The sequence below is a fragment of the Helianthus annuus genome, chromosome 15, assembly GCF_002127325.2.
Source record: "Helianthus annuus cultivar XRQ/B chromosome 15, HanXRQr2.0-SUNRISE, whole genome shotgun sequence".
Taxonomy (NCBI): Eukaryota; Viridiplantae; Streptophyta; class Magnoliopsida; order Asterales; family Asteraceae; genus Helianthus; species Helianthus annuus.
The window spans coordinates 109,256,055-109,328,143 of record NC_035447.2 but is presented as its reverse complement, the minus strand read 5'-3'; the positions used below and the strand labels follow the sequence as shown (position 1 = coordinate 109,328,143).

General features: G+C 37.5%; 4 protein-coding genes and 3 long non-coding RNA genes across 7 annotated transcripts; 4 read left to right on the top strand and 3 right to left on the bottom strand.

Moving 5' to 3' along the window:
• The first annotated feature begins 26,357 nt into the window (after positions 1-26,357).
• LOC110912164 lies at positions 26,358-29,966 on the top strand. Its single transcript, XM_022156836.2, has 4 exons — positions 26,358-26,839; positions 26,925-26,980; positions 27,186-28,031; positions 29,390-29,966. Exons 1-4 carry the CDS (start codon positions 26,605-26,607, stop codon positions 29,747-29,749), a joined length of 1,497 nt encoding a protein of 498 aa, XP_022012528.1. The 5' UTR covers positions 26,358-26,604; the 3' UTR covers positions 29,750-29,966.
• Positions 29,967-41,516: 11,550 nt separating this feature from the next.
• Positions 41,517-42,260, top strand: LOC110910039. Its single transcript, XR_002575800.2, has 3 exons — positions 41,517-41,630; positions 41,744-41,870; positions 42,160-42,260. It is a non-coding gene; the product is annotated as an uncharacterized LOC110910039 (long non-coding RNA).
• An 89-nt stretch (positions 42,261-42,349) lies between these two features.
• On the top strand, positions 42,350-44,833 carry LOC110914022 (protein FAR1-RELATED SEQUENCE 5-like). Its single transcript, XM_022158834.2, has 4 exons — positions 42,350-42,865; positions 42,956-43,214; positions 43,404-43,967; positions 44,054-44,833. The coding sequence occupies exons 1-4, from the start codon at positions 42,483-42,485 to the stop codon at positions 44,831-44,833; spliced, it is 1,986 nt and encodes a 661-aa protein (XP_022014526.1). The 5' UTR covers positions 42,350-42,482.
• Positions 44,834-46,798: 1,965 nt separating this feature from the next.
• Positions 46,799-49,015, bottom strand: LOC110912165. The gene is made up of 6 exons (XM_035984410.1): positions 48,820-49,015; positions 48,632-48,739; positions 48,090-48,543; positions 47,828-48,011; positions 47,363-47,617; positions 46,799-47,294 (listed from the first exon to the last, which is right to left on the bottom strand). Exons 1-6 carry the CDS (start codon positions 49,013-49,015, stop codon positions 46,866-46,868), a joined length of 1,626 nt encoding a protein of 541 aa, XP_035840303.1. The 3' UTR covers positions 46,799-46,865.
• Positions 49,016-49,056: 41 nt separating this feature from the next.
• On the bottom strand, positions 49,057-49,500 carry LOC110912166. The gene is made up of 2 exons (XR_002577750.2): positions 49,421-49,500; positions 49,057-49,126 (listed from the first exon to the last, which is right to left on the bottom strand). It is a non-coding gene; the product is annotated as an uncharacterized LOC110912166 (long non-coding RNA).
• LOC118487509 lies at positions 49,500-50,988 on the bottom strand. The gene is made up of 3 exons (XM_035984409.1): positions 50,187-50,988; positions 49,587-50,101; positions 49,500-49,524 (listed from the first exon to the last, which is right to left on the bottom strand). The coding sequence occupies exons 1-3, from the start codon at positions 50,916-50,918 to the stop codon at positions 49,500-49,502; spliced, it is 1,272 nt and encodes a 423-aa protein (XP_035840302.1). The 5' UTR covers positions 50,919-50,988.
• An 8,701-nt stretch (positions 50,989-59,689) lies between these two features.
• LOC110910040 lies at positions 59,690-60,987 on the top strand. Its single transcript, XR_002575801.2, has 3 exons — positions 59,690-59,822; positions 60,349-60,402; positions 60,727-60,987. It is a non-coding gene; the product is annotated as an uncharacterized LOC110910040 (long non-coding RNA).
• The last annotated feature ends 11,102 nt before the right edge of the window (positions 60,988-72,089 follow it).

The window sequence follows — 72,089 nt, the reverse complement described above, 5'->3', positions numbered from 1 at the left end:
CCCGGCTATTTAGGACTGTATCCCTGCTGACTCAGACTACTTAGCCGAGGGTAACGTCACCTTCAAAAGAGGGGCCTACCACAATACGCATTAATAACTTAATTAATTGTCTTTCAGTAATCCAACCCTTTAGGATTGTATCCTTGCTGACTCAAACTACTGGGTTGAGGGAAACGTCACCTTCAAAAGAGGGGCCTACTACTATAACTAAGATAATATCTTAAAAAGTGTAAAAGTGCGGAAATAATCAAAGGTTACACTAAAGGCGAGTCGGATCCAAGTGATTCATATTGTCTATCTGTTTTTATTTTTATTTTTTATTAGCATTTTTAGTTTTTATTTTCTAGTTTAAAAACTTTTTTCTAAACTTTTGATTTGATTAGACGTTGAGGATAAACCGGTATTAAAAGCTCTTGTGTCCTTGGACGACCTCGGTATCTTGCCAACACTATACTACGCTCACGATGGGTGCACTTGTCCATATGTGTGTTTGGTGTTAGTAAAATATCATGTTTTATAAATTTAAAACTTGACTAACGTGTAAAAAAAGGCTAAAAATATACGTAAAAACATATAACACCATACGTGCATCAATGATAGTTACCACTCCAATTGGTTATGACAACTATGTCAATTGGATGATGCATTAATGTTACAATAAACCCTAACTAATATAGATTATCTAATATTTATTACATGTGTCATTGTGGAACCAATTTCTAGTGATTTTTTTGAAGTGAAACCTACCAATTTTTTTGGACAATTTGTCTGGGCCCGGGCGTGACGCTTGGAGCTCCTGATGTTTTAACAGTAATATAAATTTTGTATAGAGATTACTCCTGAGGGCTGAGGTAATTGTTGAGGCCAGGGGGGATTTAGCATGGTTCCTTGGGTTTCCAGGAACCCATTCGATTCGAAGAAAATGGAAAAAATTAGTGTAAACCTTGTATGATTTGTGAAAAAATTATGAAAATTAGTAAAAAACTACCAAAAGGAACCCAGTGGAATCCGACCCTGGATCCGCCACTGGTTGAGGTAGATCTAAATTCTCTTTAATTGTTTAAGAGTACAAAATTAGCTTTGAGCCTGCTATGTTTGCAATTGTTTTTAGAACAATAATTTAAATTTGTTTTTAGAACAATAATTTAAATCTATACCATTTGCCCATAAGGGGACTTGTATTGGTTAATTTAGTAAAGGAGACGAATTATCTTCATTAATTCGTTTCGAGCCATAAATAGATGTGGTAAGCAATTGGAATTCCGTATTATTAATTATTTGTTACATATATTATTAAAACTAAAGGCAGGCGTGCACATCAAATCTTGCGAGAACTGAGTAACTTGTTTTTACAATCTTAAAGCTCTTCATATATTAATATATACACACATAAATGTAGTTTGTTTATTCGTATAATTTAGACATGTGCAAATGCAATATTGGGGAGGGTTCATTTGAGAAGAAAAAGAACAAAAGGTACAATTGTAAAACAGTAAATATTTTTTTTCTTTTCTCATCTCATTTATGATTGTTTTTTTACTAATTAATTAGTCATAAAGAATATCATCCTCCACACTAAATTTTTTGCCTACACGCATCCAAAATTATCCTGCACGTTTTGAACTATATCATACACATATTAAATTCATCATACACATCTCGTAATTCATCCTATACTTTAAATTAGTTTTCTTTTGTTCTTTGAAAAAATATATTTTTTGAAAATAAGTTACAAATTTAATATAGTTAGTTATTAAAAAGAAAGACTAGCAATTAATGATATATTTAAGTGTACCAATATACCCTTACACTAATATTAAATGCAAAAATTAAATGAAGGGTTCTTATTGGTTGAAATTTATTCTTTTTTATTCTTACTAAAAATTTCTTCTCATTTGAACCTTTCACATGCAATATTTGTGTCTCTTTATATTAATAAATACACACATAAATATAGCTTGGTTATTTATATAATTTACACGTGTGCAAATCATGTGTAAATATAACTATACATGAGTAGATGCTACTACATAAAATAAGCAAAAGAGACCGGAATTTGCAACCAACAAAAATGGTTGCATCATCAAGACTGAAACCAAATGGTCGGAAAATTATTGACCGAAACAAAATTATTTGCAAATTAGCGACAAACACAAAAAATCATTCAACAAATAACGACCGAAAACAAATTTGTCACAAAAACAATCGCTAGTTTTAAAAACGCAAAAAAATAAATACGTCAAAAGGTCTTATACACAGAGACCATCTAGAGGCTAACATGAATGGTCACTGTCGAATACCCAACCTCTGGAGGACGTCGGCTGGATCTTCGGTGACATCAAGAGCTTTGATCCTTGCTTGCTACAAAAGAATAAACCGTTAGCCTCGTCACGGGGGACCCCGGGAGGGGGATCCGTGACCAAGCTCCGGCGTGAGAATAAGTAAACTTGCCGGAAATGAGAGGAGTTTCTTCCGATGAGTATAATCACCGGAAGGCTTCCCTTTTGGTGTGAATCTTGATGATGTGTAATAAATGTGAGAATATTGGTCGGAAGTTAATGTGGAGAGTAAATGACGGTGTAATAAATGAGAGTGAACCGGAGATCATACCTCCCTTGGATCCTTCTTCCTTTCTTATATAATGACATGCCCTTATCCTTGTTAAGGATTCTCCCATGCATGATCCGACGGTTTTTGGGGGTTCTTGGGAAGGTGAGACACGTGTCTGACCCCCAACGGCAGGATGATCCTCTTCATTAATGATCTGTCGGATAAGTACAGTGACTTAGACCGGAGCCGCCTCTTGTCATGCATTTAATGAGCCCATGTCTTCCTTAGCTGTTTCCCGCCCATTTGCACATAGAAGAAACCTTAGCGAGCAAGGTTATTATGACCGGTGGGCTTTTTAAATAATTGGGCTTCTAGATAAAAAAGGCCCAAAGCGGGTAAAGTGGGTTCACCCACTGGCCCGTCGTCAAGTCATCTTTAGTCCCTGGTTCTGAGACCCGAGGCTCATGATCCGGGGCTGAGTCATAACCGTCCAAAGAGTGGTTTTTTTTTTTCTAGTGGGTCCCTCTGGGATCGGTTGTAATGAGCCATCTCCACTAATCATTACATCGTCGGTCTCATTATAGCGGGAGCTAACCCTTTAACAACACGTGTTCCTTATTTTGAATTTTGAAGAGACAACTGATGTGACGGTTACCTGCAAGTCAGTCGCGTCTCTTTAAATACCCCCTTCCTCTTTTCCGGTTTCTCACTCAGACATTTTTAAATCCCCTTTTCTTTCTCTGTGGTACTCCTCTGTGACTACCCCTTCTTCTCCGACCATGAGCCGCTGTGGACGCTCATCCATAAGATCTGTATTGACGGCAAAGGACTTGAAGTCCTTTGTAGAAGCGTACAACATCCCGGATCGCTTTTCTCCCTCTCTGCCCGGTCCTAGTGAGTCGGCAGAATGTACGCCGGACAGGATACCTATTTATACCCTTGCCTTTTCATCCTGTGGGGTCCGATACCCTCTCTCTGCTTTCAAGGTTTCTCTACTCCGTCACTTTGGTGTTCACTTTTCACAGATTCATCCTTTAGGGTTAATGAGAGTGGTTCATTTTGAACTGTCTTGTGCGGCCATTTCAGGGGAACCCTCTGTTCCTCTGTTCTGCATGTTTTACCGGCTGATTTCTGATGGTGATTGGTTTACATTTGCTAAGCGTCAAAACAATGTTTCGAGACCTTGTTACAGCTTTATGCCGACTTCGACCTACCCAAAGGACTGGAAGTGTAGGTTCATATTCGTTTCCGCGGCCATGCTACCGGAGTCCCCTGCTCCCAAGGATCTTGACGCTGCTATTGAGGATGTTGTCCCCACCCTTTCTGCGAGTGAGACTGTCCAGTGGAAAAGAATGTGTGATAATCCCACAAGGGCTTTTACTTTCTCCGAGGGGATGCTTGCCATGGGTGGTTTGAGTCCTTCCTACCCAGTTCGTCCAAGGGCCTTCTTTGGCAAGAAAGGTACTTTTTTGTTCCGGGTCTGTTTCTTATAATCATTTCCTTTTTCCTTTCATGCTTTTGGGGACCCGTAGTCATCTTTGGTGCCTTGTGCAGAGATAACTTTGTGGCGGCTTCTTCAAGGTGATTACAAGGATGTGAAGTATGTGGTTGATGACAAGGTTGATCCCCGGTTGAATGCGGAGGCACAGGTTGCGGGGGGATCCGTACAGGCAGGAGGTTCTGTTGCCCTGGGTGGATCTGAGGAGGATCTTTCTGGCGGAGAGGAAAGTTCTCCCGACCTTCCTCCTGTTCATCCCTCCGGTCAGAGTGACGATGAAGAAGTGGAGATACAGCTGGTTCGTAAGAGAAAGTCTGTCAGTCCTCATCCGGCTCCTGCACCTCGCAATATTCGTCAGAGGCTTCGGAGTGCTAGTGGTCAAAAACCTCCTTCTTCCAAGGCTGTTTCTGACCTTCCTCCTGCCAGGGTCAAAGGTTCTTTGTCCAAGCATTTAAAGTCCTCAAGCTTAGTGAGTGCCCCATTACTGGTAAGTTATCTCTTTTCCTCTTCTTTCTTTTTGTGTCTTTTCTGATTGTCCCTTCTTCTTGTTTCTTAGGGGAGTTCCCGGGAGCCTATAGAAATTCCAACTGGTCCTTCTCCTTCCCGCATCCGGGACAAGGCCTCTGAGGTGGGGGTAGCTCGATTTTCCTCGGCTTATGAACTTTCTTCGTTACGTGCTACTGGGACTAGCAATCCTACTTTTCAGGAGGGCCTTGCTTGTCGATCCCCCCTTGCCCCTCTGTTTGCTGATGCCATCCCTACCACTTATGTTCCTAAGTGGAAGGTAACTAGTTCTTCCGTGATAGGGACCCCTGAAGCTGCCAGGGATTTTCTGAGTCATGCTGTCCCCCCCTCACATAAATTTGTAAATTCTGCCCTGAGGGATGATCTCTTTGAAGATCAATACAGCATGTCTTTGTGTGAAAGCTTCTTTAGGGGTGTTGGGATGCTGCAAAGGATTGACGATTTGAGGAAAGCAAACGAGGGACTCAAGGCTGAGCTTAAGGCTTCCCAGTTGGTTGTTGCTGGGCTTAGAGGCCAAGTAGTTGATGCTGAGAGGAGGCTACAGGAGGAGAAGGTGCATAATCTTCTCCCCCCCCTTTTTTTTATATATGCATGCGTATTTACTGATCCTTTGTTTAGGGGGCTGGTGCTATGCTTGAGAGGAAGGAGCGAGCCTGGGAGCAGGAGATGGCATCGTTGATTGCGGAGAAGGAGGAGCTTGCTGCTGAGCTGAAGCATGTGAAGGAAGTTGGCTCCGTTTCCCAGGAGCAGCTTAACACTATGTATGCAGATTACGGGATAACTTCAGATGATAACCAACGGTTGGCTGGGGAGAAGCACTGGTTGATTACTGAAGGTTTTGGGGCTTTCCTAACTGCTGTAGCTCAATCAGAAGACTTTAAAAGCGGTTTGGAGGAGGTTTATAGGGCCTATAGGGATGTTGGCTATCAGGCAGGGTTGAAGGACGGCTATGTTTATTCTGCCCAGGGCCTGGGCAGAAAAGAGACTCCTCTTTATAATTCCAAAGCGAAGAAGAGGTTGTCCAAACTGAACGAGGAGTTTAGGCGTAAAACCCCGGCCGTCCTTGCCAAGATCCTTGAGCATCCCCTGATTTCCATTGATGAATTGAAGGCCCTGTTCTCCTCCGCTGGTCCTTCGTCTCCGCCGTCCCTTTCCGGGGGTGATCCCCAGTGAATTCTGAACACTTGACAAACTTCGATATGGTTGTAATAACTCTAACTTACTTTGTGACATGTGTATGCTTCGCTTGACTTTGTTTTGGGTGGTCCTTTATGTTGGGGACCACCTTGACCGCTAATCGTATGATCTATGGTTATGTATAGCTCCTCCTTTGCTTTGTTGCCCGTTCCTTGTCTTGTTTGTTTTGTTCCTGCAGGGGCTTTTACCGGAGGATAGCTTGGTGATTCCCTGGAGACTTTCAAGCTGCCTTAGTGAGGAGCTATGTTTTCACTTTGTCTTGTTGTGTTTGTAATTTCCTATATTGTTTAGTTTTTGCCCAAGTTACTTGGGGCTTCTTTTTGCATGTATTAAATAAAGCAGATTCCCCTTCGTAGTTTTCTATATACGAGTGTGTTTGCATTATTTGTTTTTTATTGTTTGCTTTGCTAAACTGTGATTGTCTGCTCGAGGCCAATCGATGGACAAGTTTATAATGTGGTATTATGCTTTTTGACTTGTTTTTGTCCGTCTTAGGTTAGCTAGACCTTTATTAGCCCCACGGCCGGGCTTTGGGCATGTCTTGAATGCCTCATACACGTGTGTTTATTTGTTCTAGTTATAGATTTAAAGGGTGTTCATAGGCACGTCTGCCCAGGTATGGTTACCCGCAGTTTTCAAAATGGGACACTTTTGTCCGTCTTTCATTGAATCTTCGGGGGATTTATACTTCCCTTCATAAACTGTTTACAAAAGGTTTACTTTCTGGGGGGAAATTCCCCGTACACATAGTTTTCCTACAACAAAAGTGGCCCTTGGCCGTTTTCTCCTGGGGGCATGCCCCTTACATGTGATACTTCCTGAGCTGCATCAGGTTCCAGGTCCTGGGGACCTCTTTTCCCTCCAAAGTCTCCAACTTGCACGTTCCCTTCCCGTTTGCCCATGTGACTCTATATGGGCCTTCCCAGTTGGGGCCCAACTTCCCGGTATTTTCCTGCAGACTGGCCTCATTGGCTCTAAGAACTAGTGTAACGCCCTGCGTTTTCAAACATCCTACATTTAGAAACCTTACGTGAAATTCTATCTTTGGAAATCTTGTGTTCTTATAACCATTCTTTCATCGTAATCGTTGTAAAATACGGAACTTGCTTCGTAAATAAAACTTGTACATTACACTTTTTACCTAGTTAAATCATGTTTTATTTCATATTTTACCTTGTTACAAGTTAGGGGAAACATTGTTGCATATTATTACACAACTTAATTAACAAAATTACTCATTATAATGTTTTAAAAAAATAAAAAAAATAAAGAAATATGGCAGCCCAATTCAGCAAAATTCAGCCCCATATAGTTGGGTTTTGTGGGCTAGTTTCAAGGTGTAACCCCTTCTAAACACTTCCAAAGCCCAACCCATTGAAACCCTAATCCTTCCCCCTATAAATACCACTTATAACCAGCCTCCCTACCACTTTTGCAACCCTAAAAACTCACAAAACATCCACCAAACTGTAGCTGAAAGCAAGGGTTCGAGTAGATTGACACCCCTTCACGAAAATGAGCATAACTCACTCAATTCTTATCCGATTCACTCGATTCTTTTTCCTACTTGCTTGTATAATCATGGGGTTCGATTCCTAGACTTCTCCTTGGAGAAATCAGACCTGGAAATGCCCCGAAATAGTCCATAAACTTTCTGTTTGTTTTTATGTTCATCAAAAACTTGTTTAAACCTATGCAACTTGTGTCTAACACATCTCATACCTATGTCCTAATGCTTACAACTTATCCCATGGTTGGTTAAGCTTAAAAACAAGGTTGAGACATTTAAAATCAGAGGATTAAACCTCATAAACTTGGTGTTTTGTTTAGGGTTTTTAACCCATAAGTCATGTCAAACTTTGTCTTTGATACATGAGTGATTATGGAACAACTTGGGTTGTCCAAACATACAATCCTCACATGATTTGATGATTTCTCTTAGTTAGTGTGTATATTTCTTATTCTTTATTGTATGTTCATGACCCTCCTTGGTTGTTTTTTTTTTACATCAAGTGTAGTGGTGAACACATAGAGGTGCCTAAATGGAAGACTTGATCTTCCTACCTCCTACATGACTTCTATGACATTTAGAGGTACCAAAATGAAGATTTTAATCTTCTACCTCATGCTTGAACTATTGGACATATATTATATAACCTAAATATATTATTCGAATAATCGAATCTTTGATGATGAACTAGTGTTCATATGTCGGGGTACTAGATTACATCATCCTAGACTATGATAACTTGTCACGATTCTAATGGAACCTTGTTCCATGAAAACATCTAAACTCCTTCGAGTTTCCTAGTGTCAAGAACAAGCATCATATGTACTAAATGATTATTTTCCATGTTATTCTCATATCTTATTTTTATGTTGTTTTGAACACCGAATCTCGACTCTAAACATACTTGAACCTTAACCCTTATACATTCGGACTCTAAATCTCTACTCGTCAACAATTGGATAATCGGAAAACATATGCAAACTTTGTGAGTATACTCGTATTCCCCCTTTTTACTTTTATCACTTTTGGGGTGTAACATGTTTACCTATTGAAATTTACACATGAACTTTTGTCTAAACACATGAACATTCCTATAACATGCTTGTATATGTGATGGCTTGATACTTTAAATTTGGGTGATTCTTATGTGTAGAACTTATCATTAACTTCGTACGAGCCAAACCTTGACATATGTAGCGCTATAGGATTAACGACCCGCCTCTACTGAAACTTTGGTTATGTCATGAGCAAGTTGCGTTTTCTTGGTTTGATATGTTAGACACATGCCATGTTTAAATGTTTATCTTGAATCACATGCTTGCTATGAGGAATTGTTCAAACTTATCTTTTGCTATGTACGTATCAAACTTGTATACTCGCCTTTGCTTTTGCATTGAACTTTATTTTAAACATGTTACAGGTTGAAGACGATGATGCTATGAAATGAAGTAGCGTTGATGCCTAGATACACATATAGACGTTAGGGTTTAAAATGTTGTATCAAAATTTTGATATGTTATCATGTTGTTTTGTTAAACTTGTCGTATTTGAATTTCTTGTAACGTTGACTATTTGAAGTTATGAAATGAAATGAAATTTGGATTTTCTAAATATTGTCACAAATAGCGTTATGATGTCTCTAGCAATCTTCACACTTCGTCTCATCCCGATGTTTCCGCCATTGGTTGGGGTGTGACAACTAGGTCCCCTGGGACGAGGTTGAGCTTCTTCATCCGGGTGTTGTAGTAACTTGCCATCATTCGTACTCTTGTCTGATTTCGGTATGAAACGGTCCAAGAAATTACCCTCATCTTCAGACTCAGTAACAGCTTTCTCAGATTGAGACTTCTCAGAGTTATCACTCTCTTCATCTAACACCTGATCGACAACAGTTTTGATGACCTGTGATTCGTTGTCGGTGTCGGATGCAGAGAATGTAACATCAATGCTCTCAGGCAAATCATCCTCAATTGATCTCAACTTGAGATTCAAAGCAGCTTCCACCCCATCCGGATATTTTTGCGTATAATGATTCCACATTGGGGGTGGAACGCTGTTAAAGACCGGTGCAGCATGTGGCTGCTGTGGAACTATCTGTTCAAGAACATAGGATGAAGCCACATAACTCATCAACTTTTTATCAATTCTCTGATTTTCAATTTTAGCTAATTCAAGCTCTTTCTTTAGTGAAGCGATCGTGTCTAGATGAAAATTAACCTCAACTTGTTTATCAAACAGTGTTGCTTTTACCAGTTTTGTTGCTTTGTCATTTTCAACACTCTCTTTTTGGATCATTTTAATTGACCTGGCAAGAGTATCATAAGCCTCTTTGACTTGTCCAAGGTCAAATTTTAGCATATCTGCATGATGTTTCAATTCCTGAAACTTAGTGTCTTTCTCAAGACACTCCATCCACGGTTATAAACACTTTTGGCATGGTGTTTCAGGGATTGAAATGACTTTCTCAACAACCTGTTCATCACAATCAATTGTCACATGCTGTTTACCGACATTTTTCAACTCAGACTCAGACACTTTGACCTCCTTAACTCAAGATTCCTGATCTGACTCCTGTTTGACTGACACGGTACTGACAGACTCTGACTTCTCGAGTTCTGTGTCTACCTCTTTCAGCTTTCCCATTAGGGCTCTATCAGCAATATCTTTCAACGTGTCTCCGGTCAACTCTTTTGTCACGTCTATCATTTCCTCGACAGCTTCTTTCTTTTCTTCGTATCTTGGACACGATCCAGTCGTCGGTTCTTCGAAAAATCCTGCAAAAGATTCAGAAACTTTAGGAGGCATTATTGATTTCATAGAACTTGCCAATACCTCCTGTTCTGATTGGTAATAGTAAACTTTTGCAGTGATTTCTTTAATGTCAACCACATTCTCAACAGAAACATCTTCAACAACCACTGGAACCTCTTCAACAATCATTTCTGGCTTAGTCACTATCTCCGGTACTTCAACTATTTCTGCCATCATGGCCTGCCCATCACTTCCAGGGATGTATTTATCCTAGGTAAAACCTTCGGCTACTTTTTCATCATCCTGATTCATTATAAGAGCCTTCTCCGATTTGTTCTCGATTTGCGGTCTCTGAATAGCAGGTTGTTGGTCAGGCCGATGATAGATCGCCTGTCTGTAATAGTCATTCGTGAAAGGGTTCTGATGGTTGTTCACTTCTCGGTTCGGACATTCTCTCTTAAAATGGCCACGTTCTTTACACTTGAAGCAGGTAACTTTTGATTTGTCGAAACCAAGCTTCTGATCAGGGCCAGAGAGACTGTTTCTGCCTGTGATCTCCATAAAGCGTTGTGCCCTTCTAACCAAACTTGCCATGCACCATTTTATATCAATCAATTCAAGCTCCTCCGGGTCGATCTGGTCGTAATCCTCTTTTGTCACATCCAGATTACCGATCCTACCCACCACTAAACCTTCATACGCCTCTAAAACAGAAGCAAGTAACGCAATGTGTTGTTTTGCGGCTGTTTCAGTAATTTCATTTCCATTCTTAATATTCACCGCGATGTTGCATTGCACCCCAGAAACATAAGCCTGATTATTGGAACTTGTAGAGCTTTGAGGTGATGTCTGCTCTTGAGCTTTAAAGTTTGGCTCATATTTTACGAACGGTGAAGGCTTGTTTGATTGTGGAGTGTTTGTAGGAGCACTTGAAGTTGTATCAGCACTAAAACCTGTTTGTATCTTCGGACTCTGATTTGTTGCAACAGGAGTGCTTCCTTTGTAGTAAAGAGATACGTCTTGTTGTACATTTGCTGAATTCATCTTCTTAATCTTCAACAACTCCAACTCATGAGCTTCTATCTTCTCGATGAATGAACTGAGATTCAAATTCACGAAATCCGAGTTATTCTTCAACATCATTAAGTATGTGCCCCATTCATCATAAGGTAATGCATCGGACAACTTGTCGATCCATTCCTCGTTTGTCTTTGTAATCTCCAATCTTTTCATCTCTACCACAAGATGGCAATAACGCTCAATCAACTGCTTCGTCGTTTCACCCTTCATCCCGGTAAAAATGTCAAACTCTTTCTTGATTAAGGCTTTCTTGGTTTTGATCATAGATACGCTGCCTTGGAACTTCAACTTTAATGCTTGCCACATTGATTGCGAGTTGTCATCATGTTGCAACAGTACCAGAATATCTTCTTTGATGGCCTGTTGGAGAATACTGACCATCTTCTTCTCAGCCTTAAAATCATTCTGTTCAGTCTCAGTCAAACTTCCAATGCCTTTCTCTAAGCCCAATCCATCAACCGGTGGAACGTATTTTTTCTCTATCTTCATCCAACATTCAAAATGGTTGGCTTGGACCCAATTCTTGAATCGACCCGACCATCCAGCATACTCATCTAAATTCATAAGCTATAGTGGTTTCTGCATTGTTCCTAGCTCATTCTTCATGTTGACATTTTGAACAATGCTTGCCGGACTTTGTGTTGCCGTCATGCCGCTACCCGCGAAAAGGTTATAAAAATCTTGATTTTCCATTTTAGGTGACAATTACCGGAAAAATTTTTAACTTTTTGAAAAACAGATTACTTTTACTGAAAAACTTTCTACACAGATTGAATTCCCAACATGATATCACGAACGAAACGAACTTAAACCCTCAAACCACAATTTTACACTTAAAATGATTTTTCAAGCGAAATTACAGTTTTAAGTTTCGAGCGGAATCTGAAAGTAATCTCGAGCGAAATCAGGAAATGATACTTTGGAGCGAAATCAACAGGTAATTCAAGTGGAATTACCCCTGGAGCGAAATCACTGATGAACCTCGAGCGGAATCACAATACTCGAGCGGAATCACTGATTCCGCTTCAACTGCTCGAGCAGAATTAAAACTTTAGTCACAAAACACTTGATTTCGCTTGAAATTCAAGCGGAATCACCAAAAACCTTCGTTCGAGCGGAATCAGGTTCTAAGCCATTTTTAACCAGTTTTAAGCCATATTTTATGCTGAAACTCTCTAGGGTTTGTTAATTGTCAATTTTACACAATATGTCAAAAGTTCAGTCCATTTTGTCCGTGGCAATGTCCAGAAACTCAAAAAGTGTAGTAAAAAAGCTTTGATTCTGGTATTCTAGCTCATAACTGGCTCTGATACCAATTGTAGGATCGTTATTGACGATCAAATGAGTCAATCAGAGCTGAAACACCACTGTTTATGCGGCGGAATCACACAAACAGTTTGAATCAAAGAGAATGGAGTAGAAATAGACAGCAGATCACTTTAAACACGGTTTCTCATTAATTCTTCACAGAAAATTTTGGCAGCAGTTCGGCTACAACTTTGACATTCAGTACATAATGAGAAACACACACGGACTATATATACTAGTGCAAATTCCGCTCCAAATGACATCGTGTCATTTCGGGCGGAATCAACAACATGTGATTTCGCTCCAAATGACACAATGTCATTTCGAGCGGAATCAGCCCATAACAACTTAACATTTACATACAGCCCCCTATACTATACATAGTTGACATTTCTAACCCCTAGACCCTATACAAACTTGACTAAGACTAAGACGTAGGCTTTAGACATTCGTGCATCAACATAAATGCATTCATAAACGTTCTTAGTCAGCTATCATATCAGATTTCTATAAATACACTAAAAATACACATTTTCTCTCTAATCCTACAAACATCTTTACCAAGAGTTATATTTTCACATCATCACCATTTTTATATTTGTTTTTAATAATTAAATTATTTCTATCAATATACATTTTTTTTATTTCCGCATTATTTACATCGAAAGTTAACAAAGCAAAACATTTAACTTCTAAACATGAACATTATATATGTACGTATCTTAAATTTTGGTATTATTTTTTATTAAAGTACCATTAATAAACTTATGTTTTAAAATAAAAATATTACATTTTTTTTGTTATTTTATTCAATTACTATATTTGAAATGAAAAAAAAAAGATATAAAAGTCACTAAAAGCTTATAGTGTATAGTTTATTTATGCACATCAAAATAAATTAAAACAAGAATAAAAATAAAATAAATACAAAACAAAAATAGGGCCTCACAATCCCACCAAATACACAATTCTTTCCAAGAATATTCCATTCAAATACAAACTCATTCAATGCATTCTCCCTTAAATACTAAATCCACAATAAGCCAATGCAAACTAAATACTTTGTATTTATCATGGTCTAAATCCAATTTTTAATTTTCAAATAATGAAGAGTTGAACTTTTAGTTACTAGAAGCTGACATCTTTTTTTTATTCAATTTAACTACTTTACCCCCAGTAATTTTGGGTAGAAAACGAACATGGGGAAAGCTTTTAAGGGACGGGAGGGGGCGGCTGACCTTTCAAACTTTTCGCTCAGTAGTGGAGAGTATGTAATTTTCGTATAAAAATTTTTGGGTATATACGTTTTCGACCATTCGGTTTTATAGAAAATTTTAGGTCTGGTGACTTCCGCCCCCAGTTGGAAATCTCAAGTTTCGCCATTGAAGACTTCAATTATTACTATTTAAAAAAAAGGTTATTTACACCAATCCGTCCAGCTAATAAAATTACATGATAATCTATTTTTAACTCAAGCATAACCTTTCGACTTTAACTCCTCTATGATATCTAGCGGACTACATTTTTCTGGTTAAACACCACCTCATTCCTTTCTTTCCATAAGCGGAGAATGAGGTGGTATTTAGACCATGGGGTATGGGGCGGGGGTTTGGGCGTGGGTTGGGGGAAAACGCCCAAGCCACCACCCCGGGTGGGCTTGGGTTGGGGCGTGGCCCTTGGGGCTTGGGTTTCAAGCCGGGCGTGGGGCGGTCTTGACATCCTAGCTAGCTTGGTTCCATTCGCTGACCCCGCCATGTCATAGCGGGACATATGAAAAGTTTGAATTTTAAATTCAAACCGTTTGGCTTGGCCAAGCGGTCACCCCAACCCCAACATCCCCTATAAATAACCCCAAACCCCACCGTGTGGTCCATCCCAAACATCCCACGAACCCGCTACCCCAGCCGGTCACCCCAACCCCAACATCCCACGAACCCGCTATGGCATCCTGGACAAACGAAGAAGAACTTGCTCTCGTCACAAGCGTCGTTGACGCTATCAAGGGGCGGCCACCGGGCCAAACAAAATATTGGCCGGAAGCTTTCGCAACCTACCGACATAACGTCGGTAACGACCGCCACAACATGAACGCGTGCCAACATAAATGGCGCGAGCTACGGCCCAAGCTCGAGCGTTTCAAGGCTTACTATGAAGCCGTTCCGGGTGGCGAGTTAAGCCACGAGGACCGGGTGGCGGTGGCGAATATAGAGTTTCGAGGCAAGGAGCGAAAGGCGTTCGACAAGATCGACATTTTTGAAATTTATTTAACGCTCTAGGTTTTTTTGTAATTTTTAGGATTATGTAATTTTTAAAATTTTAATGAAATTGTAGGTTTTTTTTTTATAAATGTTGTGTGATTTTTATAAATTTTTTTGTAATTTTTTTTTGAACATTCTGTCACGCGGTGCACCCAACCCAAGCCCAACCAATGCCCCGCTATACCCCGCGGACACGTAACCAGGCAGTGGGGGGGCTCCCATTTCACGTGTCACCAAATGCCCCAACCCAAGCCCCACCATACCCCACGTTCTTAACCAGAATAAATGTAGTCTGCAAGATATCTTAGGGGAGTTAAAGTCGAAAGGTTATGCTTGAGTTAAAAATAGATTATCATGTAATTTTATTAGCCGGGCAGATTGATGTAAATACCCTCTGTAAATACTGTAATTTCTTTCTTTGCTTATAATATATTCAGTTGGCTTTTGAACATTTTATTGACGTAAACTAACAAAAAAAATGTCACATTCCATGCATAATTAAAGACCTGAGCCTAAGCTGTTTAAATATAAGGAAAATATTTGCGTGTATGTGGGTAGATGTGTGCAAGTGTATAGTATATGTATATACATGTACGGTTGTTTGCGTGTATGTATGTGCGTCTGTGTGTTTACGTATGTGTGTATGTATATATGGATGCATACATATACATGTGTATGTAGTATGTATTTTTTATTGGTTAAATAATTAAAAACCATAAAACCAAGTTTGTATCTTTGCTCATGGAGCGGCCAGAACTTTAGTGATGATTCACTAAAGGAAAAATAATAACTAGCTCAGATTTTTGTCATCCGTTGTTATATATTCTATAGAGTAAAGTCCTATTTGAGTCTTTTTGGTTCGTGTAGTTTAATCATTTGAATCTAAAAACCAAAACTGTCTTGATTTGAGTTCCTGTGGTTTCTAATTTTAACCATTTGAATTGAAAAGTAAACAACATCCAAATCAGAAACACTTGGTTTTTGGATTCAAATGGTTAAAATTAGAGACCAGAGGGACTCAAATCAAGATAGTTTTGGTTTTTGGATTCAAATGGTTAAACTGCACAAACCACAGGGACTCAAATAGGACTTTACTCTATTCTATAATATATAATTCAAAGTTCAACAACATATTTTTATCCATTTGATTCCAAGCCATTTTAATGGTTGTTACGTGAACCTATATCTGTACAATTTTAAAAGTAAAAGTTCATAAAACTTTACTGATTTTTATATATTTGAAAGTAATGGATTGGATTTTGATTTAAAAGTTGAGATAAAAGCAATATCATTGATAGGTAGGTAGAGTAAAGGTGATGGGCTCCATACAAACTTGGACTATTGAACCAAGAGGACAAAAACAAATTATAACTTCACCTAATTCAGGTTAAAAAGCAGCATCTGACTTTTATTTAAACTAATAAATTTACATAATAATATACGGTCGTTGTTATATATTGTGTGCAACCGGTAGGTGGTTTCCAAGTCTTATTATCTATATATACATGCACATGCATAACCTTAATTTGAATAACATGTGATGTATAACGGCTATATATCTGATCATCCATGTATTTTATTATCGTTATTATATTAATATTATTCCCTTTTTTCATAAACATAGTTTTATATTAAAATCATTTTGATAACATGAGATACCAAATTTAATGATATTAGGCAAATTTAATTTTTTCCTCTTAAAAGATAAATGTTTAATTAATAAAATCTAAGGCATTTTGTTAAGTCAAGAGGTTACTCCACACAGAGAAGTAGATTTTCATGAAAATGGCATCTCACATCCTTGTCTCTAGGTGACCATACACTCACTTAAAATTTCACTATCATTACTCATGATTTACTGGGTCTAATGGTATGCTATCCACCCAATATAAGATTATGGATAGCTTTACAAGGTAAAAACAAAATTAACGTGTTTAAAAATTTTTCATTCAAAAAAAATTCACGTCATTACTTGCATATTATAATATCACTAGGTTTAGGGTTGTAAATGAACCGAATGAACACGAACGAGGCCTTGTTCGTGTTCGTTTGTTAAGAAAATAAATGTGTTCACGAACGGTTCATGAACACTTACCGAACGAGATTTTATGTTCGTGTTCGTTCATTAAGGAAATGAGCGTGTTCACGAACGGTTCACGAACACAAGCGGACACAAATAAATTTGGCGAACGCGATGAAGGATAAAGGTGGAGGGCCCAGAGAGTAGCACTAAAACTTGAATCCCTTATTGTGGAACGTATGTAAATAATGAGAAAAGAAAGGGAAATGGTGCATAAACAAGGTGAAAGAGAGTTTCCTAGTTTAATTGTTAGGGTAATGATATAAATAAAAGTTTAATAGTATAAAAAGTATAGATAAAATATATGAAAGTATAAAAATCTTTAATTAAAACACGAATATACCAACATAAACGAACGCAAATGAACGAATGTTCACGAACACCTTACTGAACGTTCACGAACACAATTGAACGAACGAGACCTTTGTTCATATTCGTTCATTTAACTAATCGAACGAAATTTCTTGTTCATGTTCGTTCGTTTATTAAAAGAACGAACATAAACGAACTTCCCGCCGAACGGTTCACGAACTGTTCGCTGAACGTTCGGTTCGTTTACAGCCCTAACTAGGTTAAAGCCCATTTAGCTTTTAAAATTCACTTCCTTTTGTATTATCTATAACTAGTGGCGGTGATGAAGGCGTCTGGGGAGAACTATCACACAGGGTCCGTGATTTTAAGAGACACGTGTTTTTTTTAAATCCGGTATATACATATATATACACGTGTGTGTGTGTGCGCGTGTGTGTGTTAATTGTTTTTTTAAATAGTATACACATACCAACTCCAAGATAGGCCCATTTATAAAACAATTTTTATTGTTTAAAAGTTAGTCTATTGGCATTAGGATTAGTAAGTCCAATACCCATTTGATTTTAAATAATAATAAAAAACATTACAGAAGGACGTATTTTTCGCGCTCAAATAGGATACATGAATATTCATATACGCCCCTATCTATAACAATAAAATAAATATTCAAATTGTCTATTTGGTAAGTTTAGGTTTAAAGATCATACTTTGGTGTTGGACCTATGCATCTACACAATAAGTTCATTAAGATTAAGGAGACCGTCTAGAATGCTTCAATCAGATAAAAAAGTTGATTGTTCCTCTAAAATCAATTTCCTAATAACCCCTTTTAAACAGTTAGCTAGGACTTTAGAGAGAACTTTATTCATGCAGCCAATAATCAGTCAACATCATGGGATCTTTAGTTTTTAGAATTAACGCCAAAAAAATGAAGAGCAGTCTGGGTTAATGAAGGCATGGTAAGACTCGCTAAATGACTTTATAAAGCCATGTTGCATGCCATCCCAAAATCTTTTTATTAATTTGAAATTAAAACCGTTAGGCCCTGGGCCCGATCACCGTCACAGTCCCAAATCGCAACCTTGGTTATTGTTGCGGCAACTATGTGTTTAGTGCTAATTTAAACAATTTAAGAAACACAAATAATCCCTACTTTAGATATGATTGATATTAAGTTGTTAATCAATGTGCATATACCACATACATGTCTCAATACACTTAATATGTGTATATATACACACACACACACATCAAGAAGGTTTACTATGAGTTAGAACTTCAATCGGAATGAAATTAGTTCGTATTGGTTGTATAACAAGTTAAAATGGATTGGTCAAAGATTGAAGATTAGGATCTACATACATCAATTGATGATTCAAGATTGATGAAGATCATTGGCATTTTACATCAATTGATTAAAGATCAAGGATTAATACAAGTCAAAGATGATGATTTAGAAGCGTAGAAATATCAATATATGAAAGCCGACATCACAAAGTGAAGATTAAACCCGAATCAACAATTGAATCACTTTGGAATCAAGAAAGGTATAATAAAATGGTTTTCATATAATAATAAACTTAAAAAGTATTATTTTATGTAAGCCTTGATGATTTCCGACATGTTTTTTATAAAACATCAAATCAGTTTTATATAAAATGAATAAATCAATTTTTATTAAGTTTTTGAAATATTTTGAATTTGGAAGTTGGTGGATGGTGCTTGCCAAGTTTGGTAAAGATTCAAATTACATCCATCTTGAAGACACAAAGATGCTTAAAATAGTTTAAAGACAACATTTATATGGGAAAGCATCTTAATCATTACAAATCTAAAAAATTAGATGAAAATGTGTTAGAATGGGTTTGGTAAAGTGGATGAGACTAGTGCGTTACAATACAAAACAACAAAAAGGACAAACCTACCGTTGATGGTTGATACCATCGAACGCCAGGACCTTAGTTTGTCATTCCTTTTTTTTTTTTTTTTGTATTTCCACCCACTCTCATTCTAACTCGCCCCTTTTGCTCTAAACACTCTATAATATTATTCTAAATCATCTCTCTAATTCTTTTATGATTCAAACTCCAAATCAAAAAGAGATTCAATCAAGAGCAAAATATAATAGTTGTTCCACAACTAAATGATTATCAATTCTAGTGTTGAGCTTTGTATCAGGAGGTTTATGGTTATTGTTATTGTGAGAAACTTGTAAGGGGTATCATTAAGTTTGTTTAGCCATTTGAGAGAGTGGTAACGACTACCACTTAAGATTAGTGAGACATAGAAGGTGATCACTTCCTTTGAAAGAGTGAGACATTTGTAAAAGGTGACCACTACCTTTTTAGTGAAACGTTGGTGTAACGGTGATCCCTATCGATTTAGGAAGACGACTAGTGGAGAAACTATCGATTGGAGGACCAGGGAAAGGGTGTAGAGGGATTAGTTAGCATATCTTAAACCTCTATAAATTGATTTCATCATTTCTTCCCTAAACTCCTTAAATACTTGCATATCTTATTGTTTATTGCCTACAACCACATTTTTAGGTTTTAATAAGTGATTCATTATTAACTAAACAAGTGTTTAAACAAAGCTTCTTTTTTTCTTTGAAAATCCACCCCTCCTTCTATAGTTTTCTATAATTTCCATAAGATGAAAAGGTTAACAAGTGTCTCAGCCTCCAAATTGGACAACTCAGACAAGTCAAGGCATATAGTAGAAGGTCATGACAAATGTGGCTCCATAAATTTTTAGAGAAAAATTAATCACCTTCTCCATAATCATAACATTATATAATATAAAGATACCCTTGTAAAAACTCCACCTGATATTTGTTTCTCTCTACTGATGTATTGAATTTTTGTTGTGGTCGATAGTAAATAGTCATATATTCTAAAGTCCTTCGTATACTTTTCGTTAGAGTTTGGTTGTGGATTTGACGCGGAGAAAGGGGGTTAGCAGTTCCATTGCGATTGGTGGTTTCCTTTTTAGAATTGCTTTCGCTAGAAAATAATTTAGGTTATACATGTATGCATATGTAACCTTGGTGAAATTTCAAGCTTTTGTTCATCCATTATTTTCGTACTTAGTAACCTCTACTTCTTATTACACATGTATTCGTTATCCTACATGTTAGCTTAATGGTTTTAACATAACGTTATTACCTGAACAATTCTAAGTAACATGTGTCTTAAACCTTCCTCATAACCTAACTAAGTTAAATTGGGGGATTAAAATTGTCGAAAAGGCTAAAATATGATGTTGAGGGGCTGAACGTGGCAAAAACAAAAAAAAGTTCCATGCTAGAGGTCCTTGCGAACCGCATGGAATACCCCTTACGGTCTGTAAGGGGTGTCTACATAGCCAGAAAATTGTTAGACAACAGCCTTTCACCATATCTTGACACCTATTTCAAGTTCTTGCCACATTTCTTATGCTCTTGACACCTCATAGGACACTAATCATCCTCCTGGTCCTTCTTGGACGCTTGTCCTAACCTCATGACTCCTCATTTGCTATAAATAGCCATCTTAAGTTCATAATTTTTCATTCCAAACTCAATGTCACACCCCGATATTTCCACGTATTACCGGTGGGCCCGGTGGGGAGTATCGTGATGTAGTTGATATCATCATAGACAAACAACACAAATTTAAATGCACAGCGGAAGCAAAAGATAGATTTATTTCAACCAAATAAAATTGTAATATTAAGTATCACAAGTAGTTGAAACAGATCCACAGGCGGATCAAAATAGAGAGGAAACTTGTTCAACAGACTTAATACATCCAAGCTTGCGAGACTATTATTCATGCTAAGGAGAGGCCAGCCTATTACGAGTACTACCTGCACTTAGCCTTTTTGGGAAAATACGTCAGTTTACACTGGTAAATACAATTTAATTGACTCATTTTGAAAAGGTTTAAAATTAATTTGAATGCACATGGCACAAAAAGATTTTTATAACTTGGGATAATTATTTGAATATAAACTTGTAAAAGGATTACATGTTTCTTATGCGTTCAGTAGCCCGGGTTGACACCGGGTTAAAGATCAATAGACACACCACATGGTATAGTCCCGCAGCGGTTAAACCCAAAACTGGCGGTTATACCTTAATATTTATTTATGCACTAACGGATGTACGCCTACACCCGCATGCTTAGGTCGTGGCCATTTCGTAAAATGATGCCAAGGATATCCGGGACATGGTCATTAACCCCCCAAAGGCTTTAAGCAAACAAAACAATTTTAACGGGTCATTTCAATGATTTAACCTTCATTTGATTAAAGATTCAATACCCGACCAAGCAGTATTTTATATACCGTACCCCAAGCCCGTAGAGGGAAAATAAGTTAAAAGTATTTACCTGAGCAAGTATAGTCACATTAAGCAAGTGCAAATAGCTTTTACCGGGTCTCCTATTCTGGAACGAAGGTTTATAATAACCTATTAGAATCCTAATGGGTCTTTAATTTAGCCTAAGCTTAGACCGGTTAGTTTTAAAGAAAGGATACGGTTCAACGCGTGATAAAGCGAAGACCGGTTTAGAATGTGGTTTTGACCCGACAAGCTTGCATGCTTGTTTAATATGGGTAACTTAAACACATTCTGGATTTTGAGACAAAAATGATATGGTTTGACCCGTTTCGGCTAATATATGTAAACTAGTTACATAAGCCGATCCGAATGCGAAAAGTGCGTAACGAGTAACCATATAAATCATATACAAGTTTCCCAAGTTAATATGCCATAAATATATTGTGACATCAGTAAGATATCTTCTATTATGCCCAAAATGATTTTAAACTCAAACTATGCCCCGTAAGGGCATTTTGGTCATTTAAAAGGTTATAAAAGAGTTCAAATAGTAATCTGAGTTACAGGTCTGATTTATTTAGTAAATATACTTAATTTAATAAGTTATAACAGTAGGGTATCATATATATGTGAAATTTATTAATTATAACCATACTATGCATCCTAAGGGCATTTTGGTAATTTCACATAAGCCTAAAAGGCCAAAACTGGAAATCTGAGTTTAAGACTTTTGCTTACTGTTAAAATATGAAAATTTACTAAATATACCAGTAGGCATTAACCGTTATATGTTTAAAATAGTTTTGATATATACTATGCGTTAAAAACGCTTAAAAAGGAACCACTAGGTGTCAGCCCAGTGGCCACCGACACCCACATAAATCGTGGGGACCTGGGTTCGACTCCTGTCGATGACAATTTAGTCACCTATGGTCCACTCGATGGCTGGGGACTCACCGCCAGGCAACAGTGTCGGGGTGCTAGCCTGGGAAGGGAGATCCCTTCCGCGGTCAGGGGTAATTATGATATCAAAAATTGGGTTTAGATAGGTTATACGCTAATTATGTCATTTAATTACTAAAGAGGCTTCTAATTACGCTAATGAGCATAACTCTAAATCTAGACCTCAAACTGATATCAAATTTTGGGTACAATTTTATAAATCAGTAGTGAAGGTTCCTACTCTTTTACTTTTTCAAAAATCACATTTTAAGGTGAAAAGGGCATACTAGTCAACATTTAGGCAATTAACGGAAACTTGCATAATAATTAGACAACTAATGAACCAAGCCGTATAACCACAGAGGGTTATACTAACATGTAACTAGGTCCAAAAGAAGCTCTAAGGCAATCCTATACTAGGCTTAAACGGGTCAGAACTGAAAGTCAAAGTATAAGTCAAACTATGCGACTTTCGGTTCCGAACCGCACCTAAACTGAAAATTGTCGGGGGAACATGTTTAGACATGTTCTTACATTAATTACCAAGTTATATTAATGATAAAACAGGTTGCATGGATCCTACATTGCTAATTATGCATTAATTTGAAATAAAGCTTTCTGTTGACTTTTTAAGATCAAGTTTGACCCGACAATTGACCTAGTTAGAGTGGGAATCAGAGGGTACCCTTTTAAGGGTTTGTTACCCACATAATTACCTACTCATAGGTATTTTTAATTCGAGATTTGACTTGATAATTATTGATTAATCTCGAAGTCAAACCTTAATTACGATGGTTTGACTTTTAGCTAATTAACTAAGCTAGACTGAATTAGGAAGGGTTAAGGACACTTACAAAGGTCCTAAGAATGATTAGGGGTCTTAAGAAGACTTGTTGCTGATCAGAGAAGCTCCAGAGAAGTCTTGAATAATTTTCCAAGTGAGCAAGTGAGAATGTTGCAACTTGGTTCCTTTATATAGTGAACAAAATGTCACAAGATTGACCCACCTAAGTCTATGAATGTTGCCAGATGAGTCCAGATGCCCTCTATGATGCCAAAACCAGTTGCAAGATCCCTGTATTCGAAAACCACCCATTTAAGGCGGTGCAACCTGCTGAACAGGCAGCTGTCCTAATTCTGCTGCCAAGGACAGGCTTACGGACCGTGAGCCAAAGCTCTTGCGGACCGTAAGCACCTCTTGCGGTCCGTATGCTCAAATGGATGCGGTCCGTAACTGACCCTGGCTTATATCGCCCAGTTCCATCTTTACGGACCGTAAGCCCTTGGCTTTGCGGTCCGTATTCGATGACCAGAATCCAAAAATTTGTAAACTTTCAAGCTTTGATCATGCATTCCTTACAAGTTCGAATCTTGTGCTTTCCTTTTCAGTAGAGGGACCAAGTGCTCAGACCTTGCATGCTTTGCATGCTCTTACACATTTTGGTTCTTTGTGTTGAATGCTTCAAGTGCCAACATTTTCGAGTACTCACATTGGATCCAAGTCTTGAGTTATAATCAATTTTGTTATTTAGGATAACCAGATTTATTTGCATAATTTAGATGTTGATTAAATATATCATGGTTAGGGATTTATTAATAGGTCGCTCAGAGGTATAAATTAACATGTCGACGCTTTTAAATCCTACCGTACATCTTTATCTGGATCCGGGTTTATAACACGTTTATCTTACATGACACGTGTCTTAATTTTATTGAGTATGATTTTACGAGGTGTTACACTCAAAAAGTCTTGTGTCAAGTTCTTGGTCCCTGCTTTGTGAGCCTCTTTCTGGTCTTTTGTACAGTATTCTGAAGCTAGTAAGTTCTTTTCTTTTAGTTCTTTCCATAGCAATTAGTTTCGTAGCTTAATTTAGTCTAAGCATCGAGAATTTCAAATAGTTTGACCAAAGTGTTTGACTTTTAATTTTGGCCACTTTGGTCAATCAATTTCAAATCAAATTCACCCAAATGGTCTACATAATATAAGGAATAAAACCCTAAATTTGTATCTCATGATCATCACCTCTAAATGGGTCAAAACGGCAAGTCAAAACCAAATTTTTGAAAAGTCAAACACAGTTTTATATGGTTACCAAAGAATGACCTTTAAGCATATGTAATACGGTATTGTGACATCAAAACAGTTTGTACAACATAAGAAAAATATATTTTAACTTATGCAACTTGTCCAAAACCCATTTTCTCGCCCATATTTATGCACATCACTCGTTAAATTAGCTTAAAACATATAAACAAGTCATAATGTGTCAAAACCATTTTCAAAACCTTAATGAACCATCCTTATTATTAGGATCTGCCTTTAACCTTGAGACCGTACGAAATCATCGTCAACCATCAAGGTGAGTACGTAGTCCTTCCTTTTCCACTTTTAACTATTTTGGGGTGATTCATATGTGGTAACCATTTTTCTAATGCAAACTTACTACACATGGCTTATGTGAATTCTATGTTCCTTTTGTGTGAAACTTGGTGGTTCGCTAACATCTATGACTAAATACATTCTTTAACTTTGGCCAAGCCGGATGTTAGTATGTTATAACGCTATAGGTATGACGACCCATTCACACTTCCAGTGAGTTTTGTTAGTTTGTGGAAGTATCCTTTGGGAATGACAGAAACCAAACTATATGTTCTAGGTAAACCCTTTGGGTTTATTCTACCAGTCAACTAAGGTTTGAATGTATCTCTAAACGACCATGCCTTTTTTTTGCAAAATGCACAGTTTTCCGTATAAAGCCATATGATTTATACTTAAACTATCGCCATGTGATTTGCTAAACCAACCTAGGTTGCTCACTGGCTCTTTGTAGTTGATCTGTATTTTTCACATATGTTGCAGGTGCTAATTCATGATTCTATCCAAGTTCACTTCGCATAGGAAATGGACTCTAGCTTTGGTTTGCTTTAATTAAAAACAATTACCATGTTTTGAGATAAAGTTATTTTGTTTGTAATGAACAATGCGAATATGGTTAAACAATAATGTAGCACAAACTTTAAATTAGTGCCATGTGTTTTAAACAATCTATTTTATGTGACGTCCCGATATTTTCGCTGTTGGTTCACGGTTGAGGTGTTATAACATGCGTGCGCGCACACACACCATTTTGAAAAAGAAAAAAAAATTGTTTGAAAATTGTATAAAGTCACCAGAAGACGCTATGTGTACAAGGGATGTTTGAGAGCAATAAAGGGACACTAATGCCTTGTTTAAAAAATAAAGCGATGGTACCAAGTCGAAAGAAAATATAATATGGTGTTCGACTTTAGGATTGGTTGGTGAGTTTTAATTGGTTTGGGCATTTGACTTTTTTAAATAAAAAAATAAAGATAAAATAATTTATGAATGGGTAGATGCTGTCACTATTTACTAGTTAATGGTTACTTTGAGTCAAATTTGATACAGCAAGTGTTGGTTTGTTGAGGCTAAAATAACTACCCTTGAGTACCCTTTCTTCGCTTATATAACTTAAAGGTAAAAATATGTAACCAGATATATTTTTGAAATAGACCACTACAATAACATAAAACGTAAATATATTTCTTTTTATATTATACCAACCTCTATTTATTTTCGCTTTTAATAAAACACTAAAAAAATTGCTAATGAGGTAGTGGTGGAGTGGTTGGGGAAATAATTGGTGTTCCTTGTGACCAAGGTTCGATTCTCACTCTCCTTATTATTTTTTTGCGGTATCCAAGTGAAGAGTGAATACAGGTGGTGTTGGTTCGACTTGGATGAGAGGCGAGGTTTTGCCGATTATTCCACTGTCGTGCTTGTTTCCGCGCATTTGGGAAAGCCAAGGGGCTAGCGATGATCAAATAGTCAGCTTTGATCACAATACCCGGTGTCACGATGATTGACACATATTTCCTTGCTGTTAAAAAAAATAAATAAAACACTAAAAACTATAAGCCTTTGGATTTAACCAAGAGAGTCAAAAATAGCAATAAATAGCCAACGTAGTCCAATTCAAAAAATAAAACGGGTACATGGTTCGGATCCCCAGTAAACTGACTAATATATATATTCAACCCTACCACCACCATAATCCACCACACCTCCACCTCGTATTTTTCAATAAACACAAACGGAACAACAACAACAACAAGAACCCATCATCCATTATCCATCATCTCATCTCTTTCTCTCTCTAAAACCCTACAAGAGAGAGAAAGACATCAAAGCTGCAAAAGGGTGTTATCATTTCGTCATGTTGTTCAATTATCATTGTTGATCAATTTCCGATGGGCAGAGAGTGGTTATTCAAGGTTACCGGTGCCGGAGATGGTGGGAAATCACCATCTGTGGTCACCGGTAAAAAAGAAAAGTACAAGAACACTTGGTCTTCAGGTTGCATGAGTGCAATTTACAATTTGTTTGATGTTCATCACCATCAGTTTCACTTTCATCATCCGTCATTTATGTCGTCCGAATCCGGCTTTACGGATTATCAACACTCTTCTAGCTTTTCTCTTCAAGGTGTGTGTTTAAATGGTTTGAATTCTACTTGTTTTTAGGTTTTGAAAAAGATATTAATATTGTATTTTTTTTGTTTTTATTACAGGCATTGAAGCACCAAGAAATAGCTTAGAGTCACCTCAAACCAACTTAAACATACCAGTAAGTTGATTACTATTTTTAGTATATAATTTAAATTATCAAATAGCTTTGTAGCGTAATAAGATGTGTTGGAAATGTGTTCCTCGTTAGAACATTTGATGTTGTAGCATTTAAAAAAAAATAAAAAAGTATTTAAGAGTAGAGTTAGAGGGTGTATTGTATTAAAAAAAAAAAACATTATTTTAATATATTTTTTTAATTGAAGGTGGCTAAAATTCAGATCAAAACAAACCGGTCAAATTTCATTGAAGATTTATCTTCAGAATCGTGCAACTCTCCTAGCGTTAAAACACCTAATCTCGTTGCAAGACTAATGGGTCTTGATCTACTGCCTGAATATTCTTCCCCGAGAGCGTCCGCCTCATCCGTCACAACAAACGCAAATCATCACACTCGTTCGTTACCCGTGACACCTAGAGTATCAACCGCTGGTAGGCGCTCAACGGATAACGATTACCACCACCGGCTTTCGCTACAAATCGACAAAGAAAATAATTACAATTGTAGTAATGGTCAAAAGTCACTTCTACAATCGGAGACGAAACAAATCATGGTGCAAACAAGGGAAAGAAGCAGTCGGCGACTTGGTACTGATATAACAAATAGTACCATGTCGCCGACTGCTAGAGGTAAATGTCACAGAAGAGACTTGAATCTCGTTTTGGTTAGACCGAAAAAGGGTCCAGTTACTGAGACTATCGGGAAAGCAAAACGAGATGAATCAAGAGAGTTAACAAGTTCACCAAAGCTTAGATTGTTGGACATTAAAAGTAATCTCAATAAACCAGTTTCAAATTCAAACTCACGGTTGTTGTCAAATGAAGTGGTGAAATCAAAGTGTCAGACAGTAAAGATGCATCAAAAGCCTGTGAAGAAGCTGAAGAACGTAGTGAAAGATGAAAAAATTAAGAGAATTGCAAGTGAAAGATACGATTTGAGGTTGAAGAAAATGAGTCAACTAGAAAAGTCAACTGCATTGCCAAAAAAGTGTCGTTCTTTCAAGAAAGAGATGACGTCATCTTGCTCAACAAAAAGATTATCTCAAAAGCAGGTATGACATCTTTTATCTAAAATTATTTCTACCTTTATGAATTTTGTTTTTTAAATGTTTTATAATTTATATTATTTCATAACTAAAATAAAATAGACATATTTTTTGTGTCAAGAATCTATCTCAAAAGCAAGTATGACATCTTTTATCTGAAATTATTTCTACTTTTATGAGTTTTATTTTTTAAATGTTTTTTAATTTATATTATTTCATAACTAAAATAAAATATAGATATTTTTTGTTTCAAGAATCTATCTCAAAAGCAGGTATGACATCTTTTATCTGAAATTATTTCTACCTTTATGAATTTTACTTTTAAATGTTTTTTATTTTATATTATTTCATAACTAAAGTAAAATATACATATTTTTTGTTTCAAGAATCTATCTCAAAAGCAGGTATGACATCTTTTATCTGAAATTATTTCTACCTTTATGAATTTTATTTTTTAAATGTTTTTTATTTATATTATTTCATAATAAAGTAAAATATACATATTTTTTGTTTCAAGAATCTATCTCAAAAGCAGGTATGACATCTTTTATCTGAAATTATTTCTACTTTTATGAATTTTATTTTTTAAAGTTTTTTTATAACTAAAATAAAATATAGATATTTTTTTTGTTTCAAGAATCTATAGGTGTATATTATTTTATTTTATATTATTCGAATGGCAAGAATCTATAGGTGTACGTCTAAAAAAGAATCAAGTCGTTCAAAAGAATATAAATTTTTTTATGATAAATAAACAAAGCAATAAATGAAAAGATAATTACTTTTTTTGTTTTTATATCTTTTGGGACAGAAATACTAGTAAATGTAATTTTCTAATTTATGTCAGCCAGATTCTTTTTTTCATTAGAATGCATTCCAAATCTCAAAATTTACTCATTATGTTGGAAGCGAAAGTGACACTTTTAAATTTTATTTAAACACAAACTTTAAATTAAGAGTAAATTACGATTTTGACCCCTGTGATTATATCATTTTTGCCCTTTTAGCCCCAAAATGAATCTTTTAATGTCTGAGCCCCCATCTTTTTTTCAAACCATTTTGGTCCCCAACGTCTTTTTTCTAACTCTTTTGGCCTCTAAAAGTAAATGGATGAGTTAGTGTTAGGGACCAAAATGTTAGAAAAAAAAAGAAGTTGGGGGCTCAGATGTTAAAAGATTCTTTTTAGGCTAAAAGAGTAAAAGTGATATAACCACAGGGGCCAAAATCGCAATTTACTCTTGAATTAATTAAAAAATATTATTGTTTTTCGTATTATACCATCAATCTAAATTTGAAATGTGTTGTGAATAATAATATTATTGGTTTATACAATATATATGTTTAAGGAATATTTGATTTTGCAGGTGTCCTTACCTAGTAATCAGAAGTCATCGTACAAATCAAATGACACACACAATCTCAAGGCAGTAGTCACTACTAACACCACAACCACATGTTCTTCTAACCCTTTGCAACCATCAATCTATCACCAACTAGAAAAACATCGTCACCCCACCGTCGCCGCTGCCACTGCAACAAGCGCAACTGATTGTGAGTGGGATATGGGGAGGAGCATGTGGCGATTGTTGTCAACAGAGTTTATGACGGATTTAGTAGTAGAATTAGAGAGTGAGATTTTAAAGAATTTGGTACATGAGATTGTAACGGAAATGGTGGGACCCGCAGTGTCTGACATGGTGACGTCACATGTGCGGTTCTCGTGATCATTTTGGAGCAATACAGAACTAGAAGGCATATATGGAAAGTCAGCTTTATGTGAAGAGTGAAGAAGATAGGTTTTCACTAGATGACGATATTCGTAATTATTGTGTTGGTTTCCGCTTTTCTATATATAATACGAAAATGTTAATAGGCTTGAAAAATGAAAATATGGTTACAAGTTACATGTGATGATAGTCAAAGAATTGTGATTTTATAAAATAACGTGCTGTAGGTTTAGTTGATAAGGAAAGTTAAAAGAGTTTTAAAAGAAAAGGGAATAAAATACTAAATGTTGTTTGAATCGTGTCATGAATCCCCTAATTTGACTTTCAAAGTCATTAGCCCTATGGATAAAATGAATAAACATGAAGAGGGCCGGCTTAACCATTTTAGTGGCCTAAAGCGAATTAAAAACTCGAGGTTTTTTTAGAAAAAAAAAAACACTATATAAGAAAAACCCTCATTTACCTGGGCTTAGGACCGGCAACATAAACTAAAAGGTTTATTGTTGGCGAAGTTAATTAATATATTTTTTTGTATTTTTATATATATTTTGTATGTGTAAAGATTAGTTTAACCCAGCCTAAATATCATATATATATATATATATATATATATATATATATATATATATATATATATATATATATATATATATAGGGTAAGGATAGTGTAAAAAGGGACTAAAGTGTGAGAAGTGTATTATAACACTATATATAATACTATATAATGTTTTGGTCAAAAATCACACAAGAATAATGTAACCAAACTTTATGTAAACGGGGTATGATGCTTGGTTAATTATAAAAGTAAAGGATCACTTTTGTGAGAAATATGCAAAGACACAATGATTTATACGAGGAAAAAGCCCTTGATCAATGTATGATCTCCGGCATAAAAAACCTCGGGTGATGGCAACTACCGATCACCAACTTCAATATAAGAAAAATATAGTTACAACTTCGGATGATAATGAGCTGAGTACAAGGATCACTATAGTTTCGAGTGTCTAAGCGTGTGAGAATTGTGTTGTGTTCTTTTCCGAATGAGGAAGAGTGGTATTTATACAAGTGTAGGTGATCTATTTTAGGTAAAAGACTAATAATCAGCTCATTACCCCTTTAGAAATAAAAGACAATCTAGCCTAAATTGCCGCCCATAAATCAAGCTAAGTTTCCATATCCTTTGCAACGTCTATCTCTGATTTAGCTCGTGCTATAATTGTGAAGACGCGTCCCTTGATTATGATGCTAAGAGCGTATCCTGCTAGATGTTCCTGCAAAATATCATTGTATTAAACGAAGGTAACTGTTAGCATGAGGATCCTGTAATGGTCCATGATCCTGATCCTGAAGTCCTTCTGAAGATCACTGTCTGCCAAATAAACAAGGATCACTGGTTAGGATCACGTGTAAGGATCACGTATAATAAAAATCCAGCCCTAACAATTGCCCCCAAAATATAAGGAGTTTATTTTAAAAAAACGAGTTATATTTTGCTTTGATCTTATCTGCAACGAATGACTCGGATAACTAGCCGTTAATATCGAACTAGCCGTTGCAACCCTTACGTCATAGATGTGACAATCCCTGCAAATCATGATTATAAATAGGAGATAGGGTTGGGATCACTCTGCATTTAAATTCGAGATATCTTCCCTTTATAATCGCTACCGAAGATCGATCAGGTATTCTCTTTTCTTCTCTTTCCATTCTTCCTTCTCTTGCTCTGTTTTTTTGCTCCCCTGTTTTTATTCTGCTGTGAGGATGTTGCTCCGAAACTCTCCCCATAAGGATCACGAGAAGAGCAGTCCCCTGAAAAGCCAAGGGATCATTAAGGATTCTCCTACGGAGAGATGTTGCTTTACCGATGCTCATGTAGATAGGATTCGTCATTGCTTTCCGGCGGATGCTGTTTTCAAATCCTTCACATCCACTGCTTTGAGTGACTTTGTTTCAGACACCTGGGTGATCTTTCCTGCAACTCCATTTACCATAGGATATTCGTATCCTTTTCCGGCCTTCACCCAATCTTTCTTTTCTCTGACCGGCATATCTTATATCCAAGCTATGCCGATGATCTGGAGGGTCTTGTATACCTTCGAGAGGATCATCGAGCAGGAGGGGATTGATTTAGGGATGGCAGAGCTGGCCGAGCTTTATGATCTTACCACGTTTGGTTCTCATCGATATTTGCTGAAACGGAAGGCCGGGGAGGATCACCCTGTTTTGAAAGTTACCAAAAATGACACAAACTGGAAGCGTCGTTTCTTCTTTGTGAGAAGGGATTCCCTCCCTGATGGGAATGATCTGCCCAAGGAGTGGGCCACCCATGGTAGGATAGAGGATCCTGGAAGGATCACCATCAGACTGATCTCTTATGATGAGGATCACTAATGTCTTGTTTTTTGTTTATTGTGCAGCTGTCTCCATTGCTCATCTCAAGTTAACCCCTGCTGCCAGAGAGAGGGTCCTTGCTTTCAAGAAGCTTGATCCTGAAATCAGAAGTTTTCAAGTCACCGTCCAAGATTCTCAAGAAGTATCCTCCGCATCTGCCACTATGTCAAGTAAGTATCCTTATTAAAAAGTAAGTTATATGTAAGACTGTTTAGTTAGTAAGGGAACTTATCTTGTTTTGGTTGTGTAGGCGCTGGGAAACCTGCTAAGTCTGCCAAGTCTGCATCCAAGTTCGGGATTGATGAACTTGCCAACGTCAAGTCTTCACGAAAGAAGGCTTCTGTTGCCAGTCCCTCTGCTTCGGCTCCTAAAGCACCTGTTAGAGGTAAGGGGAAGAAGAGGAAGACTTCTGAGGATCTCCAAGGATTTCCCCTGATCCGCCAACAGTTCCTTGACTATGTCAATGAGGTAAGGATCATTGCCCCTGTTGGTTATCCTTCTCGAATATCCTGCTTGTATATTCTGCCTTGGCCACGTCGAGGATCAGGAGAGCCAAATCGCCGACCTCCAACAAATGGGCGTGTTAAAGGATCTCAAGATAGCCGATCTTGAGAAGGAGCTCCGGGCTACAAAGGATGAGGCTGCTCAAAGGCTAATTGACATGGATGGCGAGAAGCAGGAGATCATCCAGGATGCCAAGGTCTCTGCCGCAACTGCTATGTACAAGATACAACTACAAATGGCTGCGGAGGCTCAGGATCCTGCCTTTGACAAGAGCTCATGGGACGTGGAGGGTTGGAAGGCAAGATTGGCAGAGCTGGAGAATGAGGACGAAGCAGAGGAGATCCCAATGCTGGAGGGCGGTGATGCTGACAAGGATCAGGGTGGAGAAGCTGGTGGTGATGGAGCAGCAAAGGTGTGAGCTGCTGGATTGGGCGATGATGGATATTTCGAGACTAGGCCGGAGCCCAATTTTTTTGAGTTTGGTAGTGGTTTGTTTGTGGTTTGAAACAATTATGGTTTGTAATCTTTGAACAATAGTTTTTAGGGTTAAGGATCCTGGATCCTTTGAACAATAGGTAGGATCGCAAAAGGTGGAGGGATCCTCTGTTTGGGGGATGAAGCCTTTGTGATCCTGTCGCCTTTAATTTCCTGCACCTGCTAAGACCGCATAGACAATGGACACCCTTTGCCAACCCATGTGGACGGGCCACGTTTTGCTGGTAGAAATGTGGGTTGGCAATTTTGACAACTTTTTGAAAGGGTTTAAGATCCTTTTGTTAATAATATAACTCTAATCTTTCTGGCTTATCTCGTGTTGTTATCCTTTATTTATCTTCTTATTTCCCAGTTTTTAGAAACATATTTGTTAGAGTAACAAGAGTTGAGCAAACCTATGTTTAATAAATTTAGGATATGATCCTAGATCAAATATCCTATCATTGAAAATTTTCAAGGATCATAGTTTTAGTTGTCAAAGTGTAGGGGTTGTTAAGTATAATCAAAATAGTCAAGGATCATACCTGAGGATCCAAGTTAGGATCCTAACCTTTAATCAAGATAACCATACGATAAGGATTAAGGATCCTTATTTGTTTAACTTCGAGAACCTGAAAAATGGAACATATCTTGGGACTAAGCCAATGTAAAAGATAAATTAGTAGCTGGGGACATGCCCAAAGGATAACTGGGGATGATCCCAAAGGATCACTGGGGACAAGCCCAAAGGATAACTGGGGACAAGCCCGAAGGATAACTGGGGACAAGCCCAAAGGATCGTATGTAAACTGGAGTATGGCCCTTACTGGCGACTATCCAAACTTAGTGACATGAAAATGTCAAAACCTTAGCTAACGTGAAAACGTTAGAAACCTTATGAACGGATGTATGGTACGTCTACCATTATACGTAGGATCCTGGGTATAGCCAGTACGATGAGGTTGTCAGCCCCGGAAGTGGGTACTGGTCCCAAAGACGTGAACTATATCAGGATCATCGTGCGCTGCTGGCGGAAACTGGGGATAATCCCAAGGATAACTGGGGACAAGCCCAAGGATCTGCGTTGCTTTTGAAGATCTTTGACGATTTGCTGTAGATACCTGAACTATCATAACTCAAATGGTTCGTGAGAAGAGGATGAAGGATACAGGATCCTTATCCTTTGGTAAAAAGTAAAGAAATGTAAATGTTTTAAGATAAGGACATTACCAGATTAAAGATCACTGACATCACCTGGATCCTTCGAGGATACTTCAATAAAAGGATCACATGCTTGAGGGATCATGTTCACATAAAGTATCTCTTTAAGTGAACAACATTCCAGGCTCTTGGTAACAAGTTTCCTTCCATGGTTAGCAATCTGTATGCCCCCTTTCCTGCTTCAGCTTCAATCAAGTAAGGGCCTTCCCACTTTGGTGCTAACTTCCCGTCAGCAGGATTAATAGTGTTTTGGAATGCTTTTCTCAACACCATATCTCCGACTTGAAACTTCCTTATCCTAACATTTTTGTTGTAAGCACCAGCCATTCTTTGTTGGTAGCTTGCCATCCTTATCCTAGCCAGATCCCTGATTTCTTCAATAGTATCCAAATCCTGAGCCAGGATTGTAGCATTCTCTTCAGGATCACGAGCACTTGTTCTAGCGGTTGGGATCACCATCTCTGTTGGGATCACTGCTTCTGCCCCAAATACTAAAGAAAAAGGTGTTTGATCAGTGGCATTCTTGGGAGTTGTCCTGTCAGCCCATAGCACATAAGGTAACTCCTCTGCCCATTTTCCCTTCTTGGATCCTAGCTTCTTCTTCAGATTGTTGATGATGATCTTGTTGGATGATTCTGCTTGGCCATTGGCTTGTGGATGAACTGGTGTTGATGTTATCATCTTGATTCCCCAACTGTCACAAAAGTTAGTAGTTCTGCTTCCAATGAATTGGGAACCATTATCACATACAATTTCAGAGGGAATGCCAAATCTAGTTATAATGTTTCTTTTGATAAAGGATATAACTTCTTTTTCTCTGACTTGAGCAAAAGCTTCAGCTTCTATCCACTTAGAGAAGTAGTCAGTCATGGCAAGCATAAATACTTTTCCACCAGGTGCTTTAGGGAGCTTGCCAACTATATCCATTCCCCATCTCATGAATGGCCAAGAGGATGGTATGGGGTGTAGCAATTCAGCTGGTTGATGAAGGATATTGCTGTGTCTTTGACAAGGATCACATTTCCTAGCATATTCTACAACATCCCTTTTCATGGTTGGCCAGTAGTATCCTGTTCTAAGGATCCTTGAGAATAATGCCCTGCCCCCAGTGTGGTTTCCACAATCTCCTTCATGGAAGTCTCTCAACACTTCTTCAATTTCAGGATCCTCAATACATCTTAAATATGGTCCTGCAAGGGATCGTTTATATAGCACATTATTTAAGATTGTAAATTGAGATACCTTGATCCTGAAAGCTCTAGGATTTTCTCCCATCGGAATCTCTCCGTGTTGCAAGTATTTTATGATTGGTGAGACCCATGATCCTGCATAAGATTGAGCTTCTTCACTAGGGATTACTGCAGTATCCTCTTCTATTTCCATGGCCACTTGATTTTCAATAGCAGGAGCCAGGATATGGATGATAGGGATACTTATGTCTTCTGGAATTTTTAAGGATGACCCTAAGTTGGCCAATGCATCAGCTTCCGTGTTATCCTCCCTTGGTACCTGTGTTAAGCTGAAAGAGACAAAAGAGAGTGCCAATTCTTTGACTATCTCTAAATATTTGGTTAGTTTTTCACCTTTAACAGCATAGGATCCATTAAAGTGATTGGTGATCAATAATGAGTCTACATATACTTTAAGATATTTCACCCCCATATCCTTAGCAATTTGCAAGCCAGCAATTAAGGCTTCATATTCAGCCTCATTGTTAGTTGCTTGGAACTCACAGGCTATGGAGTGGGGTATTATGTCCCCCTGTGGCGATTTTAGTAGTATCCCGAGCCCTGTGCCCTTGACATTTGAGGATCCATCAGTGTGTAGTATCCAGGGATCCTTGGTCTCATCCAGCTGTTGGACTTCCAATTCTGCTTCTTTTTGTAGATCACTACTGAAATCAGCCACAAAGTCAGCTAGTGCTTGGGATTTAATGGCTGTTCTTGGCTCATATCTTATATCATGGGCACTAAGCTTTACTGCCCACTTAGCCATTCTTCCTGACATCTCTGGTTTTCTGAGGACATTCTTAATTGGAAAGTTAGTTTTAACAACAATAGTATGGGTTTCAAAATAATGCCTTAACTTAGTTGATGCCATGATTAATGCAAGAATAAGTTTTTCGAGGTGTGAGTACCTGGATTCGGCATCAAGTAAACTCTTACTTACATAGTAGATAGGATATTATGTACCTTCATGATCCTTAACAAGGACAGCGCTTACAGCGGTTGAGGATACCGCCAAATATAAGGATAACACATCTCCTTTCTCGGGTTTTGATAATGCTGGTGCTGAGGACATATATTCTTTAAGGGCTTGTAAAGCATTCTCATGTTTCTCAGTCCATTCAAACTTCTTGTTCTTCCTTAGGATATCGTAAAATTCTTTACATTTTTCTGAGGATTTTGATATGAACCTGTTCAGAGCTGCTATCCTGCCTGTTAGCCTTTGCACATCCTTAGCATTGGCAGGGGACTTGATGTTTACTAGTGCTTTAATTTGCTCCGGACTTGCCTCAATGCCCCTCTGAGTTACCATATATCCTAGGAATTTACCTGCCTTAACACCAAAGTGGCACTTTGAAGGATTAAGCTTCATGTTATAATTATCAAGGATATCAAATGCTTCCTCCAAATCCCTTAGGTGATCCTCAGCTTTCTTTGATTTGACTACCATATCATCTATGTATACTTCCATAGTTTGTCCAATTTGATCTTTGAACATCATATTCACCAGCCTTTGATATGTTGCACCTGCATTTCTTAATCCAAAAGGCATGGCAATATAACAATACAAACCTGTTGGGGTCATAAAGGCTGTATCCTCTTGGTCAGATGGTTCCATCTGAATTTGTTGGAATCCAGATGATGCATCCATAAAGGTTAACAGTTCATGCCCCGCTGTTGCATCCACCATGGAGTCAATGTGGGGTAATGGGAAAGGATCCTTGGGACATGCCTTATTTAAATCAGTGAAATCGACACATACCCTCCACTTTCCGTTTTTCTTTTGGACAACGACCACATTGGCTAACCATTTTGGATATTTTACCTCTCTGATCATACCTGCTCGAAGTAGTCTCTCTACTTCTTCTTGGATAATGGCATTCCTTTCCGGTGCAAACTTCCTCCTTTTTTGATGGATTGGTTTGATAGAACTGTCAATGCCAAGTTTGTGAGTAATAATATCCTTTGATATACCTGTCATATCTTCATGTTTCCAAGCAAAGGTAGATTTTCTTCTTTTGAGGAAGGATATTAAGTCTTCTTTCATCTTGCCAAGGATCCCTGATCCGATATAGATTTTTGATTCAGGATCACTAGGATCCAAGAGGATTTTGTCCACATCTTGTTCCCTTGCCTCCAAGACATTCCTCGGAGGATACTGTAATTGCTATTGCTCCCTTGGCTTCGAGGTTGGCTTCATGGATGAGGTATAACAATCCTTAGCCTCCTGCTGATCACTGTCGATCTTGATTATTCCCCATGGGCTAGGGAGCTTCACACATTGATGGTAGGTGGATGGGACTGCTTTCATATCATGTATCCAAGGTCTGCCAAGGATAACATTGCAACAAGACAAACAGTCAATAACACAAAATTTCTGATAATTATGTAATCCTTCCACGTAGATTGGGAGTTTGATGCCCCCCAGAGTTTTCTTCGTTTCTCCACTGAATCCTACAAGCACGGAGGATCTTGGTGTGATGTCTGATTCTGGGATACCCATTTTCTTCAGAACATCAAGCTGGATAATGTTCACTGAGCTTCCTCCATCGATAAGGATCCTGCGAACAAAATGGTTAGAGATAAAGATAGTAATAACTAAACTATCATGATGAGGATCCTGAATATTGACGCGATCATCCTCATCAAACGTAATTATCTTCCCCTCTGAGACACTTGATGTTCTAATAGGCCTTTCTCCATTATCCATTTTTGACTCTTTTGCATGTCTTTTGGCCGCCGAGAAGGATGTACCACAGATGTCTGATCCTCCGGAAATAAAGTTGATCACTTGTGCATTTGCCGGAGGTGCTGGAGCCTTCTCAGGGATCCTTTCAGGATCCTGAGTCCTTTGCTTTTTTCTTCCCAATAATTCTTTTAGGTGCCCCTTGCTTAACAGATATCCAATCTCTTTTCTTAAAGCTATGCATTCTTCAGTTAGATGCCCGAAATCCTCATGGTATGCACACCATTTTGACTTGTCTTTAGTCCCGGATGGTTTATCATTCTTCCTGGGCCACCTAGCTTTTTCACCTAGATTCTGCATTGCAAGGATTAGTTCATGATTATCAACGGAAAAACAATATTCTGAGATTGGAGGATAATCCTCATCATCCTCTTCTTGGTCAACAGCGTGCACATTCTGGTTCTCATTTCTATGGTAGGATTTGAATTTGTTGTTCTTGAAGGAGGATCCTTGCTTCTCCTGTTTTGAGGATCCTACTTGTCTCTCCTGGATCCTCTTGTCATCCTCCAGCCGGATGAACCTGAGTGCCCGAGTTCTTACTTCATCTAAATTCCTGCATGGTGTCATAACAAGATCATCATAGAATAATGAATCCTTAAGCAGTCCCATTTTGAAGGCTTCAACAGCCGTAGCCATATCCAGGTTGGGAATGTCCAAGGATTCTTTACTAAATTTAGTTATGTAATCCCTTAATGATTCATTATGACCTTGGGTTACCCTATATAAATCACTGGTTAATCTTTCAAATTTTCTACTACAAGAGAATTGGTTATTGAATAAATTAACTAAATTAGCAAATGAAGTAATAGAGTAAGGGGAAGACTTAGCAGCCACTTAAGAGCTGATCCAGTAAGAGTGGATCCAAATCCTTTACATAGGCATGCTTCCTTCAGCTTTTCTGGGATAGGATTGATCTCCATCCTCTCCCTGTATTGTGCTATGTGCTCCTCTGGATCCGTTGTACCATCATACAGCTTCATAGTAGGGATATGGAACCTTTTGGGCACCTCTGCATCACAAATTGGTGGTGCAAAGCGAGATACCTTGTGGCTTCCATCTGCAATCTCTGGGATAGGCTTGACTACCCCTGGAACACTTGAGATCATATCTTTTAGCTTCTGCAATTCCCTGGCCATAGCATGATTGACACCTGTATCCTGCATGAATCCATGGTTAGTAGTAAGATGATTATTTAAAGCGTTACCTCCCATTGAGTTCAAGTTAGTGAATCCATATTGCTGGGATTCGGGGATAACGGAGGGACCAGTGGAAGCAATGGTCTGCATTGGGATGAAGTCCCCTTGATGGACATCTAGACTTCCTGTTTGCAAACTTTTTAGGGATCCTGGCATTTGGAAGGATCCTGGTATCTGGAAGGATCCTGGAGCGAAGGAGGATCCTTGACCCTGGGATGATCCTGGAACAAAGAAGGATCCTTGACCCTGGGATGATCCTGGAACAAAGTAGGATCCTTGAAGCTGCTGTGTTCCCGGATAGGCTCCCGAATTCATGAAGGATCCCATATGCTGGGGATAGGATCCTGCCGGTTGAAAGTGTGAGCTTGATGCCTGAGTCATTGCTGTCGATCCGAGGTGCAATCCTCTTGATTCTCCCACAATTTGCACGTCTGGAATTCCCGATGGCTGAGAAGTGATCATTGGAGTATCAAAGCTCAAGGATTTGGGCATCAGTGGGGAATGATCCTCTGCCGTTCTCTTTTGTCTTTTGAGATCTCCAATTTCCCTGAGGATCCTATCATTAGTTTCATCCTGCCGCTGCATACGATCCTTCATCTGCAAAATCAAAGTAAATACATCACTAGTACTGGGAATATAGGAATTCATAGCAGAAGGAGATGGAGGTTTAGAGTTAGTAGGAGTTTGTCTCTTCTCAGCATTCTTCTGGGATCCTACCCGTGGAGGAGGCAGAGTGTTCTGAGACGAGGTGACTGCAGACATTGCCGTGGACATGTTTTTCAATGATGAAGCCATGTAATTCTTCGAAATGATTTTGAACAAAGAGTTTTCTTATGAATGAAGCACCAATTGCCCCACGGTGGGCGCCAAACTGTTTTGGTCAAAAATCACACAAGGATAATGTAACCAAACTTTATGTAAACGGGGTATGATGCTTGGTTAATTATAAAAGTAAAGGATCACTTTTGTGAGAAATATGCAAAGACACAATGATTTATACGAGGAAAAAGCCCTTGATCAATGTATGATCTCCGGCATAAAAAACCTCGGGTGATGGCAACTACCGATCACCAACTTCAATATAAGAAAAATATAGTTACAACTTCGGATGATAATGAGCTGAGTACAAGGATCACTATAGTTTCGAGTGTCTAAGCGTGTGAGAATTGTGTTGTGTTCTTTTCCGAATGAGGAAGAGTGGTATTTATACAAGTGTAGGTGATCTATTTTAGGTAAAAGACTAATAATCAGCTCATTACCCCTTTAGAAATAAAAGACAATCTAGCCTAAATTGCCGCCCATAAATCAAGCTAAGTTTCCATATCCTTTGCAACGTCTATCTCTGATTTAGCTCGTGCTATAATTGTGAAGACGCGTCCCTTGATTATGATGCTAAGAGCGTATCCTGCTAGATGTTCCTGCAAAATATCATTGTATTAAACGAAGGTAACTGTTAGCATGAGGATCCTGTAATGGTCCATGATCCTGATCCTGAAGTCCTCCTGAGGATCACTGTCTGCCAAATAAACAAGGATCACTGGTTAGGATCACGTGTAAGGATCACGTATAATAAAAATCCAGCCCTAACATATAACACCATATAAACACCGTATAACAATATGTAACACCATATAATACCATATAACACTATGTAACACTATATAACATTATATAACAAATATAACACTATACATCTATCATAGACATGCTATCAGACAAACTATAATGTTATTTTTGTTATATAATGATATATAGTGTTACATAGTATTATATGGTGTTACATATTGTTATACGGTGTTTATATGGTGTTATATAGTATTATATGTAGTGTTATAATACACTTCTCACATTTTGAGCACTTTTTACAGGATCCTCTACGTATATATATATATATATATATATATATATAGAGAGAGAGAGAGAGAGGAAGTGTATTGTACAAAAGGGGTAATCGTACATCACGTACGCTAATATGCTGACCGTCAGATCTGTTTGATCATCTCGCAATTAAGGTTTAATCATTAAGGGCAGATTAGTATTTTTCATTCTTGTCACAGGGGTAATTCAGACATTTACTAAAAACAAGGAAATTACGCGAGTTCGTTATCTCCAGCATCCCGGTAATTACGATCAGTATCAGTTTCAATTGATTTCCATTTTCAAATTATAAAATTAGCGGTTATTGGTGGGCGAGTAGGGTTTCATCAGTTTTGTCTTTGTAATGGATCCACAGAGTAGTAATGCTCGAAACATAGATGATGTCGAATTTGAAGATGCTGAGGTCGATACCGGACATGATGATGCAGAGCAATATCGGAATCCGACATCAGACAACAACGTTACCTTAGACGATCAGACTAGTAAGTTGTAAAGTAAATGGCTTTATTAAATGTGTTGTGTTTTATCTCCATCATTTTCACAGTTATTAGGTTTCTTAAATGTGTTTTTAATCACGAGTGTTTGTTTGAATGCAAGAGAAGTTTAATTTACTGGGTGTTTTTTGTTTATGCGGTATTAGATTCTGAAGCGTTATTATTATTACATGCGTTATTTATAGTGATGCGTTAATTTTTTTTTTCAATTTTCGTGATTTTATTTTATTTCTCTGTATGTTTATAATATTTTCTTGTTGTCATTTTTTAAATGTAGATGAAAGATTGTATATCCCAGAGGTAGCTTCATCATGTGTTCCTGTTATTGGAATGGAGTTCTCTTCCATAGAACAAGCATATGTTTTTTATCAGACATATGCCAAGAAGGCTAAATATTTTGTGTGTTCAAAAGAGGGGCATAAACCACAGGCATTTGATGATAATTATTCGAAGTTGGCTAAGCCATATAAACGTAGGAACAGACCGACTATTCGAACCGGCTGTAAAGCACAAATTAAGCTTTGTTCGACGGATGGGGTGTTGTTTAAGGTTGATAAGTTTGTTCAATCGCATAATCATTCATTCGTGTGCCCCAAAGATATGCACTTATTACCAGCTTATAGACATCTGTCTGAGACACAAGAAGAGATGATATGGGAGCTTGGTACATTGAATCTTGGGCCAGTGAAAGCCTTTAATATAATGAGAAAAAGATACGGAGGGTTTGAAAATGTAGGCGCAACTAAAGACGATTGCAAGAATTTTAGAGCTAGGATACATAGCTACATCGGACAGTATGATGCAGATATGGTTATCAATAGGTTGACCGATAAAAAGCAGTTTATGGTTGATTATTCATTCTTTCATTCGGTCGATGAAAACAAACGATTAACCGGCCTGTTTTGGGCCGATGGCTTGTGCAAACGTAACTATGCTGAGTTTGGAGATGTCATATCGTTTGATGCTACATTTAAAACCAACAAGTTAGTCATCAGTTCAAGCTTATTACTGTTATTTTTTTTATAATCATCTTGTTTTTTTTTATATTCATTTTTTGAATTCACATTTTGAAGGTATAAAATGGTTTTTGTACCTTTTACTGGTATTGATAATCATTGTCGAAATGTGACACTTGTAGCCGGGTTGTTAGCATCCGAAAGCATTGAATCATACAAGTGGCTTTTACAGTCATTTTTGAACTCATTTGGTAAGCAGCCGAATGTGGTTGTCACTGATCAGGATCCCGCGATGAAACAAGCCATCGAAGCAGTGTTCGATAAGAGTAGGCACAGATTATGTATGTGGCACATAATGAAGAAACTTGCTGATAAGGTTAGGTTCAAATAGAGTATGCGTGATTATGTTAGAACTGGCGTAATAGTTGTATTGGTTTCATATCTTTATTTGCCCACACTAAAAATATTCATCATGCGTTATTATATACATCATGCGTTATTATGTTCATTATACATTTTTTTTCATTACCCTTATTCAATAAGTTCCAATTCTTTGGTTTAATAGGTCGGACATCAGCTGTGCAATAACGAAGACTTTAAGAGACGTATGTGTGACATTGTATGGACAGATTCGATTACGCCAGAAACGTTTGAGAGAGACTGGAAGCTGATAATGATTGATTTCGGTCTAACTGAGAATAAGTGGATTGATGATATGTTTGGCATGAGATCTTCGTGGATCCCAGCGTTCTATCGTCATGAGCCTATGTCTGGGCTTATGCGGACCACTTCTAGATCAGAGAGCGAAAACCATTTTTTCTGTCAAGTTGCGAATTCTCAACTTACCCTTGTTGAGTTCTTTAACCATTTTGATGGTGCAATGGACATTCAAAGATTCAACCATCGGAAGAATGACCATATATCTAGAAATACAGTCCCAGATAACTTTTCTGAATCTACTCTAGAGGATGATGCCATGAAAATTTACACCAGGTCAATTTTTGCTGATCAACAGGCAGAGTTACAAGGAACACTGTCCGAGTGCCTTCCTATAGAGACTAAAATTGAGGAACCTTTTTTGAGGATAAGTATGAAGGATTGGAAAGCTCACGGCGACGGTTTATTAGAGGTAATAATATATACATCAGCTAATATGCGTTTATTGCCAAACCATGTTTCCTTTTTATTTTATTTTTTATTATTTTTCTTGTGTAGGTATGTTTCAAGAAGGGGGAGGATGTAATTGCATTATGCACGTGTCGCAGGTTTGAACAATATGGATTGTTGTGCAAGCATATATATTTCGTGTTCAAGATGTTCAAAGTGAAGGAAATTCCCAACAAGTATGTAATGAGAAGATGGACTAAAGATGTCGTACCGAATGATCTTAATAATACATTTGATATTACTGTTGACGGTGATGATGCGCATAAAAAGGCCAAAGAGGTTGCGTATGAGATTATGCAGACTGGAGAGTATCTTATTGGTAACCTGATCAAAGATTTCGATCATCTACTTATAGTCAGAGATCGGATGAGAGAGATGAAAGAAATGGTTGATGAACTTCGCATAACCAAGCCCATCGACCCTAAGTTTGATAGATATTCAAGGTTAATTGGTTACGAGAAACCAAACACTGACGATCCACCTACAGTCCGTGTGCCAACCGGTATTAGAAACAAAGGACGAGGTTCACATAAGCGGATTAAATCAAAAAAAGAGAAAATTATTAGTCTAAAAGGCAAGAGAAGTCGGACATGCAGTGTTTGCAATATCAAAGGTCATGACATTCGAACCTGCGAGGTGTTAAAGGGTAAAGCTACTGCTGCTGATAAGGTTGCCAATAAGGAGGGGAGGAAAAGAAGAGCAATTCAGTTAGAGAAGGATCCTAATTTAGTTGATGAAGAGGATGAGGAGGTTGAAACTGGTGACGAAGAGGAGTTTGAGGAGTCCGACGAAGCAGAAGATAGTGATTTTGAATGCGAAGACGAGTAGTGTTTGAACAACATAAACATTCCATATTTAATGATTTTGTTATGACTGAACTTTATGTAATCTATGACATTCACATGTTTTTTTTCACATGATATGGGTGATTATATATCTCAATTGATTTTTTTACCCTTTTTTTTGTGATTAATCATAACCATACACAGGACTATTTGAAATGGAGACTTCAAGTGACCAAACACTGATTCTCATCTCCATAACTAGCGTAATAAAATAAAAACTCATGCGTGATAATTTTTAACATGCATTTTTTTCATATCAATATTGCTAAAGCAACATTCAAAAAAGTATGAGACATCAAGTGACATAACACTGAGTCTCATCATCATAACTAGATATGGGTGGATGATTTACCAAAATATACCACCACATATAACTTCAATACACATAAAACTAGACTTAAAACTACCATTGTTCAAAATACCAACAACACATTAGGTCATCCCGAAAATCAACAAAATAGTGTATTAATCAGCCATACCACCTACTTCGGTGACATTATCTTCCCAACCTCCTTCTCGGACGTCTCCATCTTCTCTTCAACGGTCTCCACTGCATCTTTCAGATATGAGTATACCAAGTTATCTGCAGATGCTTGATCCTTCATCAGTTGTATTGCTTTATCCCTCAACAAAGACTTTGGTTCTTCCAGCAGCATTCCCCACACTTCCTGGGTTTTTTTGTTGTTCTAATAGCCTTCCCTGCACATCCAGAATATTGTTACAAGAGTTAACATTAGAAGCAAGTTCCGTTAACCTGCGGGTATTCAAGAGCTCCTTGATTGCTTCGTTTGCGGGATCTGTCGACATTGTTGTTCTTGAAGAGAGTCTGATATATGTTTTTTTTTAGTATATGCCTAATGGGGGGGGGGGGTGAGTTCATCATATATGTGTGTTACTGAGTAATTAATTTTGGTAGTTGAGAGATATTTTGGTAAGTTAAATTTAATATTTTACATCATTACAACTCATATCGACTTAACAGTAGTCTATCTAGTTATAGGGTTTCATTATTTGAAGAGATAAGTATTTTTATACATCAAGTTGCATACTGATAATGTCTGCATAATTATCACTTCATGCGGGATAAATAGTTGGACGTGCGTTATTTTTTTTAATTCTTGCGGTATAATTTGGTCATGCGTGCTTTCCTAATGTGTTCATGCGGTATAATTGGGACATGCGTGATTTCATGCTGGAATAAAAGTTGTATACTGTAAGCGTGTTTTTTAATATAATGTTTGCCTAATTATCATTTCATGCGGGATAAAACTTGGGCATGCGTTATATTTTTAACATAAAAAGAATCTAACTTCTACTTGTAATGGGCAAACAAAACTACAAAAAAAAAAAAAAAAAAAAAAAAACAGCTGTCATGGTCAATAATTTTATATTGTCCTCTTGCTCTGCAATTCCCTTTTATATATCGTTGGAAAACCGTTCAATTTTTATCCGTTCAATTTTTATTTTAAAACATGGCAGATTCTTGTAATTCATCGAGTGGTTCGTCTTCGTCATCTGGTATGCGTGCTTATCTAACAAAGAGAATCGAGGATCAAATAGCTGAAGACAAGTCTTGTAAAGACTTGCTGGAAACTAACATTCATAGGGTTAGAGAGAACATGAAAAGGAGAGAAGAGATACTGAATTTGTTGTCTGGTATGTCAGATTCAAGTGTCAAAGAGGTGGCTATGATGTTTATGGTTGATCTTGGCAAGCGGGATGAGAAACAGTTAAAACAACTTGCGGACGCCATTACCGTCTTAGGATGCTCTATGGAGTTGAAGATCCATTTTTTAGAGACTTATTTCTGATGGTTATTATGTATCGTCAATCATATGGGGTGTGAAATCATGTCTATCTAAGTGTTTTATATTTTGTATGAAAGTTGTGTGTTTGAATAATGAAAATGTCCGACTAGTTTATGTTTATAACCAGAAATTATTAGAACTATAAATAAAAATAAAAGATCCAACATGTCAAAGATGTTTGGAACAAAAGACAGCAAGATAGTAGTCCTACGACTTTTCATTTTGTTTCCCCTTTTTGAGCTTGAAGAACTGATCCAATCTGTTACTTATTTTGCTATCTAGATCGTGCAAAGCATCTGCGGGTATCGAATTCTTCATAAAGTCCGTAGCTTTGTCGTATACCTCTTTCCTTATAAGATTGTAGTCGGACAATACAATCTTACTAAGATACCTGTACCGCAAAAACCGTAGTTGTGAATCTTGCATCTTCTTTTGGTCTTCCGTTTTAAACCCTGCATCCCATGGAGATTTGCCCTTGTATGTCTCCATATGTCTCATAGTGAAGACACCACAGTCACAACCGTTTTGAAGAGTTCTCCAATCCATTTCCTTTCGAATTATTTTTGCCTTTTCCAACTTTGTTATCCACTCTTTTTGTCCAATTTTGCCTTTTAGGTATAGTATTAGAACTCTCCGCTATAAGCACGACAAAAACTCATATTAGTACCTATTCATCATAATAATAAAAAGCTACTTAGAATTACCAGCTTTTCGGGGCGTCCACGGTAGCGTTTGGTAAACGATTCGGCATACCTAGAGTTATCTATTAACTCGATATCTCCATTTTTCATGTTAAAGCATAGGCACCAGTAATGATCGGAAAGTAGTACTGGAATGAAGATGAGATCAACTTTGTCAACTTTCTTCACCTGATACTTACACAATATATCGTCTACGCTTGGTCCGAATACTTTCAATCGATCACTATCTGTGATCTTTGGCTCAAACATTTCGTCTTGCTGCAAGAATTTTCGTGATTTTTCTCATTAAAATCCATCGCTCCATTTAAGCGTTAACAAGAGTGATTATAATATAGAATGGGTGGGTAACATTAAACATGTATTCATTATTAAACATTAATACACGGGTGTGTAATATATAAAAATGCAACCATGCGTGATTAACATATTAAATTTTCAACCTTGCGTGATTATTGTTGAAAAACTTACCAATATTGTAGTTGGCAAGAACAGCCTGTAGGGTGATGATTTTTTGTCCCTTTTTTTCTCTTCAAAGTTTAAAACATCTACAAATGCGTCCATTCCACCATATGATATGTATTGCGATGGGTGGAAGGTTTCAAATATGATTTTTAGCGTTTCGACTCCACTGTCAGACTTGTATATCAATGTCCTGTTTTTTAATACCAACAAAGAAAAGTTAAAAAAAAGATGAAATTTTTAAACTAATTATTAGGGTTAAAAATCTTACCCAATATCTCCCACCGGAGCTAAGAGATAACAGATGATTGTTTGGTCACGTGCCAAAAGTGGCTCATATAAGTCGGTTACCCTGTTGCAGTAAGGTGATCTGTATGCGTCACCTAGTTCTGCCATCCGCTTTTCGTTCTTTTCCCTGATCATCTTGATACGTGTTCTCACTAGGTGTGTATGCCTCTCGTCATCCGTTTTATTTTTGTTCGCTGACACAGGAGTCTTTTGATTACTTGCACTTGATGTTTGTAGGATTGGAGCCAATTTTAAAAGTGTCTCAACAGACTGCATTTCTGCTTCGGTTACTTCATCAGGTTCATCAGCTGATGTTGTCGGAGGCTTTTCTTTATCATAGGCGTCGGTTATTGTATTCTGTTTATGTGCTTGTTGTTGACTGCACTCTGCCAAATTTACAGGTTGGTCCATGTTGTTTACCACATCTGCTTGTGCCACTGTTTTCATGTTTGATTTGGTTAATTTGTTTGTAATCACAAGCTACAAAAATGCACCTTTGTTTAGTAATGAACGTATTTTTGTTACCTTCTGTAGTCTGCCTGTATAGGCCTGGTTCGATGGTTTGTAAGGCTGCCAGGCATGTGTCCGAAATACCACCATCATCAAATGGGGTATTATGAACATCATCACATCCTATAAAATCCCAAACGTTTTGGTTTTTATTAATCATAATTTACTGTAAATACTAACAAATAAGAGAAATTATTATATACCTTTATCTTTCACCGTGTTTTCATGTTCCAACCTTGCATCTCCATCGCCATCTAACTCTTGATTTGTTTCGCCACACTGTCCAACTTTGTTTTGAACCACCTCATCACCAGCATAGCTTACTTCATCAGGTATCGAAACTGTATTTGTAGAAACTGTATTTTTAACCGCATCATTCCATCTTTTACACCTTTCCATAATTTCAACATCCCAGAAATACTTCTCCTTTACCCCCTTAACGAGATTATTCATATCCGAAACCAGAGAAATGTATTTCTTTATATTATTGTCCATTGTTTTCAACAACACCTGCGGAATTGGACATTCAAAAAGTTCAAGCGTGATTACCAGTCTAAGAAGCCAAGTTTCAAAAAGTTCAAGCGTGATTACCAGTTCTAGCGTGATTACAAGTCTAAGAAGCCAAGTTTCATTTTTTTAATATCATGCGTGATTATCAGGATATCAGCCAACTTTCATTTTTTTAATATCATGCGTTATTAATTTGTTGTCGTTATTACATGTACAGTAATTATTGTCTAACATCATAAACAAGTATTATAGCATGTGTTATTGCCATTAACAAAAACAAAAAATCCAGTTTACCTTTTTACTTTTTTTCGAGGCTTCCCACGCAGCATGATCATAGATCACCCTGATTAGTTGAACCGGAGTGCTGCAGTATTCAATCTCTTTTTGCGTTTGTGTCCCTATGTCCATTTCATCTAAATTCAAAGCTGAAATATGTTCATTCGGATTCCACCCGTCAAACCAATCCGTATTTGATGGTATGTCACCTTCGTCAATCGGATCCTCCCCATCCAGGTTTCCAGCCAGGTTTCTTCTGTTGTAGACATGTGTCGTATCCACTGGTGGTATCATGTACTCATCCGTATCTTCCATACGCTGATCTAATGTATTGAATTCGGTGAGGTTTTCTTGTACCGCAGCTGCCTCGTGTATCGGGATGTTGTCAGCGAAAAGGTCAGTGTACAGCGTCGAAGTGTTCTGTTTTACGATTTCGAATGGTGCGGTCGTAGCCTCTTGATTTTGATGATCATTGCCATTGATGCGTGAGGCAGTAACAGGTTGTTGATCCTGGCGATTATCATTTGCTCCTTCGTCTTCCTCCACTTCATCACAATCTTCAACACTTAGCGGCCCGTTGTTGTATAAATATTCTTCCACGTCGTCGATCATACCAGAGGTTACATACTGTATGACAGGCATTTTGACAGGTTCATCGAAAATTTTGTGTCTTTGGTTGAAATAATGGCTGTATAGAAGCTGCATATTGTTTTTTGAAAAAAACTAAATTATTAATATTAATATCGTATTTAGCATAACCTTTAAAGATGTGTACATAACATACCGTTAGGAATGCAACCGGGCCATTGTATTGTGAGTCTAACTTTTTCCAACCTTGTCTTGTTCGTTTCAGCGATTCTAAAACGAAGGAGCACCAATCCAGATTTGGAATGTCTTCCTCTTTGTCAATTTCAAGTAGAAAACTTTGTTTAACAGTTGTTGACTTTGTTATCTCTACAAACAAAGTGTTCCAGTAGGCTAGGAAATTTAGCTTGAATAATCGTCCGCCAGTGGTTTGCTTTGACATAGTTCTTGCAAGTAAAGTATGAGTAATTTTGTTTGTGTCTGGCCACTGGTTTTTGAACTCATCTATGGTTGTTTCTGCGCCTTGAGTAGCCGTATTTTTCTCCACTATTGCTCCTTTTCTAGGCTTATTTTTTTCTCGTACAATAACATTACCCTTTGGAATACCAAACACGTCATGTACTGAATCTCGGGTGATTTTTATCTTGTGATTTCCTATGTTTAGGGTGCTGTATTGCTCGTCATAGTTTCGTACGAGCCAATACCCTAAACGTGTGCTTATATGATAAAGCTTTATATTAAGGACATCACCAAATCCAATGCTCTTCACATCCGCCACCTGCGCTTCAGTAAAGTGCTTAACTGTATCCAAAAAACCTGAAGGACTGCACCGTAGGCTTATTACATCATGATGATAATCATAGTACGGTCTTGGTTCTGTCCTAATAGGCTCTGCACCGGTAATCTTCCGTTTCCCCTCGATAGGATCCATCTGCTTTTCGTTTTTCGATTGTTTCTTTTTTACTGGCTCAAAGTCATCACCATCTTGGTTAGTTGTAGTATTTGGCCCTTTTCTTGTGTTTTCACCCCTTTTGACTATCAAGTGTCTAATAGGTTCTTCAAAGTCGTCATCATCATCTTCTAGGCTTAAATTTGTATGCTTTCTATTAACCTTTAATTTCTGAGGTTGCTTTGTCATCATCGACTGAATCGGGGGCTCAAAATCATCATCATCATCAGCAACCCCTACATCATATTTCAATACAAAATTTAAAAGATGGAATGAATCATGATAGTGCCGCTTGTTATTTCAAAATCTCCAACTACACAATTTTTAAGCTAGAACTGCTAGGTCATATCAAATATTCAACATATGTAATAGCAATCATGCTAATGCCGCTGGTTACCTCTAAATCACCAATTTCAGTATTACCGCAGAAGCCCCAAGATTATAAGTTTCATATTCCCAATTTCACAATGTAACCTAATTCCGCTAGTTCATTAAAGAGAATCATCATCTAATGTTAAGCCTGATAATCCCGCTACTACATATCAATGAATCAGCAAAAAATTACGCTTGTTCTTATCAAATAACGCTAGTTAATCAACCCTAATTTTGGCTTAAAATTACCGTAGAAGCCCCAAGATTATAAGTTTCATATCCCAATTCACAATGTAACCTAATTCAATATTCCATATCAATCATGCTAATGTTGTTTGTTAACTAAAATGATTCAATTTCACAATTAGATCAGACGCCCAATATCAAGTGGTAAAATTCCCAATTTCACAATGTAACCTAATTCCGCTAGTTCATTAAAGAGAATCATCATCTAATGTTAAGCCTGATAATCCCGCTACTACATATCAATGAATCAGCAAAAAATTACGCTCGTTCTTATCAAATAACGCTAGTTAACCAACCCTAATTTTGGCTTAAAAAAACTTCAATCAACATCAAACCTGTAGTTATGCCGCTAATGTGCACCGGCTTCACCGGATCATTTCTTTTCTTGCTCCGTCTTTCTCTTTTAGCTTCTTCAACATATAATGTAACCGCCGATTAGTTCAACTATAAGGTTGGGACTGGCTAACAAAATAAACGGGGTTCAGAAGATGATTAAATCGATAGCTCTTAATGCCGTATTCGTCATCAAGTGAAATCGATGGTCGTTGCTTGTTCACCGTTGTTAATCGTCTTTCTCCGACGGTCGGAATCGTTTTTTCTCCGTCGGTCGGAATCGTTTGAAACTCACCGAAATTTTTGATGATCAAATATGGTTTTTGATTAGATACTGAGATTTAGCCGGGTATTTAGGTATAGGAAATTGACCATTTTAACCTTTGGTTCACATAATTACGTTTTAGACAGACCCTTAAACAATTATTTAATCACGCTTTTAATCCCTTGATCCTACGGCCAGGATTATAACGTATGTTATGTACGATTACTCATAATGTAGGTTAACCGCCCTCTATATATATATATATATATATATATATATATATATATATATATATAGGTTTAGGATCCTGTACAAAGTGCTTAATTTGTAAGAAGTGTAAGAAATATTCCTGGAATGACAAGTGTCCATCCTCTTAATTAATTCAAAAGGGTAGTTTTGTAATTGTACATTTTTGTCATTTAATTCAAATTCAACATAACTGATCCAAAAATAACCGTCCATGAGATTGTTTAGGGATTTGAACGAATTTTGTAATTTCCTGCAAGATACAATACGATTGTGTTATATGTATCTTTCAATCATCATTAATTATAAATACATAAAGGATTATCAAATTCGATATCCCCATTCCAGTTGTTTAACGTCTGCGCCTTTTTTCGATTCTGGTGTTTTATATCAATTTCAATGGAGTCCAGCGATGCAGGTTAATGTGTATCATAGTGTTTTATTCTGGTGTTCTATTAAGTTGTATGGTGTTATATTCATAGAAGGTTGCTGGGGATTCCAGATAAAACACCATGACTTGAATCATGGCGTGGTGTTTTATCTGGTGACATTGTTCATGGCATAGTGTTTTAAACATCTGGAGACAAACACCACGCCATGAACAATGTCTCCAGATAAAACACCACGGCATGAATAATGTCTCCAGATAAAACACCACACCATGAACAATGTCTCCAGATAAAACACCACGCTATGAACAATGTCTCCAGATAAAACACCACGCCATGAATAATGTCTCCTGATAAAACACCATGACTTGAATCATAGATGTTTAAAACACCACACTATGAACAAGGTCTCCTGATAAAACACCATGACTTGAATCCTAGTCTTGGTGTTTTAAAATCTGGGAATGTTTTGTATTTATAAAACACTACGCCATGAACAATGTCTCCAGATAAAACACCACGCCATCAACAATGTCTCCAGATAAAACGCCATGACTTGAATCTGCGATTACGTTTTAAAAATCTGGGAATGTTTTAAAGTATGAAGAAATTCGCTGATTTTTTTTTTTAGATTGATGGCGGTTACATATAATTCGCTGATCTTTAGGAGTTTGATGGGTGGTTTTGAAACGGTTACCATATTTGAAATGTTGGAAAAGTAACTATTGCCCTTCAATTTTTACATAAGGTCCTTCTAATTAAAACACAATTTACATTTTATACCCTATTGATCTCAACCATTAGATCAAATATCCAATGGTTTAAAACACTTCTTACCCTTCTTACATTTTAGACACTTTTTACCATATTGATTTTGGAGGCCTAAAGCCCAAGCCTCAAAAAACTTGGGCTTGGGCCGGCCCTAAATATGAATGGAGTATGTTTGTGTGCTCGTTTGTTTAACTTAACCGAACGAACGATCGAACAAGAACAATGACTTCTTGTTTATGTTCGTTCATTAAGCAAATGAATATGTTCATGTTCATTCTTAGGGGATGTTTTGGTAGCCTCTGAATGGTCATTAAGAGGCTACCTCTTAATGGAACCATTAAGAATTTTACCAATGAGAAGGTAGAAGAATGTGATATATGATTATTTACCATTCAGAGGTTACCTCTTAACCATTCAGACTTGAGGTTACCTCTTATTCATTCAGAGGTTTTAAACCATTAAGAGGTAGCATCTGAATGGTCATTGAGAGGCTACCAAACAGCCCCTTAGTATAAATGAATGGTTCACAAATATAAATGAGCAAAAATATACGAACATAACTAAACATATATGAATAGACATAAATGAACAAGCTGAGCAAATATCAATTAAAAGTAAATGCGCACATCAATTTGATGTACTAAAAAACTAATAAAACTTGGCTTCATTGTAAGGCAATATTTTAATGAATATATAAACGAAGGAACCTAAACAAATGTAAACAAATGAGCATAAATGAACGTAATATGTTCATGTTCGTTTATTGAATAAACGAATATAAACAAACTTCCCACTGAAGAATTCATCAAACGTTTAGTTTGTTTACAAACACAACCATCAACGGTGCAAAGTGCCAAACGATCATATAAACACAAGAAGTCAATTACCACATTAAAATTTCACAAATCTTTCAAAAACACTCACTTTCTTTCTATCTTTACAAACATCCTGTCAAAGCTTATATGTCCATGTAATCACCACACTTACATTTACATTTATATTAATATTCAATCCTTTTTGGTTAATATATATTACTTTATTAAGAAAGCTGAAAATTTTCTATATAACTTTTTATTTAAAAAGTAACTTTCATATTAAACACATTTTAAAATAGCATTAATTCATTTAAATCAATGTTTTCAAATGATAATATTACATTTTTTACTATTCCGAATTACTAAATTTAAGATAAAAAAGATGTAGTGTATAGATCATTAAAACATATGACGTACAATTCATTACTCTCAAGTTAAGTTAAAATGAAAACAAAGAGTAATCTTTTTGTGGTCACACCATTACCGTATATGAACGCCACTACGCATCGACATTTTTGTTATGTTGTTGAATTTTACAAAAATTATCTAATCATTGCCTTTTTTGTTTGTGTTTTGGAAAACCATAGAAAAGGCATACCCATTTGAGGGAAAAAAAAAAAAAAAACTATGTTGACGTCGGCCCCAATTCCTGTACATGTTGATGACCCACAATTGTGGGAGTAGAGTGCTAAAGGCTAGAAGAAGGGTCACATGTTCGGTTTTAGGATCACTCACAATCCCCGTTATGCCACTATCAATGATTCCAACAACTACAACACTAGGGGATATTACGCTCGTAACATAGTGTAAGTTTATATGCAAGATGGTAGAGGTTACTATAAAAAAAAAAAAAAGGTTTTTTGTAAGAAAGGTAAGAAAGAATCTACACCATTAGATCTTTGATCTAATGGTTGAGATCATAATGGCAAAATTGTAAATAATGTTTACTATTAAACATATTAATTTTCTAGATTAAGGGTATATAGGTAAATTTAATATTTTTAAATTAAGAAACTAACATTAATGCACATGTAACTTCCCCCCGTCTTTTTTAAACGTCAATAACTTTTTATACGTAACTTTTAAAAAAAATTACACCATAATAACGAGCGTTTTTTTTATCTTTAATATGAGTACCATATTGCTATATTTATATAGAGAAAAAAATATGTTTCGATCTGATGTTTAGTACATGAATAATGTTATATACTTACTAAATGGTGTTATATACTTACTGAATGGTGTTATATACTTGCTGAATTGTGTTATATACTTGCTGAATGGTGTTATATACTTACTGAATGGTGATATATATTTGCTGAATGGTGTTATATACTTCCTGAATGTGTTATATACTTCCTGAATGGTGTTATATCCTTGCTGAATGGTGTTTATAGAGATCTTTTAAAAAAATCCAGTTTCTATAATTAAGGTGGCGGTTATGGGAAGTTTTTAATTAATTGAATTAATGATAAAATTACTTGTTTACCGTTTTGAATTAATTTAGACTTAGGACACATGTCATCTACACAATATTTCTTACCTTTCTCACACTTTTAACCTTTTTTACAATAACCTTACCCTATGCAAGGTAATTATTTTCAATAATATATATAATTATCATTCACTTTATATATAATATCATTCACTTTATTAACAAGCTCACAACATAATGATGGTGTTACACAATAAACAGAAATATGTAGATATATATGTGATTAAAAACTTTAATTTTTTTTTCTCTAAACAAACCACTGCAAATTCAAAAAAAGAAACAACCAAATTTGTCCAAACAGTAAATTTTAAGAAATTTCTTTATTTTTTGGATCTAACTTCTAGACAAAAAGATTAAATACAAATACCTTTATCATACGAAACGTACGAATATGGCGAAAATGTAAAATATACGGTGATATTTTCATAATTATTTACTCGTAGAGTAATTATCAAAATTACTCTACAAATGATCTTGTAGGGTAATTTTAATCTTGTATAGTAATTTTGTAAAATGTTTTTTAGGATAATTTTGATCTTGTAGAGTAATTTTGATCTTGTAGGGTAATTATCAAAATTACTCTACAAGTGCATCTTTGTAGAATAATTTTGATCTTGTATGGTAATTATCAAAATTACTCTACAAGTGTATCAAAATTACTCTGCATTAAAATTACTCTACAAGTGTATCAAAATTACTCTGCAAGTTTATCAAACAACATACAATTCAAAATTAATCTACAAAATCATTTGTACTACAAGTGTATCTTGTAGAGTAATTTTGATCTTGTATGGTAATTATCAAAATTACTCTACAAGTGTATTAAAATTACTTTGCATCAAAATTACTCTGCAAGTTTATCAAACAACATACAATTCAAAATTACTCTACAAAATCATTTGTAAAGTAATTATGATACTCTACAAAATTACCTTACAATATCAAAATTACCATACAAGATTATTTGTAGAGTAATTATGATACTCTACAAAATTACTCTACAAGATCAAAATTACACTACAAGAACATTTTACAAAATTAGGCTACAAGATCAAAATTACTCTATTTGTAGAGTAATTTTGATAATTACTCTACGAGTAGATAATTACGAAAATGTCATTGCAGTTTTTTTGACGTTTTCATGTCTTTTGTACGTTTTGTACGATAAGACACTTTGTACGTGAACTTAACTCTTATATTCTAAGGCACACAACCATTAAACATCTTAATAAAAAACCCAAATTCATATTTGTGTGGTCCACTTAAAGAAATTAATGTTATTGACAAGGGTCCAAAGAACAAGTGTGAGAACCGAAAGATACGTGTGATACCCAACAAGTGATCAGTACAGTAACCAACCCATGCTCTCATCAACTGAGATCCTCTATTAGTTTCCAAGCTAGCGCCAATTTTTCAATTCAAAATTATTATCTTCCCACCCAAAAATCAATATCATCATCAAACATTAAGAACCACATTGGCATTTTGTGGGTGGGGGTGGATCAAAACAAACCATATCAACAGTGGCGGATCCAGAAACTTCTTTTACTGGGTTCGTTTTGCTAGATTTTCACTGTTTTTTCTAAATCATACAAAGTTCTCACTAAGAGTGGGTTCATGTGAACCAAAAAAACAGGGCTGGATCCGCCACTGTATATTAGACTTTTGGATAAAAGTGTTCGGTTTGTGAAGCGTTTGTTTGGGCTTGAGTGATCGCCAAGGGGCACAAAAAAAAGGGGCCGGTTTCATTAAACTTTATTTAGGTTCATATTTATTTCTTGTTGACTAAGTAGTTAACCCTAATCTCTAGTCTTATATATACCCATGATGTAATTTTATTCTTTAAGCCCCTAATTAATAAAAGATAGACCCTAGTTGCAACCTGTGAACGTAAGGCACCTTAACCGAACCACGTTATAGTCTTGTGTTTTTTTTTTTCTGCTATTGTGTGTGTGTTTGCTTCCGTAGGACCGGCTCTAATGTGATACGTAACATAAAGTGGTAGCAATTTTGCCAAATGGCAAATATGGTATAATGTTAGGTGTTTATGCCATAAATCAATTGTTACATCGAGTGTAATGTTTGACCTCAAGTACCATTAACGGGGTTTAGCATATTGGTTGTGGATGACAGGAGAACTTCTCCATTAATCGTGATAAAGCAGTTAGCTCCCGGTGGGCAAGACATATGATATATGTTGGTATCAGGGTTCGGATTTACATGTTTTCTACATATGAATGAGACGATGCACCCAATCGACATGTTTTATTTTCTAACAGTATTGATATTGTGATATTTTAGGCAAATCTCACATTGTTATTGTGATATTGCAGAGTTTGATTCAAATAAAAGCGTATACCGCATGTTTTAATAACATACTTACTCTTCAACTTTCATGTTTCAAGATTACAATCAAGATGTTTGAATTCACATATCTAATAAAATTTGATTTGATTGTTATGGGGGTCCTAAATGGTATGGTAATAAATGAAAAAAATGTACTTGATTAAAATGTCGAACAAAAATGATGTAAATAAATGAAACTTGCACAGATACATATTGTTGTACTTTATAAAAGTTAAGCTGATTAGAATCCCACCATGAAATGAGAGTCCAAATAGCAAGATGTGACTGTGGGCCTGTGGGCCCTTTTGAATGATAAGACGAGCATCAGAACCCGGCCCACAAAGGGAATTGTTGTGATTTGTGAATGAACAAAACCTTTGCACTGAAATTATAGCACATGTGGGTCCTAAGTCCTAACAATGTGGTTTAAAAAAACAATGGAGTGTGGTCCATTTGTTGTCATGAGCCAACTTAAAATGCTCAAAATAGTAGCACATTTGAAATCAAGATTTGATGGTTAATGGTTTAGCATAAAAATGTACCCTCTAAAAGTTAAAGAGTTGTATCCAATTTCACTGAAACAAGTGCAATCTCATATTCTCATGTAGTACTAACTACTCGGTCATGGTTTATTCTCTAACATGTCCTTTTTAAAATAATAAAAAAAAACAAAAAAATGGCCAAAGTGATCAAACAAGTCCAAAGTCCTCTAAAGTGTATTTTTTATATAAAAAAATACATAGTATTTTACCACGAATCGGTAATTTCAGTGCTCCATAAATCAATGTCTACAAAGAGTCGTGTGAGTTACCATGAGTACGGTTATTCAATTCCATGATTCGTTATTATGGTATAAGATGTATTAGGGGTATATAAAAGTAAAAGACTTGTGGAGATATCCTCCAATAAGACATGGGGTATGGTCAAGTGGAAATGAGCGGAAATCGGGTTTACCCGAAAATACCTGAGACCCAGACTGTGAAATACCCAAAACTGAACCGATATCATGTAAACAAGTTGATATTCGGTTCCCATATCATGCATATATCGGGTTCGGGTCGGTTATCGGGTCTGAACCTAGGTTAACCGAATTTTTGACAACTGGACCGAAATTGTGAAATCACAAAGCAATTTGAATAGAAACTTCAACGGTAGTCATTAGGAGGTCTGATTATCTTAAGCAATAGTAGAATTATCATAAGCATACAACACTGGCCTGCTTTCAATAAAAAATCTGGAACACCCCAAAATCTTTATGTCTGTGTATATGTTAAAAATAAGGATATGTGTAAAAATAATCATTGTTAGGCTTATAGTTAAAATTTATGAACTTGGTTAGTATGTAAGTGAGATTTAACCAAAGAAAGAAAGAAATTAGTCATAAAATGTAAACACTAAACTTAAGGGGCTAAAACTGACATAATAAGAAAGATGAATGATAAAAGTAAAAACAAAACACAAACACACACACTGATGTGTGTGTGTCGCCAGAACTAAGAAGGGGGAAACCCCTTGTTATCACAAAATCAGTAAATTGAAGCCCTAATTGTGATTCTAAGTTCATGCATGTCTTGATTCCTTGATCATCTAAGCATACTTAAGTACAAGGTAAGTAGAATTTTATGTTTTGATGATCTTAAATGTAATGGGTTTCTATAAATCCATGAACTTATGTGAAATTAGTATGACTATGGGTTAGGAGCATCACTTATAACATGATTTATGCTTGCATTTGGATGAATTGATATTAAAAGTGAAAAACCCACTTGAACTAGGAGTTTTGTGGGGTGTAATGTTGAATTAAATGTAAATTAGTAAAATAATTATGTATGAAGATGTTCATAATGAGAATTTGTTAGATGGAATTGGTTTAGAATGAAGATTATATGGAAATTTGATTGAGTTTGATGATCTTGACATAAATTAGTAAGGCTATGCATAGGATACTTGTACACCATGCTTTGTTAATAGTACGCGCGCCAAGTGTTTGTTAAAATGCCTGAATGAAGAAGTTTAAATGACAAAAATGATCTCTTGTGAATATTATGATAAATGCTAATTATTAACTTGATTATGATAAGAAAGGAATGGGAATGAAGACATAAAACTAAAGTATGTCGGTTATGAACTTTAGGAGTAAAAGAAGAAGAAACGAGCCAATCCGGAACACAAGCGAAAAACAATAGAGGTAAGTTCTTATGCTTACTAGTTTTAGTGATGTATAATGTTTATGCTACCTTGTTTTGTTAAGAATATAAATTGGTGTCTTGTTAAATGAAAATTGTAGAAGTTCAATACATGTTAATGGGTCGAATGAATAATAATGATATATGTATGAATTGGGAATTGATGTTGAACCGGATATAGAAAATAGAAGGAAATTGACATTTATACTCGTTAGAATGTACGATTGAATGAATGCTAAAGAAAGGATTATCATCATATTTGATGAAAGGTTTGAAGTCTATGTTAGTTTATTATCAAACAACTAATTTGTGTGATGTGGTTGTAGGTAAATCAACGTGTTAGGTGACGCCAAGTTCGGAACGGACACACCATCTCGCATGCTTCCGCTACGATACTTAACTAAATGGGTCAAAACTTTTGTTGGAAACTTCTATGTTATATTTTAGTCTTATGTAAATACTTAACTTTAAAAGATGTCGGAACTTTTGTTGTTTATGTTTATGGTGGTTATCTCGAATCTGGATGTAAACTTTTATGTAGTTAACTCGGTTCGTTTATGTCAATGTTTATGGTAACAATTTTATAAGTTTCTTATTTGACCCGTTTCGTCTTCACGGTTAAAACTCCTTATATGTACTAAGAATTTTTAAATCTTACAAGTTGGTATCAGAGCCGAGGTTTGAGGGATTCAAGTATCAAAGTTAAAGTACTTGAACTCAAACCGAAAGCTCGTACAAAGATGTGTTCGTTCCGAGGGGCAATGCAAGTAAGTATTTTAGAATTTCGATATTTATATTCTTAGTTTGGAGCGGGAAGGGATTATGGATGCCTCATTAGAATAACCTGGGTAGGGACATTGTAGAATGTTACTGGAGGTTTCGAGACTTCAAGGGAACATGTTGGGTCGGTTTGGGGGCTCGGGATTGGATTTTTAGGTTGTGTGAGCTGAAACAGCGTCTTCAAGTTTTTAGGGGCGTCGGCGACGGCCCCAATGGCATCGGCGACGCCACCCTTGGCCTCGACGCATTGTTCTTCTGTCTACGTGAGGTTTTCAGCGACGCGACTTTAGAGGCCCCGTCGGCGACGCGGCTAGTGCCGTCGCCAAACCCTGAGCTCCTTTGCTGCTTTTGTTATTTTAATACTCTAAGGCTCTCAAACCAATCCCGAACCCTCGTTAAACTTTAGAAAAGCACCATAATGCTTATGGAACCATGGTTACAAGTTGGTCGACATGAATATCACTAGTGAATGTATGAATGAATAGAAAGATGTGTACATAAATGGATGTATGCTTCGATTAGCATATCAAGAATGTTTGTAATAAAGAGTTATATGAGTCCATGACCTAAGGGAATGAGTTATTGAAAATAAACAATGTATAGAAGGTTAAAGAGAATGAATAGTATGACGTTTAACATAAATATGTGATTGTAGATGACGGGCGAAGGAAGCCCAAATGCTATGGAACGGATAAGTCACGATGAACTAAATAAGCTGATTTCGGAAGAAGAAGTAGTAAGGACACTTGATGCAAACATCCCTCGTATAGCGCAAGAAGTAGAATGTCAAGTGTTAAGTATGGTAGAAACTATGATGTCGAGCAAGATGGATGAGTTGAAGGAAATTATAAGTGGGGTGCAAGGCAAGAAAGATGCCCGACGGTGCACCTACAAATAATTTATGGCATGTAAACCCTCATCTTACAATGGAGAAATAGATCCCATAGAATGCCAGATATGGATCTCCAATATAGAAGGGGTGTTCATTCGAAGTCATTGTGAGAAGGAAGATCAAGTTATGTTTGCCACGGGGCAACTTCAACGACAAGCTAAAGATTGGTGGGATGTGTATAGTAAAGAGATCGGCGGGGATAAACTCCAAACCCTAACATGGCAAGAATTCAAAGAACCTTTCATCAAGTATCATTGTCCACAATCGGCTGTAGCTTGAATTCAAGAAGATTTCCTCCATCTTCGACAGAAAAATGAAACAATCGATGAAATCACAAACATTTTTCTCGATAAGTTGAAGTTTTGCAAGGAATTTACGAGAACGGAGAGGATGAAGATTAACCGCTATCATGATATGTTAAAATCCGAATACCGAGAGTTCATCACCCCTTCTAAATGCGAAACTTTGAATGAGCTCATTAATTGGGCAAGAAATAGGGAGATCGAATTAAAGAGGCAAGAGGAACGTGGAGAGAAAAGACAAGTCGAAAAAGGATCAACTCAAGGCACTCTTAAAAAAACCTAAAACTCACGATCATGGTAAGAAGGAAGCTACTAAAGGAGGGTTGCCACAGTGCAAGACATGCGGGAAACTCCATTCGGGAGAATGTTTAATGGGAAAAAAGGGGATGCTATAATAGCGGACAAGAGGGGCATCCATATTATAATTGTTCAAATCCCAAAAGGGTATGTTACAACTGTAACGAGTCAGGCGATGTGAAAGCCGAATGCCCAAATTTTAAGCAAGGAACGAAGAAAGAAGTAAAGAAGGAGGAATCCTCTAAGGCTAAAGGAAGAATGTTCCAAATCTCAACGGAAGAAGCGAGGGCTCACCCGAATGTTGTGTCAGGTATATTCATGATAAACTCTATACCTACATATGTATTGTTTGATATCGGAGCTAGTAGGCCATTTGTTTCAAGCGAATTTATACATTCTTTCATTTGTAATAGAAAGAATGCATATACCCTTAGAAGTAGAAATACCCGATTGTAAGAGTTATTTAGTACATCAGATATGTAGAAATTGTAAGATCACTATTGAGGATGAAGATTTTTATATTGATCTTGTCCCCATGTTTTGGGAGAGTTCAAAGTAGTGGTGGGTATGGATTGGCTATCCCGATATCATGCGGAAATCTTATGTGAAAGCAAGACTATTCACGTGACGTCTCCTAAGGGAAAGCGGGTAAGCATATATGGAGAGAGGAGTGTAGAGGCTAAATTGTGCACCATCATAGAAGATAAAAGGATTGTGAATGAATATCCGGATGTGTTTCCGGATGAATAGCCAGGACTCCCACCCGAACGAGAGGTGGAATTCCGGATCGAATTGGAACCAAACGCCAAACCGATAGCTAAAGCTCTTTACCGGTTGGCACCCGCTGAAGTACGAGAATTAATGATCCAATTACAAGAACTTCTTGACAAGGGCTTTGTACGTCCTAGCGTATTTGTAACGCCCAACGTCCCTCAACTTTTAACTTTTGGTAAGTCTAGTCCTTATACTATTGAAACTTAACTATGTTAGACTATTTGTGAAACTTTGTGATACTTGATTCTTATGATACTTGAATCTTGTGATACTTTGAAACTTGACTCTTGATACTTGATTCTTGGTGAAACTTGAAACTAGATACTTGATTCCTGAAACTAGATACTTGACTCTTGATACTTGATTCTTGACTCTTGATACTTATGGAACGAGAAACTTTGAGACTTCGTTAAAATTTGAAACTTGAAACTTTACACATACTAGCTAGCTTACATAGACTTGAAACATGGAAACGTTTGTGTTAGTTATACAATCTTGTTACATGTTTGTTAAACCGAAATCAGAAATCAGGCAAACGAGTATTGGCTGTCCGAATGGACATCCGATTGGATGATCGGATGACCATCCGATCGGAAGGCCATTCGATCAGCAGCTATCCGATCGCCACACTCACCGCCTTACACTCTCTCTTGCACTATAAATACCCCTGTCACATCACTTGATGTGACAGGCCCCTCCGACCAGCACGCTCTCCGACTTTCTCAAGTACTTTTCTTCGATTTTCAAGCGATTCTTGTATGTTTTCTTCCTGATTCTTGTACAACTTTCATCTATACACATTTTCTCACTTGATTCTTCATCAAAATCATACTTTTCACCGTGGAATCACTAAGATTTGGGCTTGAGGATGACGTCATCACGGCAGTTTGTACAAACCGGCTGTGTGATGTCATTCTGTCCAGATTTAGTCCAGATCTAAGAGATTTCTACACATCTTACTACGAATCTATACCAAATCTAAGCGTTTACAGTTGATTACATGTTATTCTTCAAAATTTTTTAAACTTTTACTTGAATCAGTGAAATCTGGATCAAAACAGGCTGTAGACTTGTTTAGTCTGGAGTTGGCTTGAAAACGGATTATCACCGGAGAGATGACCAACTTACGGATCAGACATGAAACTCTGTCAAGAACAGTCTATTCACTGTGAGTATACTCGATCCCTTTTTGTTTTAAACACTTTTGGGATGCAACATGTATTCTATAAACTTGACACTTAAAACTATTTGAAACATACTCTATTCGCTGTAAACATGGAAACTTGATACTTTTGAAAATTGAGACATTTGTCTATGTGAACGTTTAATCCTTGTGTGTAGTTCCGCCTTAACAATGGTGGTGCTATAGGGGTAATGCACCTCCCTGTTAGTCTTTGGGGTATTGTTAGGAGGATACATTTTTGCTTCCCTTGAGTCTTGGGGAAGCGGTTAACGCATTGGTAACTTGGGCTATCACTCGGACTGTGTTTAATAGCATGGTGAAACTTTTTATGTGTTGACATTCTGGATATGAGTTTTTGGAATGTTTTTAAACTATAATGCTACTATGTACTCAAACTTGTATACTCGCCATCATTATTGTTGATAGTATTTTAATACATGTTGCAGGTTGATAGTAGCCGAGGAATCAAGAAACATGCTAGGAAGCCGCTTAGAAACACATATTAGTAAATTTAGAAACTTTTGAACTATGCTTGATGATTGTATTTTGATACTTCATGATGATGGTTGGTGTTTGATGTTTAGACAGATTTTGCATGAAATCAATTAATTACTATTGAAACTATAGTGCTATGGAAACTCGTGAGCAATCTGAACGCTTAGTGCCGCGCCCCGATGTTTTCGCCATCGGTTGGGGTGTGACAGATTGGTATCAGAGCCATAACTATAGGGAATTAGGAAAAGTAGGAATACTTTGCCCTAGTCTATAGTTCTAGGAATCTTGACACTTATCTGTTCTTTAAGACTTATGAATTCCACCGTACTTGCTTCCTAGCAACACATTTCCTGTTAAACTTAAATGCCTTTCCTAAGGCTGACACAATATATACTTGGATACTTTGAAAACGCTGCTGGTCAGTGTTTGTATTTTGCACGAGATTTACCCCCAAGTCAGGAGTGACATCCGAACCTTGACGGGAAATTTCCATATTATATTCTAGTAGGTCTTATCTTTTGATAAATACCGACACTATTAGGGTACGAAGTTGTCAAGTTAGAGGTAAAAATCACATCTTGATAACCAGTCCCACTTTTTGATTTTCAGTCTCACCAAAGTCTCGAAATTCCCAATCAATTAGGGACGTGTAATGATCGAAAGGACAAATATCGTAGGCCTAACATCGATGACGTATTTGTCTAAGTAAGTCAGGGCACGTTGCCTCAATTCGGAAGGGGGTTCAATCCACTTTGGTTAGTCAACGTTCCTCTACCCGGAACAATCCTATGTTTTATGAGCCCATCTTTTTATATTATCTCGATTTTTATATGTGGTTTTAAACTTGATTCTTTGATCGTTTAGACTTTTACACGAATCGCACGTATCTCCGCAATATAAAACATTAATCATAATCTCTCAGGGTCGAACTAAATTTATGATGCTTACTCGTTGTGATAAACTACGTGGGAATCTTGATTAAACTATGGGAAACATGATTGCACGTGATGCTATGCGAAACTACTTGTTTAATCTATGTGGAATGTGCTGTTGTGGGTAGCAAAACACTATACGTAACATGGCACCGAATGACGAGACGAAAGTAACATGGACGAAACATGGTGGATACGCCGCTGGTACTTCATATATATAAGTGTTTCTAACATGTTACCAACTTTCGTACCACGTGCCATGCGAAATCTAGTGTTTAGCAGGCCGGTGATGAGAATGTTGAACGTTAATCTATGTGAAACTACTTGATTGATCTATGTGTATGAAAGTGATGGGGTGTACTGTTATGAGTGGTAAAACACGACACGTAGCATGACACCGAAGGACGAGACGGAAGTGACATGCCTGAAACATGGTGGATACGCCGCTGGTACTTCCTATATATAAGTGTTTCTGACATGTTACCGAACTTTCGTAACACGTGCCATGCGAAAGTCGTGGGTTTGCGGACTTGTGGCGAGAATATGGAATCTTTATGAAACTTGTTGAACGTTTTGTGACGCTTGAAACTTGAGTCTTTATGCAATCGTGTGTGAAACTATATACTGCGAGACTTTATGATCTAGACTTATACGATCCTTTTCTTGGATCCTTAGATGTCTTCCCGAAAACTATCCGACTCTCTCAAGAGATCCAGGGAGAACTCTCAGAAGAAAATGATGTCCTTCATGGCCGATCAGATTGCTCGTATCATGCCAAAAGATCGTCTCTGAGATCCAAGGATCAAACACTCCTCCCTCCTCTGTTGATTCTAAAGCAAAGAAACCAAAGCCTACGAAGTTCAGCTACAAACACTTTGTCTCTTGCAACCCTAAGCCTTTCACGGGCAGTGATGGGGTGACTGCTATGCTGGAATGGTTCAACAGCATCGAGGTTACTCTCATCAACAGCGAGTGCCCAGAACACTTAAAGACTAGGAGTGCAACTGGCATGTTTCAAGGCCGAGCTCTAGAATGGTGGGCAAACGAGAGAAACATCCGCTCCAACGAGGAAGCCTATGCTCATCCATGGCCTGAGGTGCGAGAATTGATGATGCTCGAATTCTGCCCTGCCCATGAACAACTAAAGCTTGAGGAAGAGTTTTGGCATCTCAAGCAGGTTGAAGATGACAATTTGGCTTACACTACCCGTTTTAAGCAACTCAGCATAATTGTGCCTCACTTGGTTTCTATTCCGAAGCGCATGATAAACAAGTACATTAATGGATTACCTCCGGCTATGCGTGACTCGATTGAAGCAGCTCAGCTCGAGACTATTGAAGAAGTTTACCGTCTGGCAGCAAGTTTAAACAACAACCGTGTCCGTGACAAACAATTCGCTACCCCTGCTTCCTCCAAATCAGCGAACCAAGTTACCCAGCAGCCCAGTGACAACAGAAACAGGAAACGAAAGTCTCAGGGTTCTGGCTGCAATGCCATTGTCCCTGCTGCGCATGCCAACCCTGCAGGCAATGCTACTATGCCTGCTGCTGCTGCTAACCCTCCTGCTCCGGAAAACAAGAAGTCATACACTGGGATTCATCCCAAGTGTGTCACTTGCAACTTTCATCATCTTGTTACCTCTGCTTGCCATCTGTGTACCAATTGCAATCGCTATGGTCACATAACTCCCTACTACCGTCAAGCCAACCAAGTCCAGTAAGCACCAGCTTAGGCAGCTCTACCAGCTCTTCCAGCACCTCCGCAGAATCCTAGACCAGTCAACAATGTTCGTGCATGCTACAAGTGTGGAGACACTACTCATCTCCGTAACCAGTGTCCCCAGCTGAACCAGGAGCAACAGCCAGCCGCTCGAGGATGAGCATTCAACATCAATGCGAATCAGGCTCGTAACGACAATGACGTCGTGAATGGTACGTCTCTCGTCAATAATCTTTACGCTTCGATACTATTTGATACTGGTGCCGACAGAAGCTTTGTGTCCGTAGAATTTGAATCTTTGTTAAACTATGCACGCTCTAAACTACCTAAGTCGTTCTCTGTTGATATTGCCGATGGTAAGTCTATTCTAGTTGATTCTATTCTTGGTGGATGTTCCCTGACTCTTAACGACCACGTCTTTACTATTGATCTCATACCCATGCAATTGGGTAGCTTTGATGTCATAATCGGCATGGATTGGTTGCGTAAGAATCATGTCGAAATCGCTTGTCACGAGAAGTACGTTCGTTTACCCCTCCCCTCCGGTGATACTATGCACGTCTATGGAGACTGACCTTCTAGAGGGCTGAGGTTGATGTCATGCACTCAAGCGAACAGGTGCTTGCGTAAACAGAACTTTGCCTTCTTGGCCCACGTGGTGGAACAAAAGGGCAAGGGAAAGAACATAAGCGATGTTCCAGTGGTGTGTGATTTCCCTGACGTCTTTCCTGAAGATCTTCCTGGTCTTCCTCCTCCAAGATCTGTCGACTTTCGTATTGATCTCATACCTGGCTCGACTCCTGTCGCCAAGGCTCCTTACCGACTTGCACCTTCTGAGATGCAAGAGCTATCCAGTCAAATTCAGGAACTGCTCGACAAAGGTTTATCCGTCCAAGTACCTCCCCGTGGGGTGCTCCTGTGCTTTTTGTTAAGAAGAAAGATGGTTCGTTTCGTATGTGTATCGACTACCGCGAGCTTAATAAACTCACCGTTAAGAATCGTTATCCTCTTCCTTGTATCGATGATCTGTTTGATCAACTACAAGCCGAGTCCTGTTTCTCAAAAATCGACCTTCGATCTGGTTATCATCAGCTCCGTGTTCTCAAAGATGATATCCCCAAAACTGTGTTTCGCACTCGTTATGGGCACTACGAGTTCGTGGTTATGCCTTTTGGCTTGACCAACGCACCCGCCGTGTTCATGGATCTTATGAATCGTGTTTGTAAACCTTACTTGGATCATTTTGTGATAGTCTATATTGATGATATTCTTATTTATTCAAAAACTAGAGCTGATCATGAACGTCATTTACGCTTGATGCTTGAACTTTTACGTGGTGAACACTTATACGCTAAGTTTTCTAAATGTGAGTTTTGGATTGATGAAGTGAAATTCCTAGGGCACATTGTTAGTAAACAAGGTATTCATGTTGACCCTTCTAAAATCGAAGTTGTGAAGAATTAGAGTACGCCTAAAACTGCATCTGAGATTCGTTCTTTCCTAGGATTGGCGGGTTATTACCGTCGTTTCATTTTGGACTTTTCAAAGATCGTCGTTCCTCTTACTTCCTTGACTCAGAAAGAGAAACCTTTTGCTTGGGGTCCCGAGCAAGAGGAATCCTTTCAAACTCTTAAGAATCTTCTTTGTAATGCTCCTGTGCTTGCTCTCCCTGGTGGGAATGATGATTTTGTGGTCTATTGTGATGCCTCGAACCGTGGCTTATGTTGTGTGCTCATGCAGCGGGACAAGGTTATCGCCTATGCCTCCCGCCAACTTAAAATACATGAGAAAAAAATATACTACCCATGACCTTGAGCTTGGCGCAGTTTTTTTTTGCGTTAAAGATCTGGCGACACTACCTATATGGAACTAAGTGTGTGGTTTTCACTGACCATAAGAGCCTGCAATATATCTTTAACCAAAAGGAACTAAATATGCGTCAGCGACGGTGGGTGGAATTGCTTAACGACTACGACTGCGAGATTCGTTATCATCCTGGCAAAGCGAATGTCGTGGCCGACGCTCTTAGTCGTAAGACTCATGTTAATACCATCCGATGTTTTCATATCTCTAGTGATCTTCATGCTTGCATCCGTGAAGCTCAGTATTCGTGAGCTAATGAAGGAAGTATATTTGTTGAGGTACGAGGTGCTTCTGTTGACCAACTTGAAACTAAGTCTGATAGACTTCAATACTATCTTAATCGTATCTGGGTGCCAGATCAAGATAATCTTTATGAGCTTATTATGAATGAGGCTCACAAATCTCGATACTCTATCCTTCCAGGTGCTGATAAGATGTACCATGATTTGCATACGACTTATTGGTGGCCTGGTATGAAAAAGGACATTGCGGCGTACATCTCGAAATGCCTGACTTGTACGAAGGTAAAGGCTGAACATCAACGTCCTTAAAGTCTTCTTGAACAACCTGAAATCCCTGTTTGGAAATGGGATAACATCGTTATGGACTTTATAACTAAACCACCCCGTACGCCCGCTGGTCATGATAGTATATGGGTTATCATTGACCGTTTGACTAAATCAACCCGCTTTCTTCCTATTCGTGAGGATTTTAAAGTAGAGAAACTTGCTCGAATTTATACAAATGAGATCATATGTCGTCATGGCATACCTCTCGACATAATCTCGGACCGTGATGGTCGCTTTACTTCACGTCTTTGGCAAACCTTTCAGTCCGCTATGGGTTCTCACTTGAATCTTAGTATGGCCTTTCATCCTCAAACGGATGGACAGACCGAACGTACTATCCAGACCTTAGAGGATATGCTCCGTTCTTGTGTCATCGACTTTGGTGGTAATTGGGATGTACATTTACCATTGATCGAGTTCTCGTACAACAACAGCTATCATTCCAGTATTCAGATGGCTCCTTTCGAAGGTTTATATGGTCGCAAGTGCCGATCTCCTCTTAGTTGGCATGAGATTGTTGACAATCAACTGACTGGCCCTGAGATCATTCAAGGGACGACGTATAAGATTCTTCAGATCCGTGATAACTTGATCAAGGCTAGGAGCAGACAAAAGAGCTATGTTGATAAAAGACATAAGCCTCTGGAATTTGATGTTGGAGATTGAGTACTGCTCAAGGTATCTCCCTGGAAGGGAGTAGTTCGTTTTGGTAAAAAGGGAAAGCTCGCTCCTCGCTATGTGGGACCTTTCAAGATTCTCGAAAGGGTTGGCAGGGTGGCTTACCGACTCGATTTACCTCAAGAACTTAACAATGTACATCCGGTATTCCACGTATCTAATCTCAGGAAATGCTTAGCTGGTGAGGAACTTCAAGTTCCCATCGAAGACTTGCAAATAAACGAAACTTTACATTTTGTGGAGAAACCGGTCGAAATCATGGACCGAGGTATCAAGCGATTGAGGCGCAGCAAGATTTCCATAGTTAAGGTACGATGGGAAGGAAAACGTGGCGCTGAATTCACTTGAGAACTCGAGAGTGAGATGAAGGCCAAGTATCCGCAGCTCTTTGAGCAGTCTTCCTCTTAGATTTCGGGGACGAAATCTCCTAAAGGAGGGGAGAGTATAACGCCCTGCGTCCCTCAACTTTTAACTTTTGGTAAGTCAAGTCCTTATACTATTGAAACTTAACTATGTTAGACTATTTGTGAAACTTTGTGATACTTGACTCTTATGATACTTGAATCTTGTGATACTTTGAAACTTGACTCTTGATACTTGATTCTTGGTGAAACTTGAAACTAGATACTTGATTCCTGAAACTAGATACTTGACTCTTGATACTTGATTCTTGACTCTTGATACTTATGGAACGATAAACTTTGAGACTTTGTTAAAATTTGAAACTTGAAACTTTACACATACTAGCTAGCTTACGTAGACTTGAAACATGGAAACTTTTGTGTTAGTTATACAATCTTGTCACGTGATGATATTACGCACAGTGCAACGCTTAATCTAGCTTGTAAAATAAACCGAAATCAGAAATCTGGTAAACGAGTATTGGCTGTCCGAATGGACATCCGATCGGATGACCATCCGATCGGAAGGCCATTCGATTAGCAGCCATCCGATCGCCACACTCACCGCCTTACACTCTCTCTTGCACTATAAATACCCCTGTCACATCACCTGATGTGACAGGCCCCTCCGACCTGCACGCTCTCCGACTTTCTTAAGCACTTTTCTTCAATTTTCAAGCGATTCTTGTAAGTTTTCTTCCTGATTCTTGTACAACTTTCATCTATACACATTTTCTCACTTGATTCTTCATCAAAATCATACTTTTCACCGTGAAATCACTAAGATTTGGGCTTGAGGATGAC

What these genes read in the sequence shown, in the direction of transcription:
- LOC110912164 (XM_022156836.2), top strand. Translation starts at nt 26,605, where the DNA reads ATGGGCAGAGAGTGGTTATTCAAGGTTACCGGTGCCGGAGATGGTGGG. An exon ending in TTCTAGCTTTTCTCTTCAAG is followed by an intron (nt 26,840 to 26,924) that starts GTGTGTGTTTAA and finishes TTTTTATTACAG; the next exon opens with GCATTGAAGCACCAAGAAAT. An exon ending in AAAGATTATCTCAAAAGCAG is followed by an intron (nt 28,032 to 29,389) that starts GTATGACATCTT and finishes TTGATTTTGCAG; the next exon opens with GTGTCCTTACCTAGTAATCA.
- LOC110914022 (XM_022158834.2), top strand. Translation starts at nt 42,483, where the DNA reads ATGCACTTATTACCAGCTTATAGACATCTGTCTGAGACACAAGAAGAG. An exon ending in GCTACATTTAAAACCAACAA is followed by an intron (nt 42,866 to 42,955) that starts GTTAGTCATCAG and finishes CACATTTTGAAG; the next exon opens with GTATAAAATGGTTTTTGTAC. An exon ending in TGAAGAAACTTGCTGATAAG is followed by an intron (nt 43,215 to 43,403) that starts GTTAGGTTCAAA and finishes TTGGTTTAATAG; the next exon opens with GTCGGACATCAGCTGTGCAA.
- LOC110912165 (XM_035984410.1), bottom strand. Translation starts at nt 49,015, where the DNA reads ATGGAAAGGTGTAAAAGATGGAATGATGCGGTTAAAAATACAGTTTCT. An exon ending in AAACACGGTGAAAGATAAAG is followed by an intron (nt 48,740 to 48,819) that starts GTATATAATAAT and finishes GGGATTTTATAG; the next exon opens with GATGTGATGATGTTCATAAT. An exon ending in GCTCCGGTGGGAGATATTGG is followed by an intron (nt 48,012 to 48,089) that starts GTAAGATTTTTA and finishes ATTAAAAAACAG; the next exon opens with GACATTGATATACAAGTCTG.
- LOC118487509 (XM_035984409.1), bottom strand. Translation starts at nt 50,918, where the DNA reads ATGGATCCTATCGAGGGGAAACGGAAGATTACCGGTGCAGAGCCTATT. An exon ending in GCCCGGTTGCATTCCTAACG is followed by an intron (nt 50,102 to 50,186) that starts GTATGTTATGTA and finishes AACAATATGCAG; the next exon opens with CTTCTATACAGCCATTATTT. An exon ending in ATACCATCAAATACGGATTG is followed by an intron (nt 49,525 to 49,586) that starts GTTTGACGGGTG and finishes AAATGGACATAG; the next exon opens with GGACACAAACGCAAAAAGAG.